Below are 71,905 nucleotides of genomic sequence, written 5' to 3'. Positions count from 1 at the left end.
CAAATTGTCCAAGATCATAAGTGATGGAGCCAGGATCAAAAATCATTGTCTAATATTCAGAGCTATAACAACAATATATTCACCTCTTAACCCTTGGTAGGCTCTTGCATTAATTCTAATCATTTGCCTGTTTCTACTTTTAGGTTTCCCATGCAAACAACAAAAACAATAAATACTTTGAAAATGAACTAGAAAACACATGGTTAAGGCCCTATTAAAGCAGGGCAAATAGTGTGTATGTGCATGCGTGTGCATGTGTGTGTGTGTTGGAAACTTCACAAAGAGCAGCTTTTTCAACACAAACAGAGTTCACAGACCCTTGGGACTGCTGGTACACTTCCTCAGGAGCAAGGAATTTCAGGCATTGCAGCCCGAGCCAAGTCAGGGCATCCTCAGAGAGGCCCGCTGGCTCCAGGGAGGCCTGGATGGGGAAAGAGGCCCAGGGCCAGGCCCAACGGAGAGTGTCGAATGGCAGGCCTGCCCCTTCCCCACCCTGCACCCCCAGATTTGGGCTGAATCAAAGGGCCATTCAGGCCCCTCCTTTTCACAGACTGCGGCCACAGGGCCCACCCCCTTAGGCTGAAACGCTACAATCCCACGGGCTTCTGCTCTAAAAAGGCTTGTGTTTGAAACCACAATATACTTGGCTCTGGTTTTACACACATTACTTTCCTGGTGCTGGGGGGGAAAAAAAAGAAAAAGAAAAGAAAGAAAAAAAAAAAGGAATTAGAAGAATGAAAGTGAGAGGTCTTGAGGGATGGGAATTCTTTTTCCAGCCTAGTGAATGAGGTTAATAAGTGGAAAAATAAAACTACTCTCCGTGAAAGGTCTTTGGAAGGGTTAGCAGGCCACAATAATTAAAAGCAAATTAAAAGGCTATATCATTCATTCAGCCTCAATCGCCTCTCAGCCCTGACAGGACTGAGTATGCTTCAGGGCAGTTGGGGAGAGGGAGGGGACTGCATCTCCCAGACGTGGGGTGGTAATGATTAAGAAATAACGGTACCCACCTGTGTTTCTCTCTAGGGCATCCCGAATGCTAATTAATGAATTAGGGAATTGATTTAAGGGATAATCTTCCAAAATCTCACTACAAATTGGACATTTGTTGACACATTCCAAAGGAATGTTTTCTAGTGCTTTACATAGTACAAAACCAAACCAAACCAAACCAAACCAAAACAAAACAACAGCAACAACACACCAACATTGGGTTTGGGTCATCTTGAAAGAGTCACTTGAATCTGCCTGGCTGTTAGTTTCCTGTCTGTAAAAAAAAAAAGGTGTAAACTAGATCAATTTTCTCCTAACAGTTCCCTCCTGAGTGCTCTCTGAAACCTGGAACACAAGCAATTTAGCCCATGTCTATTTCTGTTATCTTTGACCTCAGACCATTTTCAACACAACCTGGTTGAGGAGTTAATTCTAACAACCCTGTTTCTGGGACACGCTAATTCCGTCAACAATTAGCCACCGCCCCTTCACTGGTTTGGTCCATGTTGCCACTGTGTAGGAGGTGTGAAAAGTTCTTGCTAGCACTACGTCTTTCTCAAGGAGACTGAGGAGGACTTGGGGCCTGAGGACGACTTGGGACAACCCATCTGGGAGGTGAGTGCCACGGGCCCTGGGCTCATGGCTTCCGGAGGTAGCCCTTTAGCCTGCCGTGGCAGTGGGATACCTCAGATCTGCATCTCTATATACACAAATGCAGGTAAAACTATCTGCATCTCTGTGTACACAAATGCAGGTACCACTTTGCATCAAATTCTGCAACCATTTCCCTGTGAAACCTTTCTTGAGGCCCCAAGTTGGGTCAGGATGACATTTCTATGTTTTTCAGAGCACCGTTGTTATTCACTAGCCTAGAACTTCAAATTGTGAGTGTTCGTGCCTGTTCACCCAAGCTTCGTGCACTCTTTCTCCTGCTGTGAGATCAGCAACCAGGCTTTTCACCCGTGATTCCCAGGACCCAGCAAAATCCCTGCAATACAAAAGTGATTGCATTTTCCAAAAATAACAACAGCATTATTTCCAGTTTCAAGTGTTCTTCCACAAACTCTTCACTCCCCGTCAGAGGGCAGAATCTGTTTCCCCTCCCCCAAGATCCAGGGTTGGGGGAGGGCAGACTTGGGGATTGTTTCAGTGAATAGAACGCTGCAGCATGCTTGATTTCCAAGGCTAGATTATAAAAAGCATCAAGGACTCTGCCCGATGCTCTCTCCCTTGGGACTGTTGACGTTAAACCATTAGACAGCCAAACATTTTTCCAGCAAAATGGGTTTATTCAGAAACAACAAAGAATTTTAATTCAGGACATGCAATCTAATGGTGAACTATGTGCAAGTCCAGAGAAACAAAGGAAGGGAATGCCTTTTTTTTTATGGACTTGGGAGGGGCCGCTGTAAGGGAAGAGTCCACTGGAGACAGCTGCAAGTTCCAGTTGCGTAGTGACTTTGCATTGGCTGAGCTTTGACAGTCTCCCGTTGGCTGAGCTTTACTGGCAAGTGGGAGTCCTTTCTTCCTCTGTCTGAGGTAGTGAAGTAGTGTCAGTTCCTGTGGGAGGTGCAAAGTAGGTCTCTGCCTGTTGGGGTCAATAGCAGTGTTGAGTGAGTGACCTGTGTGAGAGTTGTCTTCTAGCCTCCCGACTCCATTAAAAAAAATTGTTTTACCCTAACCGGAGGACATCTTTGCATCAATTTTTAGAGAGGAAGGAAGAGAAAGAGAAACACGGCATCGATGCCAGACAGAAGCATAGGTTGGTTGCCTCCCATACGCTCCGGGACCGGGATCACGCGCTCCCTGACAGAACCGAATCTGCAACTTTCCAGTTGCAGGACAATCCTCCAACCAACGGAGCCACACTGGCCAGGGCCTGACTCTACTTTAAATGGGATTTCTGTTTATTGATTTTCACAGGACATTCACCCTTAAAATCAGCCACCGAGTGTGAGGAAGCCCAAACTAAACCACATGGGGAAAAAATGATGCCCGCAGCTTGACAGCCGGCTTCCACCACCCCTGAGTGAAGGGGCCCTCAGACAATTCCATCCTCCAGCCTTCAAGTCTTCCAGCCGAGGCCTCAGACACTGTAGGCAGAAACAACGTTGCCCAAACTCTTGACCCACAGAATCTGTGAGCATAATAAATAAATGTTGGTACTGCACCATTAAGTACTGGGGTTCTTTGTTATGCAAACATCATAACTGGGACAGTGGTCTATGACAGACACTAAGTACATTAGTAAGTGGTTGGCCATGGCTTCTATCAGGCCCCTCAACCCTCTAGAATATGGACAGAGGAGAATTATTCTAGGAAATGGGTGGAAGCATACTGCAGTTCTCTGAAGTTTTAAAGTCTAAATATATATTCTATAGTAGATATGCTAAGATTCTTTTAAAAATCAAGCCATGAAAAGACATGGAAGAAATTTAAATGCCTATTAATTACTAAATGAAAGAAGCCCATCCAAAAAGCTTGTGTGATTACACCTAGTATGACACTCTGAAAAGGGCGAAATAATGGAAAAAGTAAAATATATCATATGTTGGCAGGGGTCGGGGGGAGGGGATGAATAGGCAGACCCCAGGGGATTTTTAGGGCACGGGGCCTAGTCCATGTGATACAGTAATGGTGGATACATGGTATCATACATTTGTCCAGACCCATAGAACTTACAGCCCTGAGAGTGAACAATTATGTAAACTGCAGCCTTTGGGTGATAAGGATGTGCCACGTTAGTTCACAGATTGTAACACATGCGCCACACTGGTAATGATGGGGCGGGGCACCTGTGCTTGTGTGGGGTCACGGGGCTATGTGGGAAATCGCTGTGCTTTCTATTCAGTTATTTTTTTCTTCCTACTCAAATTTGCTGTGAACCTAAAATTTTCTAAAAAATAAAGGCTGTTTTTTAAAAAAGCTCGTTTAAATATGTCTAAGAGCCTAGGGGTTCCTCCTTCCCTCTCCCCAACCTCCTCACAAATCAGCTGTGCAACCGTAGGTGCAATTTTTAGCGTTTGCTTCTTTGCATCGGAGCCTGAGAGTCAAGTTTGACCAAGTACATCAGGGGTTAATTCTTTCCTTCCTTTCTTTCTTTGGTGGAAGCATGTTATCTGGGAACTGATCTGTTTCTAACATAATTTAAGGAGTCTTCTGTTTTAGCCTTGAGTGACAGTGAAAAAATTTCAGCCTTACAAGGCACCGAGCGAAAAGAATGGCTTAGGACGAGATTAAAACAAGGACTCCAGGGCAGCTGGAATAATGAATTAAGCATTCATTATTCTTTGTTTCTCTCTCCAGCATGTATTAATTAGCAACTGTTTTCCATAAAAATATCAGTAAGATCGTCATCCTTAGAACTGACCAAAAATAAATGTGGTGTTTAATTTTGTATTTTCATTAAAACTAGACGTTAAAAAAAATAAAATAAAACTCAATGTGTAACTGGGCTTACTAGGTCTATTTGTTTCGTAGGTTTCTCCTCAGAAAATACAGCAGGCAACCACATAGTTCCCAGGGTGGTGATTTGGATGGAAAATGATTCCACAGGGCTTGCATAGTTTTAAAAATGTTTGTAACAATGAGTATTAACGTTTTGGGTTTAAGTTGTCTTTAATCTGATTTATATGCATGTGGGTATGTGCACACACTTGCTAAACATCTTGGAAGAAGAGTGGCTGTCCATCTGGGCCACACAGCCTTCCGGCATCCATGAAAGGGGGGTTCGATGGTGGAGTTGCGGGGCTGGGATCTGCGGGACAGGGAAGTGCATCGCCAAAGCCTAAGCTGGTGAGAGCAAAGTCTGAGAGCTGCTTCTCAGCATGTGAGGTCTTTCACATGAAAATAACTATAAAAGGTAGATTCTTTTTTATGAATTAAAAATAACGTATTATGAATACACATTTGTTAAGAGGTGTTTTTAGTTTTATTACCATTCAGCATGTACAGAGATGAACAGGTCAAATGGTTCCACCGAAGGCCGGCAGTCTCCTGCTTGCCTTTTCCAACTCCGATTTCCTCTCCATAGGGGCAACTACTTCTTTTTCTTAAAGCTGTTTCTTATGGAGTTTGTCTCCAAATTTCTAAATTGTATGCTTATATTGCTATTTTTCATATCCTTATTTGTAAAGTGAGTTTAAAAACCTCAAAGTTTGGTGTGAGCATTAAAGTGAATTAATTCAGAGAAAGCACTTTTAAAAGTGCCTGGCACTACTGTTGTTACGTTAATTTTTCAGTTTTGGTTATTATCTATTAGTTATTATCTGTAATCTAGTTATTATCTCTAGTCTTCCTACTATAAAAACATTATGTTATAATACCCTCTTATACATATATACACACACACACACACACACACACACTCACACACAGAATTCCCCTGCTGCTATCTGCCCAGTATTTTTCTATCATAAATTTTTAAGATCAATATTTAGTGTTTATATCATTTTAACCTTGAAAATCTGTTGCTGAGTCATATGACATATATTATGATTACATTTTCTTCCTCATTGGAGTTAATAATTATCCCCTTTTTATTTTCTTTGTTTGTTAGCTTAGTATGATTCTAACACCAATTACAACAGGTGTGATTTTTTTGCCATACCAGCAAGCAATTCTCTGGCACCAGCTGGGTACACTACAATTCAACTCACTTCTGACGCTATCCGCCTGGAGGTTAGCATCAGATTCCATAGAGCTCAGTCCTACAAGACTGCCCCCTGCCCACCCCTCTTTGGATGCCAGTCACAAGCCCAGTTGTCACTTGTTATTCTGAATGACTGGCTATAAATCAGAGGTTCCATAACCCCTTCCTTGGTAATTAACGTTTTAGAGCAGCTCACAGAACTCAGAAACATTTTACTTACTAGATTACCGATCTATTATAAGAGGATAACTTGGGAGCAGCCAAGTGGAAGAGAGCATAGGGCAAGGTATGGGGAGTGGGCACATAGCTTCCCTGCTGTATTGAGTGGGACACGCTCCCCAAATCTCCACGTGTCCACTAACCTGGAAGCTCTCTGGACTATGTCTTTTTGTTTTTTATGGAGGCTTCATTACATAGCCATAATTGATTAAGTCATTGACCACTGACAGTTGATTCAACCTGTAGTCCCTCTTTCCTCCCCAGAGGTCAGGGGATAAAACTGAAAGTTCCAACCCCTTAATCCCATGGTTGGTTCCTCTAGCAACCAGCCCCCATCTCTAGGTGTCTTGAGGCTTCCCAAAAGTCGCCTCATTGACATAACAAAAAACACCTTTGTTAGTCTCATCATTTAGGAAATACCAAGGAATGGGGATAAAGACCAAATATAGTATATTCCTTACTATAAATCACAAAATTATACTTAGCTTTCAATGTACCAACGACTTAAATCATTCTGAAACTCTCTGCCAGAAATGTAAACTTCCTCTTGATATGTTGTAACAGTGTAAGCTTTTTGGGAGAAGATTTCCTTGCTGGAGCTCTCTCTCCTCCTGCTGTGATCTGGACTGGCGATTCTGCTGCACAGCCCTCACCTGGGATGTCCTTTTTCTGTCAACCTCATGATAGCTTAACATTCCCTTCTACACTGGATCTTTGTTTTTCTCCCACAAAACCTTTCTTGCTTTACATTTTCATTTTGGACAAAGATATCTTTCAGTAGCTTCCAGATCATGAATGACTAAAAAATTATTCACTTTTATATATGATGGATAGTTGGGCTAGGTATAGAATTCTAAATTACAAATATTTTTTTTCTTTTAGAAATTTGAAGGCATTGATTGCTCTTCTAGTTTCCAGGTCAGCTATTTAGAGTCTACTATTTTATTTTTTGAAGGTTATTTTTTTTTTTCTCCGAATGTGTTTAGAATTTTCTCTTCGTACTTGGAATGCCAAAGTTTTGTGATGATGTGCCTTGGTATGAGATTTTAAACCCATTACTGAGAGGACTCAGTGAGACCTCTCAACATGAAAACTCATGTCCTTCAATTCTGAGGAATTCATATTCTTTGTTCTTTCTTTCTGAAACTCCTATTTTCTTGAAGTATTACAATTCTTGGCCTGGTCTCCAAATTTTCTTCCTTTTTCTTTTCCTCTTACATTTTTAATCTTTGCTATTTCTTCTGCTTTCCAACCGTTCTGTTGTATTTTGCATGTCTGCTGTCATAGCTTTAATTTCCAGGCACTCAATTTTTGGTGTTTCAATGAGCTTTTATATAATTTCCTAAATTCCTTCTTTTTTTCCATCTGAGCATATTAATTATATCTTTTTGAACTTTATTCTGCCCCTTGCATTATTTCTTTTTTTATCAAACTCCTTAAAAAAGTATTGTTAAAATCTGTTTTTGGTTTTTTTTAAAATTAAAATGTATTCTCAGATGTTTGGTCCTCCTTAGCAATCATCTTATATTTAAGAGTGAAGCACTAAAAAACTAATTGCAAGCTGTGGTATATGTGTATGCACATACTAGACTATGGATTCTCTATTAGCATAGACTATCTGAACTGTTTCTTAACCAAAGTAATACATATGTTACACTATATACAGGGGTTAACCTTAGTAGGTTTACAGTTATGAGTATGTGAAACAGTTTATTCTCGTATTATTTATTTATTATTGTATTATCTATTAGTATTATTTGTCTTATTTTATTATTTTGTATCCTTACTTATGATTTATCTTTTAGGTAATGATGGCTGGTAATTTAACCTACTTTTGCCCACCCCTGTATATGGAAGTACTTAAAAGTAAATTATTGAGACAACTATCTCTCCCATGTTCTAATTAATGACCTGAAAAAAATTATTCAACACATGGATTGTTGGGTCAATAAAATTAAATAATATATGTACAATACTAAGGATTATGTCTTACATAATAAAAGCAACTAATAAGTGGAAGCTACTAGTATAAGCTAAATGCTGTATGCCACTGTACAGCTTCTCTTTGCCTCTCAAAACCTTGGCTGTCTGTCCACATTGTGGTAAATGAAGCGGTGGAACCGAGGTCCACCTGGGTGTACTGGATGCTATCACTTAACAGGCACTGCATTGCCAAAGTAAAATGGCAGGCCCTCCACTTACAAACAAGGGAAATGCTTTTCGTCAGTATTTCCAGAGGTGGCGCTTGATAATCAAGCTCAGTAAAGGCTGACGTATGAATCAAACTTTCAATTATAAATCATAAGGAAAAATATAGCTACTGAGCACCCTGGATATTTAACTTCCTTGGAGCAAGTCTTGATTTTTTTTAGTATGGGTCCATTTTATGCCCTGGATGCATTCCTGAAGACTTTGCATTATTCAGGACTCATAAAATTCAAAGCAAATTTTCCCATATTAATAAATTTCAAGTATGGTGGGATATGTTCCCGGAGCACATAAATCTACACCCACTGGCGTGTAACTTCCTTTTAATGGTGCTTTTCATTTCCTCAGCATGATCTCTGATATTCTGCAGAAATGAATCTGCTAAACCGCTAGCAAATTATATCATAATGGCTGTTAAGTCTTCTTTGGAACCTTTTAATGACACTTAAAGTCTAGAATAAATGTATGGCTTTTGGTATTTTTCTGAACTACCACATTATCAATGCTCAGATGACATGGTTACAGGACATTTAAAAAGTATTTTAAATTATAATAACCGTGCAATTGTCACTGAAATCACTTGACGAAGTTCTGAGCCATGTGGATAGCGTATAGTTCACAAGGTAGAGAGAGAGGGGGAATATTTCTGTTTTAGAACCAAAGTGACACAATTTGCAATTTACTTGTCTGACCAGTTTTGGGATCGAACTTTCTTAATTTGGGGAGAATTGCATGATTTCTCGTTTTGAGCACAAAATGAGACCTTGTGAATGTTTCATATTGCACACTTGAACTAGATGAAGCAAAGAGAGAATGTATTGGCTTATGTAATCAAACTACTGAAATGACAGGGAAGGAATGAATAGCCTTAAGGATCCAGGAACTTCTCAAGCTGTGAAATCGCTTTCTCTCCCTCTGCTATCTTCTGCATGCTGCCTTCCTCCTTCTGGCTGTCCCCATGAGGCTGCAGGGATGTTGCTAGAGCACTTCACACCTCTATCCTTACAGCCTTATAACGGGAGAATTAAGAGCTTTCTTAGTTTGTTAGAGAAGGATGCTAATAGGCTCTCCTTAGATCACATGACCTTCCCATACTCAACCTCTGATTCTAAGGAGAGGAGGAAACATCACTGGGCCCACCTGGGGCATGTGCCCATCTCTAGCCAATGGATCTGGGGGTACTGGGGCTGGCAAGGTTGAAAGTGGAGAGTAGTAGTTACCCAGAGAAGAGGACAAAACAACCAAGGCTTATCAGAGAAGGGCTTTGGGCATGTTTGTGGCTTGAGGTACCTGAGAGTTTGGCTTCCTGCAAGTTTGCCAGGGGGCTAATGTCCCCACTGGAGCTCTGATGTGAGCTTTTGCTCTATTCTGGTATCTCATGTTCCTACTTGTTGAAAATGGGTGATGGCAGGGACTTCCCAGCTCTATCAAACGTATTTCCTTTTTCTTTCCCTAGGCAAAGAGCTAAAACACACCTGGCAGCCTTGTATTGCAGGCAGTAATGTGATTGGAAGGGATGCGTGCTGCTTCCAAGTGCGACCCCGAAGGCCTCCCATGCTCTGCTCTCTTTCTTACCGCCAGCCTGGTGCAGATGGGCATGGCAGCTGGAGGGCACACGCGGAAGGTGGAGGGACCACAAGGTGGAACGAGCACAGGTTCCAGAGTCCCTGCTTGGAAGAGACCCACCTATTCCCCTGGAAATCCATTTTAGACTTTGTGTGAGGGAGAAATGAGCCTCTGTTGTTATAGTGATGATTAGTTTCAGAGTTAGTTCCATTGGCGAGTGCTGCCCAGCCAGCAGGTAGACTTTCCTCGCTTTCTTCATCTGCGTCATTCCTGTTTTCCCAAATTGCTGCCGCCGAACGCTGGAACCAACAGAGCAGGAGCTGGATTCAGCTCTGCTACTTAGCAGCAATGTCACTTCACGCAGGTCATCCAACCTCTTTGCTGTGCAGTTTTCTTATCTGTAGAATAATCATGCCTACTTTACAAGGCTCAGGTGAAGTTTGAACTATACAAGGTATCTAAAGATGCTCTAACTGCAGATTTTAGGTGGAGATAGTATTTTCTGCCCCCCGAATGGCCACAAAGTAGCTTTATCCGAAGTGACTTCCCACTGGTTCTGGCTGCTTTAGAAAAAAGTCAGCTAGGAGATTCTTCAGTCTCAGAAAAATAAGGATTCTTGACTCAGAACACCAAATTATGTCCTTGGGTTGTTGCCATCGATCTACCGGGTTCTACCAGGAGGCAAATGCATTCGACCCCAGGCTGTCACTCTGCCCCTCCGGAGCTCCTCGGGTAGGAACAATTCTGTTTCAGGTGCACGGCCCGGTGCTTTCTTACCCATTTAATCATTTACTCATTCATTTACTCATTCATTCAGTCACTCACTCATTCATTCATCGATTGATACATGTGTCCATCTGCTTATCCATTCATCCATGTAACAGATAAGGATCACATGCCAACTTTGTGCTGCAGACACAGAAGTGAAAAGGAAAGGCATACCCTCACGCCCATGAAGCTCCCTTTCTCGGGACAGGCCAGAGAAGAAGAGTGACAAGTGTGGGGCCAGTGCAGGGTGCTGAGGAGCCTTGGGGAAGGCTCCGCAAGGAGTGATGCCTGGCGCAAGTGTTTTCCAGGCAAAAGGACGACAAAGCTCTTTCTACCCAAAGTACCACCTACCCCTGAAATGAAGCCATTGGGGTCTTCCACTCGTCGACTGCATCGTTTGGATATGTCATTACTAGCACCACCACCAACAGCACCTCCCTATCTAAGCCCCGCCTGCCCAGCTTCCAAACTTCTATGTGGCCCCAAAGCTATCAAAACCTCTCTTGTGCCTTGATCCCTCCCCATGACCACCAATGTCGCACTCAAAGGCATTATAACACCTTTAAGGCATTATATGAGTATGTATGTATATATGTATGTATGCAGGTTCTTAAAAATGTTCTGAGTAACAGATGCAAATGCCTTATAATGTAACATATAGGTATAAATGTTTGCATACATACACATATACACAAAGCATGTATAGATATACACATGTATAATTTCCAAATTCCCAAGAAAACAAATTGTTCAGTTGGTGGTTACCTGCTGTTACCTCAGACACCAAACTTCCTAAAATTTCCCCCAAAGCAGAAATAAAAGGCAGGCTACCAATTCTTACGCTTCTTACTTTGCAATCATAGAAAGCCAGCAGACCCAACAAACTTTGGAGGTGCCTGGCTCATGCAGAATTCTTCTACCCTTTTCCTTTGCTGCCTAGATAATGTGTCCCTGTGATACGCGCCGAAGTGTAAATGACTGACAGTGATTGAAGGGTTACTGAAGGGTGGGATGGGGGATATATTTTATATACATCATCATCTGCACCCTACCCTCTCCTGCTGGGGTATCTGCCTGTTAATGACTCCCAAGTGGTTAGGATTTTCGATGGGTACACGTGATCCTTAAAGTTGAGAGAGAGGAAAGAAGTTGTTTCTTAGATTTTATTAATAATAACAATGAGAATAATGATGCTGGCACTAATAACAGTAACCAACACATATAATTATATAATATATAATTAACGATTATAATACTCATTTACACATACTCATTTATTTCTCAGTGCTTGACATATTGCTTCGTTAATGTCTTATAACTGCTCTATGAGGTAGGTTCTAATATTATCACCCTGATATTACAGATGAGGAGGGTAGGGCACAGAGAGGTTTAATGACCTATCCAAAGTCACATAACAGTGGCAGAGACAGGATCTGAACCCAGGCTGTTTGGGTCTCAAGTTCACCTTTTTTACCACTAAGCCATGTTTCTTTGAACTACTCTTGCGCAACCCAGGCCTGGAAGAGCCAACTGAGAGGAACAGGAGATGTTCCAAGAACCCTCAGAAGACCCCCTGGCTCTGAACCTGAGGCCCCAGATTTCTGGGCCCTCTTCTCAGCAGGGGGCGCTCATAGTCCATATTTTCTGGGTTCCCTCATAACCGCAGATGTCTTGGCTACTCAGATGCAGAACTCCTGACTTTCATTAGGTAAAGCCCTGATCTTAAAACTTTATCTATCATTCTTGAAGTATTTATAGTGTACTAATCAAAGGACTTACCTAATTCATGGAAATAATCAAATGAATGAGCCAGTACATTTCTTGGAGGACCTGCAATAAGTATTGATAACCACGAACCCAATAAACTTGCTTAGGCCCCAAGCTTATAGCAGCACTTCCTGATTCCAGATAAACCGCAGAGACATCAGTGGCAGGGATTTTGCTTACCACACCCAGAAAGCATACTATCCAGACCAGATCGGTCCTCCCGCCGGGTTTACAAGGTTGTGAGGCCCACGTTGGACTCTCTGCATTGCCCCTTTGGAACTTGTGCCGAGGTGTTTCCTCTCTAGAGACCTTTGTCACGTTCTTGGCAGGAAATCAGATCGAAGGAGCAACCCAGAAGGCCAAACTTCAACCTGCACCATAGACAGAAATGCAGGAGACCATGTTCGGCAGAATTTGTATCTTTCACAGGGGTGGGAGGAGGAGAACAGCTCCATGAGGGGTCTCTAAGTCCTCCCTCCACACTTGCAATATTCTGCAATAACGATGGGGGTAGGGGCCTAACTTTTAATGGGGTCTCTCCCACCAGGAGCAGCAACGGAGTTGATTGCCTGGCAGCGCAAACTCCTCCACCACACTCTCCATTCCCCAGCTGCCCTGAAGAGCCCTCGTAGGCTTCCGGGCACCCTCATCTCCTCTCCCAAGGGTGCCCTTTCTGGATGTACTTTAGTATAAGAAATACGATTCAAAATTAAACAGAGGGAAAACAGAGGGAGGGACCGAAGAAGATTGCCTGGGTTCCGATTCTTTGTCCTTCTTGTCAGGGCCGAGCAGCCACACCCCCACCCCACCCCACTCCACCCCCACCCCACCCCACCCCACCCCCACCCCCACCCCCGGCCCCCGCGCAGGTTATTTACCTCTGTACCGCAGCTTTCCCTTGGGTAAAACAAAGGTAGTGAAACCTACCCCGGAAGGTCTTGGAGCACAGCCGATGGCTTGACTTGTGTAAAGCTTCAAGCACAGTGCTTGGCCCGCAGGGGCACTCAGGGAATCTTGGCTGCTGTGATTAAGCTTATTCATGCAGGCCAGCACAATGAGGGGAAGGAATCCTTCACTCTCTCACTGTTGCTACCTTTATTGATACCAGGGCAGGTTATTCCACTCTGGGTAACAGTGGCCAACGTCTGACTTCCCCTGGAGAACAGCATGCCCCCCTCAACTCACCCCCTAACAACAAAAACTCCCTCCTTCCAGGTAGTTGACTAGACGCCAGGCGGAAGTTCTTTCTCCTGGAATCAGGTCCGTGGGCATTTATCCCCGTGATGAACTGGCTTGGAGTTGAGGTCAACTGAAGTTCAAGAGGGCCTCAAATCTGACTTTTGCTCTGTTTATTGATTCGAGGCATTTATAAGCCAAAGCACTCAGGCTCCAGGGCCAAGACCACAGGCGCAACAATGCAGCCCTTCTCCCGTGTCCCCGTTTACCTTCCGGGAGCAGGCAGGGTGTGGCCAGAACTTCTGGGGTGGCAAGAGCAGCAGGGTGTGGTAAGAACACTGGGTGTGGCTGCCTGGGACAGGCCTTGGAGAAGCAGCCGAGAGAGAAGCCACGGCGGCCTCCGTCTGCCTGCTGAGGCCACGGATGGCTCCCGCTCTGTGGGGATGCCCCTGTGGGACCTCAGGTTCTCTGCTCCCGAACACACGACAACGGCAACGGCAATAACAATAGCATACTTTTACTAGTAATCCACAGCTTTTTAAAAAAGGTTTTATTTATTTACTTTTAGAGAGCGGGGAAGGGAGGGAGAAAGAGAGAGAGAGAAACGTGTGTGAGAGATACACAAATCTGTGGCCTCTTGCACACCCCCCAGGTAGGGGCCTGGTCTGCAACCCAGGCATGTGCCCTGACTGGGAATCGAACCAGTGACCTTTTGGTTTTCAGGCTGGTGCTCAAACCATGAACCACACCAGCCAGGACACACAGCTCTTTCGTAATTGTCAAGACCATGGGCTTTGTGTGAGTCCTGGCACCACCCCTCACAAGCTGTGTGAACTTGGGGACTCTACTTAACCTCTCTATTCTTCACCATCTTCACCTGTAAGTAGGGTGGTTAAAAGCACCTTCCTGAGGGCAGGGCTGGAGGTACCCAGTCGACCCCATGGCCGAGGCACAAGAGACCGGGAGGGGAAGGGAGGAATAGGTTATGTGATGCTGGAGTAGGGGAACTCATTTTCTTGTCCTCAGGATGCTGGTTCCACGTACGTATAAGTATGTGAATCTAAGAATCCAGGGAAGAATGACTAGAGAAGGAATTAAAAATAAGATTTTATATGAAAGTAACCAGCAGTAATTGAGCAGAGCCTTGAGCACAGAAAACTAAAATATGGCTCATTGAAGTCAGTGTGAACAAAGCCCAGATCAACTACACAAAACATTTTATGTATCATAAGAAGGCTTGACTGAAAGCCTTCTTATGGTACATAAATAACAATAAATAAATATTGTTTCTGTTAGTTGTAACACAAGCCAACACAAACCCAAAAATGAACATGCACCTTTCTTTTCAGGTTGTGGGAGGACTGACTGTGAAAGCCCAGCAATAGGTCCTGGCCCAAGGCAATGCTGAGTGCACGGGGCAGCTCCTGAGGCAGATGGCATGGCACCGTTCGTTCCCCGCCATTCTCATAGCGCTCCTGTGACACGGGTCCTCGGCAGGGCAGAGGCTTCGGGCACCGTGGAAGAAGCAAGCAACGCGGGGATTTGATCTGTGGATTATCTGACTCTGAATCCCAAATTCTGGGCCCCAAATCACTGGGCCTTACTGCCTTTCATTTACCAGCTTCACTTGAAGACACATTGACAGAGCCCCTCCCTGAGCGGAGCGGTTGTGACTTAATTTAATTCATTATAAGTTCCAGTGTAACTCAGTTCAGGTCATAAGCGCTTACGAGCTCCTCCAGCTGGGCACTGGGTTGGGTCCGGTATCCATGGAGGGGGAGGATGTTGGTCTTGTCCCCAAGGAGCTCACAGGCTCCAAGTCCTATCTGCCAACAAAGAAAGGCCCCTGTACTGGGACTGAACGCCTCTGTGAGTCTGATGGTTCTCTCTCTTGCAACTCCAGCGGGGTAATTTCTTATTTATCTACTTATTTAGAGGGAGGGGGAGGGAGGGAGAAATAGTGGGAGAAAAACATCAACGTGTGAGAGAAACATGGATCAGGTTGCCTCTCGCACGCTCCCAGATGGGAACCTGGCCTACAACTCAGGCATGTGCTCTGACCAGGAATCAAACTGGAAACTTGACAGTTTGCAGGCCAAGGCTCAACCCACTGAGCAACACCAGCCAGAGCAGGACCATTTCTTGAACTTCCTTACCTCTTTTGAGGACCTTAACTAAAGACATCTATCCCATTTTCCTTGAAATTCCTATTTCTTGGTTGAAGTTTAAAGTAGATTGTTAAATAAAAAGAAAGGAAGGGAGAGTGGGAGGGAAGAAGGAAGGAAGGAAGGAAGAGACATTTATCAGTAGTTTATCGCTGAAAAACTACAACAGTTTGATAAGGGTTTGAGGAAAGGAAAGACCCCTCCCCCAGGGTCCAGACAGCTCTGGGCAAGGGCCTCCTCTTAAGTAGCAGGCTTTGGAAAATTGCTTCCAGATTCTAGAAGGAGGTCAGGAAAATGTCAGTTGCTGAGAAACGTTAGGAAGAAAGTAGTTAATGAGGTGGGCTCTCTGCAGGTGTAACCCACCCCCACAATGTGCTGTAGGTTGCAGCCCAGGGAAGCTTGGACCCCAAAATGAAGCTCATGCATTGATGAAACAGATATGGATGGAATAATACCCTAAAGGCACTACGTTAAACAGTGGGGATTTAAGATAAAACAAACCCCAGGTGCCTCCGGGTATAATCTGGGACTAAATGTAAACAAAGAAAGGTGTCACCTAATCAAGTGACTCTACCTGAGTATTCAAAGCCTGGAGGTGACAGCAAAAGCGCGTGGCCTGCACCAAGTCCTGGAAAGGGGGCCCATGTGTCCATCCCTTGGTGTTTATCCAGCCCCTGGGAGGACCCGGCTCCAATCAGATTTGTGAGCTGCCTGGGCCAGAGGACGTTTTCTTGGACTCTCCATACCTGGAGATTTTGTCCCCTTAGTACTTACAGAGGCTTCCTCTGTGCCCAAAGTTGTCCTAAACAACGGGCGCCTAAGGGTCCATTTAATCCTCACACTAAATCTATGGCAGAGAAGTACTGTCCCCACAACAACTTCAAAATCTGAGGCCGCGAGAGGTTGTCATTTATTCCAGGTGGATGTCCCATCCAGCTAGTGAGGTGGCAGAGGAGGGGGGTGGGGGGCTAGGGACCCCGCCCTCACCATGCAGCACTTGTTCTTCTACGAAAACAGCCTCCTCATGAGTGGCGTGGGTTCCTTGGTCACTTGATCCTGGGTGGGCAGGGCCCAATTCAGGCATGCCTCTCAGTGCAATTTAATCATGTGGCACTGCATTTATCCCCTCGTCTCAGGCCAGGGTGGCCCTCGCATGTTGGCTTCCGTGGGCCTGACAGCCGCGGGGTACTCCAGGGAAAAGTATTTCCTCCTCGGATCGTCAAAGGACCAAAACCCAAAGCAATCGCAGGCGGTCCCATCAGAAAACAGATGGTCCAAGATCACACAGCAGCAGGACTGGGACTGGGACTCAGTTTCCTTTGCTTCAGTAAATGGTCCTTTATACTCGGAAAGGAACAGAAAGAGGGACTTGAAATGCACAGGAAAAAAGTTTTGAGAGCATTTTAAGCCACAGTTACAAACATTCTTTTAAAGTACCCCCAAATTGAGGACTTAAATGGGTATCACATAGTTGTTTTCTGTTTTTTGTTTTTTCCCTTCAATCATGGGGCATAGGCTCCCTCAGGGCGGGGGCTTTGTGGAACCCCTGGGTGGGGTGGAAACCCAGGGCCCAGTGAAAATGGAGGAGGGGAGCCCAGAGGCCAGGCGATGGGACAAGTCTGGTTTTAGGAGTCTTGTTTGAGAGCAGATGGACTTGAGAGCCGACAGGGCTTTGGAGAGATGGTGAAGTGAGTTGAGTTAAACAGAAACTGGACACCTCATAGGGTCTCAGAGTAGAAGTTCTTAACGTTTTTCTGTTAGAGTCTCAGGACTTTCTGTGGTTAGGGAGAGAAGGGCCTAGGGCCCTTGGGGTGTTGGCTTGGGTGTGGCCTGGGAGTTCAGAGGGTTGAAGATACGTTCCCGAACCCCACCCACTTCCAAGCCCTAGACATCTTAGAACACGGTGCAGAGAATGCAGTTCTAGTTAGAAGGGAGCTTGGGTTTCAAGCTATTGTCGAAGTCTTATGAAAACAGGGCCTGGAAGGGAGGGGAGGGGAAGGTGCCTCTGGAATCCAGGAAGTCTGAAAGGGCCAGAAAGCAGTCACTGTTCCAATTCCACTCAATTCAACAGATCTGTGTACCAGGCAGGTGATGGAAGTCAAGAAAACAACAATGAGCAAGTCACACAAACTCTCCCTGCCTGCAAGGAGTTTATAGTCTAAAGGTAGAGACAGATAAACAACACATTTAAATCAACAATTAATCACACCTTCGTGCAAGCCGCGAGACAGCTGTGACGGAGACTAGAGGAGGAGGAGAGCAGCTTCCGGTGGGGTTCTCCGGGGAGTGGCTGCGCCTCCGCAGCTGCAGGAAGAGGAACCCCCCCGGGCCATGCGCCCACCAGTCAGCAGCTGAGCTCCCCGCATCTCTCCCTTCTCCAGATTCAGGTCCCTTCTCTCCTGGTTGCTTCATCCAACCCTCTGAAACTTTTTACACCAAAACAATTTTGAAAACTCCTGTATCATCTGCCGGAGGCTGTTCCATTGTACATAGAAGTGAAAGCCACGTGACTTATTTTCATGCATTGTTTCTTTTGCACTATGTGACATGCACACATACAATATCTTTATAAATGCAAAACAATAGGCATAGACGGAGTGAACTGTGACAGTTCTCTTTGCCTCCCTTTTCACAACGTTCTGCCACCAGGTAACTGCTAAGGGTGAAGCCTCCCCCATGTGTAGCTGGGAGACCCCTGGCCTCTGTCTTCCTCTCACTTTCCACAGAGCCTGGGAGAGGCAGGTGGTGGCTTCTCCTAGTCCATGAATTGGGGAACAATGCTGGGCAGGCTCAGCTCAGGTTTCCCCTCTCCTCCTGCTAGGAGTGAGTTATCTGTAAGAAACACAAATTCTCCTCTGCCCTGGGGTACCAGCACATCCCCACCTCCTCGCTCTCTCCCAAGGTGCATACAGCCAGGGCAGTTAGTAGGTGAAGTACCCTAACTGGAAACCCATGGTTAAGGTCTAAGCTTTCAGCTGTATCATTTACCTCTATTCACTAGAGTCGTTGGAATTTCACCAGAACCAGAGTGTTCTTGTTTCATCAAATTAGTTTAGATCAATTTGTAACAGATTCCTAGAAACTAGATAAATTTTGATAAACACTATCAAAATCCTTTCTGAAAGGTCTTTATCAATCCTCCTCTTAGCAGTGGTGGAGAATGTCCTTTTCCTGTATCCTCAGTAACTCTGGGGTCTTCTTTTCCTTTGCATACCTTCCTTATTCATTCTGAAAGCACAGATAGTAATACGGTGAAAACAATAACTATGATTTATTGAGCAAAGAGCTACATTGCACTAAGCAATTTACAAACATTATCTCACTTAATTCTGACAACCCCACCCCAGAGATATGAACAAGACCAGGCAACGGCCATGCAGACAGGTTAAAAAGCTCGCCAGGGGCTCCAAACGGCAAGGGACTACACAGGCCACAAACTAAGGCAAGTTGTCCTGAAGTCTGCACACATGGGAGCAGAGCATTTAAGAGAAAGAAAGAAAAGAAAGGGAAGGAAAAGAAAAAAGAAAAGAGAGAGATTTCATGACAGAGGCTGTTACTGTTTTAAAAACAGAATTTAATTGGTATTTGATTATTCAAATGGTATCCCAAGATTAATGTTATGACGGTCCAGTCTCTTACCCTCCAGGAATGCCAAAACAAAGGCTTGCTGTCTAGAAGAAAAATCACCCTTCAGATTTCGGAGCTGCCTGTGGATCGTACTGATCTGGTCACTCACCTGAACTGTCTGTGCCGGAGGTGAGCGGAGGCCTGCCTGCCTCCGCTGCGGAGCACAGGCCGAGGACCGAAGAGCCCAGTTCCCAAGCCGCTGGGCTGAGATTCCAGTCGGTAGGTTAGTGTTTGGCGGTAACTTGGAGGAAGGTGCAAGGCCTGTGTGTGAACTCCTGGTGTGAAAGGGCCGCAAGGGCAATGAGAAAGGAGTGCAGTGTAAGATGTGCGTGTTGGTGGTGGAAGGGCAGTGGCCGCAATTTGGAGAAGCTGGCCCCTCACCGTCACTTCTTAAAACATCAGGAGACTAAAAATGAGTGCGGGAGTGGGGCGGGGAGGTAAGCAAGAGCAATGGGGGACAATTGGGACAATTGTAATAGAAGAACAATAAAAAAAAAAAAAATGGCGTGGCCTTCCCAGGTTGCTAGGCCCAGCCCCGGAGGTAATGATCTCTCTCCCTTTCCATAAGGTAAGGTAGTGACGGTTCAGGGAGCCCCGCTCCCCCACCCCGTTCTCTCCTTCCCCCCTTCGGCTCCACCCCCACCTTGCCCCGTCCCACTTAGCGCCCCAAACCACCCCTTCCCTCCCCACGGTTGAGTCAGCGTCTCAAAGATGAGAGCTTCCAGTCTGTGCTCCCCAGGGGTCTGGGGGCGAGCGGATCGTCAGCCGGGTTCGCAGCCCCCTCGGGTCAGAGGGCTGACGGTGAACGGCGACCCTACTGGAGCTGCGAGGCCTCCCTGGCAGGGGCGCCCCCAAGTTCCGGGGCCGGGGAGGGCACCAGCGTCGCGCTCCCTCAACATTTATTTTTGTGAAATGTACAGAGTATCGTATTTTAGCTGCACTCGGTCAAGAATACTGTCGCCTTTCTTTCGGACTTCTGCTTGTGTTAATGTGACTAGAGCAGCTTTGAACACTTTTGGGATTCACCTAAAGGGACATTAACTGGGGAATCTCATTTGTTCTGGGCTTAGTAGGACGTGGCCGTGTCTTTGCATTACTTCAGTGCTGCGTTATTGTCAGCGCCTCCCAGGGAGGGAACAACATCCAGGAACACTTGCCTCACCCGCTCCCTGCCTCAGGGGACACCTGAAGCTGCAGGCTCAGAGGCTGTGTGCCCTGTGGCATTTGGTCCAGATGTACCAGTGGGAGAGAAGTGAGGTTTGAAATGTACAGGGTTAGAAGCTAATCCACAGAACATTCTCCCAGTCATCAGGCATGTAAAATCGTAAGCAGAGGACTGAGTTCTCACCAACACCTGGCCCAAACAGAAGTTCTTTCCTGTCAAGAATCTTCCCAATATGCAACAAATATAATTTTAAGTGAAGCTTATAGGTCTTTCCCTTTTGATGGAATCACATGAAATAGATTTTTGTTCAGAATTTCTGTATTTACAGGGCAAAAACCTATAGCGGTTCTTCAAAAGCGAACATATCTGTGCATGGTCATGTTTTACACATCCAATTGTTAGTAATAAAAACAAATTTTAATCAGCCATACTAGAGGAAATGACTTATTTGTCTATTACAAAATTATGAAATTGTCATAGAAAGAGGTCATCAGAAACTATATGTCCCCCAAAATGCAGAAAACAAGAATTGTAGAGATGGCCAGGTGGTTTAAGAGGTATATTTATAAATTTTGTAATGTTTAACATCTATCAGCTTTTATTTTTTTATTTTTTTACACGGTCCATGTTTATTTAACAGCTTGTCTCATAGAGGAGAGAGCACCCGAATAGGTTAGACTTGGGTGCCGTAGCAGGCTCAAATTGTGTCAGGCAGTTTTGACCGTCTGCCTCAGAGTGTTGCTTGCAATAGCTATCGGCTTTCACATTTTATAGTTTATTGGGGTTCTTTTCCTTATTTGAAACATTCACAATCATAGCTGATTCTGTGTTCATATTTTTATATAGTTTTTCTTAGGAGTCACCTTCCATCCCCCCAAATGAGTAAGCTCAAGTCCCGCAAAGCCTGTATCTCCTCTTGGTTGGTTGCACTGCATTTCTAAGACCGGCTTCCTGTATGGCTGCCTGTCCACCCTGCCAGCCCATCCTGCTTCCCCTCCCACCCCTTCCAATGAGGTTCTGCTTCTCGACTTTTCTGTCATTCTCATTTACCGAGATAATCTCCTATTTAATCCCAGCCAACTTGTCTTCTCATGTATTGAATTCTTGTAAAATCAGCAGCAGCGATTTTTGCAATGCCTGGCAGGCAAAATACTTGTAAGGTACATTAAATTTGGTCTACTTAGAAGCTCAAATGTGACCAATTGTTTCACTCCATTCTTAATCAGGAAAGGGAGGCCTTGGAAAAAAATTAGCCGGATGACTCTTTTCTCATTTCAAATACTGAGTTCAGTTGATTGCTTACCATTTTGTTTTTAATAAAAAAGAAAGTTCTGATTGTCAAGGTTGAAAGCTTCTGCTTATTGAAAAGAAATATGTGCAACAAACCTTGGCTGGATTTTTGAGTTTTTAAGGTGGTAGTAGGGGAAGGTAGCTAACAACTGTATGGCTAACGTGTGAGTTACTAGACTAGGGATTTTATAAATATTTTCTAGTCTAATTTTTTTCCTCTTAGAATTGAGTTACTCATATATAGACTAATAATGATCTTATGTTCTGAGCTGAGGTATGTCTTCTTTCTCTCTTTGTTTTTTCTTCTTCCTTAGTCTTTGCTCTTTCTTCTGTCCCCACTGATATACTTTTTAAGTTGTGACTTTAAATATGCATTTATTCCTATAAAACATGCCTCTTTGTTTTGCCTGTATATGTGCATCTAATTTATATAAAGGACATGCCAAATTAATGTTGTTTTCTGCTTTTCTCACTCAACACTGTTTTTGAGATCTATCAGTGTTGATTTACAGGTATTCTTTGGACATATGGATACTGGAAATATTTTCTCCCATTCTGTTAACTGTTGTTGACTTAGTCTGCTGAAAGAAATTAATTTTGGTGCAGCCAAATCCATCAAAATTTTGCCACATGGTTTATACACTTTCAGTGTAGTTGAAGGAATCTTTCCTTACCCAGAGCTCACAATGAGGGTCTCTTGTATTATTATCAGGGTTTCTTTCTTTCTTTCTTTCTTTCTTTCTTTCTTTCTTTCTTTCTTTCTTTCTTTCTTTCTTTCTTCCTTTCTTTTTACATAAGACATTCATTTTTGTATATTACATAAGGCAAAAATCCTGTTTATTTTCTCCAAATACTGATCCAGTTCTTTTCAAATCATTTCCTAAATAGCTTTTCACACATTAATGTGTAGTAATATATCTATCCTACATATCAAGAGCCAATATATATACAAAGATGCATTTTTGACTTTTCTATTCAGTTCCATTGGTCTATTCACAGTCCCAGATATCTGTAAACTGAATATAATACTACTAAGGAACTTGGGTTAAAAATAAAAATCATGAATTTTCAGCTCATGCATGTCAGGTATGTGGGCACAACAGCGAACTCTGGTGGGTACCAAAAGCGGCCTTCACTACCACATGGCTCCAGAAATTCTTCAGTAACGTAAGGGTTGCCCCTCTTTCTCTAACAAAACCCCTTTCCACCGCAGGAACTGTAAGCCAGCACCAAGCACTGCAAGCACAGCTCTCCCAATTCTTTGGGTTTATAGCTACTAGTACCCAGGTGTGCTTCCATAGTTCTGACATTTTTAAAAGGATATGGCCCAGGCAGTTTTTCCGAGGAATTTTGCCAGATTTTCAAGAATTTCTCTTTCGTAAGTTGTTCCAGGAAATTGAAAAAGAGGAAAAGTTGCACAATTCAGATGAGAGACTAAATATACAAACAGATCATGGCCAGATCATGTGTAAAAATAGAACTCTGACCACGATATATAGTAATCATCCCAGGAAACGAACCCATTATCGGCAGTAACCAGCCCAGGGAGCCAACCTACTATTTGCAAGTCACACTTGTAGGAAGTCAGACTATTATCTCTAGCAAACAGTACAGGAAGCCAAACAAGAATTTCCATAACCATTGGGCCCAAATAACTAGGGCTTGATTAATAACTGACAACTTCCCTAATTTTTGTTTCCACTTCCCGCTTAGGACCAACTAGTCCTAAGGTCTAACCTAGGACTGACGTAGGTCCAACTTCAGACCAAACGAAATACATAGCCTTCGCCAACCATACAGGATGCCCTGTGTCTAGTCAGCCCACCTACAGCTTCCCCATGCCAACAGCCTCCAGTCGGGGCCTACTTGAAGCCTCTCCTTTAAAAAAAAAAAAATTCCACTGTAAAGTTTTTCTCTCCTCTGCCCATATTTGAGTCTCTGCCAAAATGCAGGCGATGGTGGCTGACTCTCTTGCTCTATGGGGCCCTGAATAAACAGCCTTCGCCTATTCTCATTCGGCTGGTCTTCATTTATTTCCACAAAGTGTGGGAAGCTAGTGAAACCTTGCTCAGGTGATTATAAGCTCATTTCACTTATTGTCATAGATACAAAATACTAAATTAAACATCAGCTAAACAAATTTTACATTTCATTAACATACACATATTCATGTATCCCATGCACAAGCAGCCTTTATATAAGGGATGGTTCCACATTTAAAAAATCTCTCACTGTAATTTACCATATTAATGATCTAAATGAGAAAGACCATAAGAGTATCTGAATGAAGAATGTTCATTAAGGTTTAACACCTGTTTACAATAATAACACTCGGAAGCTAGAAAAAGAAAGCAAACTCAGCTTTTCTATCCAAAATGGCTAGTATACCAAAAATCCTATAACAGAATTCATATTTATTAAAGAAATTTTGGATACATTTTCATGAAGGTCATAATGAGGCAAGGATACCACTAATGCTGAACACAATGCTGCAGAATTTAGCCCATACCATAAGACAGGGGAAAGCATAAAAGACATGAGGACTGGAGGGAAAAATCAAATAGTTACTATTGCAGGAATTATAAATATCCTCATAAAAACAACTCAATAGCATCATCAGGCAAAGTAATAGAACTAATAAAGTAGTTCAGCCTGTTTGCCAGACACAAGATCATTTTATAAAACCCGTAGTGCTCGCCCTGACCAGTGGGGCTCAGCTGGGTGGAATGTCATCCCATGCACCAAAGATTGCGTGTTCAATTCCCAGGCAGGGCACATACTTAGGTTTCGGGTTCAATCCTGTCAGGGCGCATACAGGAGGCAACCAATTGATGTTTTTCTTTCTCTAAAAATCAATAGACATATATAAAAACATTTAAAAAACCCATAATGTTCCTTTATCACAGAAACTAGAGAATATAATGGGAGAAAAGCGGGAGGAGCAGGCAGCAGGCCCACTCCAAACGTTTCTGGCACCAGAGGGAAGAATATAACAAATGAAGACCATGTCATGTATTTAAATATCTGCAATTAAAAATCAAAGCTACTTAAATGAAGCTATAAAATGAGAATACATTTAACAATGTCTACTAGCATGCTCACCATTTGATTGTCTCACCATACCACCACCTGAGAGAGGAGACAGGGGGCCAATGCTTCTTTTCGCCACTAGGCCAGGCTCCTTGGAGCTACAGTCCAAGACAGAGAGTTGCATGTGGGTGGTTTAATGGAGAATAACACCTATAATACAGAATGAGTCTTGCATGAGTGAGAAAAACAGGATTGGGCAGAGGGAGAAGTTGAGAAGTTTTATTTGATTTTTAGAGATATTATTAAATGTTTTTATAATATATAAAATATTTAAAATTAATATTATATAAAATATAACACATTCTTAAATATTTTTATTAAAATAAAGCCATTTACAATTCTAGTATTTAATATCCATAGAGGTGCCAGTGTAAAAATTCAAGATCATGCTTTATGTGTGCTATGCCTAACCTTACTTATTTTATTTTATTTTTTTGTCTTCCAGCTTCAGCAGTTTAATTATGATGTGTCTAGGCAGGGATTTCTTTCAGTTTATCATTTTTGGGATTCAGTCAGCTATGTGAATCTGTGTGGTTTGTTTGTTTGTTTTGTCTTTTAAAGAATTAGGAGAGTTTTAGACATTATTTCTTCAAATATTTCTTAAAGCTTGTACTTTCTTTTCTCTTTTGGGACTTCAGTGCCATGAATATTAGATCTTTTGTTATTTTCCTCCAGCGCCTGAGGCTGTGTTCATTTTTTTCTATCTATTTTCTCTGTGTTGCTTCAATTGGATAATTTTTATTGATCTACCTTCTAGTTTACTGACTGACTACTCTGTCACCTCCACTTTGTTATTGACCTATTCAGTGAGTATTTTTATTTTGGATACTATATTTTTCAGTTCTAAATTTCTATTTGATTTTTTTTTATATCTTCCATTTCTTTTCTGAGATATTCTAGTTTCTCATTTGTTTCAAGAATGTTCATAATTGCTTTTAGAATTTTTATAATAATTCCTTTAAAATCTTCATCAGATAGTTCCAACACTTCCGTCTTTGGGCATTAACATCTGTTGATTTTTTTCCTAATGCAAGATGAGATTTTCCTGGCTCTTGCTGTGCCAAGTAGTTTTGGGTTGTATCTTAGAATTGCTGTGTGGTGTGTTATAAGACTTGGGTTCTTCTCAGTCTTTATTTTAGCAGGCAGTCAACCCATTTAGATTTAGAACACACATCCTGGCCCACTTTCGTGGGCTGTGGTTTGAATGTTAATTTGCCTTCTGAACCTTTGCAGCGCAGCTCTGGACTGCCCCACTGTGCACGCCTGGGAGGCTGGTCTGAAACCCGGGTGGTGCTCTGCATGGCAGTTCAAGTCTCAAAGCTTTTGCTATGTTGCTTCTGGTCAGTTTTAATGCCTGGGCCACTCAGAGATGAGTCTGGGACTTCATACTTAGATTTAAAAGGTCTCTTTCTCCTGCTCCCCCTTCTTCATAATCCTCTTCCAACTCTCTGGTTGGAAGGGGAAAAGGAGGCTGCCTCTTTGCGGTTAGCGCTGGGCCAGCATTGACGACAGGGTCCCTCCCCACATTCTTTTACCACCGTGCTTGGTGGTGAGAAGGGGCGATGCCTTTCCTCACATTAAGTTAACGTGGCAGGGACAGCCAGCAGGTCTACATGTGAAACCTAAAGCTATAAAACTCGTAGAAGAAGGAATAAGAGAAAATCTTGGTGAACCTGGATTAGATAAAGATTTTTCTTAGATAAAACACAAAGAGCATGATCCATTTAAAAACCTGATAAATTAAACTTCATCAAAATTAAAAGCATCTGTTATTCAAAAGACACTATTAAGAGAAAGAAAAGACAAGCTGCAGATGGGGAGAAAATATTAGCAAAACAGGGCCTCTGTCCAGAATATACAGAGATTTATCAAAACAGTATGAAAATGAACAACCAAATGCAAAACAGGCAAAAGACTTGACCAGACACTCCACCAAAGAAGATATGGCTAGCAAACAAGCACATAATAAGATGCTCATCAAAAGTCATGAGGGAAATACAAGTTAAAACCACAATGAGATACTTACTGCTCCGCTTACTTACTAAGGTGGATAAAACAAAACAAAACACTGGTAAATACCAAGTGCTAGTGAGGCTGTGGGGGGCCTAGGGAAGGCTCACGCATTGCTGCTGATGTTAATGAAAATGGTACAGTGACTCTGGAAAACAGCCTGGCAGTTTGTTAGAGCACTTTCACTTACCGCACAATCCAACAATCACATTCTTAAGCAATTGTCCAAGAGAAGTGAAGGTGTATGTTAACACAAAAACCCGTATGTGAATATTTGTAGGAGCTTTATTCTTAGTGGCCTCAACTTGAAAACTATCCAGATATACTTCTACTGGAGAATGCATAAGCCTATCATGGTACATCCATATTCAATAATTAAGAGGAACAAACTACCGATACGTATAACAACGTGGATGAACATATAATGTCTGGTGATAGAAGCCATACTCAAAAGACTCCGTCCATCCTGAAAAAGGCAAAAGTCCAGCGAAGTAAAATAGGCCTGGAGGTGGGGATTTACTACAAAGGGACATGAGGGAATGTTGGGGAGGATGAAATTGTCCTAGATCTTGATTGTGGTGACTGCATGTGAGTACGCACATGCTAAATTCATTGGAAGGTGCCGTAAAAAAAAAAAAAAAAAAAGATTTTTATGTCAATGATACCTCAATATACCTGACATTTAAAAAATGTTATCAAGCTTTATTTATGGAAATCAGCACATTTTCCCCTGTTTCACCCCTCGGAGAGATCTAGCTATGCAATTTATGAAGAATTAAATCGCATTTTTCTCGTTAAGGAATGGATGCGTGGGGCCGGGGTATGGGGAGCACCTCAGAAGATGGCCCCCTGTGAGCAAAGGCAAGCACAAGTGGGCTGAATTGTGAGAGGAGGCACTAACATGGCCTGGAGGTCACTCAGACCAGAAATTTGTGTCACAGCCAGAAGGGCAGCGTCTGGAGTTAGATAGTTTGAATTTGAACCTGGTTCCTCTACTTCCTATCTTTGTGACCTTGGCTAAGTTACTCAACCCATTCGTGCCTCAATTTCCATCTGTATAAAGAGAATGATAATAGCTATGTGCCTTACAGTGTTGAGAATGAAACTAATTAATACTCAAGTGCTTAGAAGAGTGCTGAGCATACAACAAATGCTCAATTAATGACAACTGATGAGGCTTAAGAGGGGGCAGGGCAGAGTTAAGAAGAACCAGTTCGAGTGCCACTGAGTGCCACGGGAGAATTTTAATTTGAAAAAGGTGGGGCAGCCACATGATCAGATCTTTGTTTTTGAAGGGTGGCGCTGGTGGCTGCTGTGGAGCAGGCTGACTGACTTTAAGAGGGGACTTCGGTGATAGTCCCAGAGGCCTGAGCCAGGGCAGGGGAATACTGGTTCTGTTTCTCTGGAGAGCCCTAATACACGGAGTCTTGACAGAAGGCAGAAACATCGAATGTGCTCAGTGTGAAAGAGGTATGGTCCAAATGCCTGAAGATCCCGCTTCTGTCTTCTGTCCGTAACCCAGACCATTCAGGATGCTCAGGGACGTAAAGAGAAGAAGCACTCGGAGCAATCAACACGTCTGTCCAGACTTGGTGAGAGCCACAAGCTCCCCATCACCCAAGTAATAGGGTTTAAAAGAAATCTGTTCTTAAAGGATAAACTTACAGAGAGCAGAGAGGAGGGGGAGGGAGATAATGGAGGAAAGAGGGGGAACGGGTAAGTCAAAGGATAGGTATCAAGGACCCACGGGCAAGGACAATGGGTGGGGACTGACTGTGGGAGGGGGTTGGGCGGTTGGGCAGGGCAGGGGAGAGCAACAGGGGAAAAAGGTGGGACAACTGTAATAAAACAATAAAAAAAGTTTAAAAATTAAAAAAAAATTCTGATTTACAACATGTACCTTTTCAATTTGGAGATCTCTCTCCCCCAATCCCTTCTTCTTCAATCCAACAGCATTTAAAATATTGGGCAATGACTGTGAATGGGGGTGTGTGTGTGCAGTGCACATCCTTCCTTTGTTCAACCATTCCTCAAAAGAACTGTTTCTCATAAAATCTGCATTTGTCCCTGTCCTCATCACCCACCTTGGCAGAATCCAGCTTTAACATACTGCCTCCTGGGTTGGGTGTCATTCTGAACTCGGCAGGTACCATGAATGGGAGCATTACAGCCAACCATCTAGACTGATCCACGCCAATGTTCGATTAGGAGGCTCACAGTAGACGCAATACCTTTTTGAGCTTGCAGTCATGTGTCTCAGGATACAAGCAGTCCTGGAAAAGGCTGAATTCAAGCTTCTCTCAACCTCTTTCCACTCTCCCAACCTGTGAAGTTGAGTCATGTGATTAAGTGCCAGCCAGACATTATTTCACGTCTCGTTAAAATGCAGCCTGGGCTGGGAGCTGCTTGAGCTCTAACAAGCCAATATCTTTAGGGGCAGTGGGGAAGGTAGATTATATTTTGCTTTAAACCAAAAAACTCCAAATCTTCATCAGAAGTTACTTGCTATTCCTGTGTTGCTGTGGACACAGCAGTGTCCAGAGATGTGGCTTACTAAAAAATGTTTATCCCAAATTATTTACTTCAATGCACTTTTTGTCTCATCCCTGATTCCCCAACTCCCAAAAGTATGAATCCTGATCTTTTATTTTAAAAATAAAGTATTTAGCACGTGCCTTTTAATACAAGGCACTGGAATTGTTTTGGAAGCAGGTAAAAGTCAGAAACAACAAATGACCATTCCAAGATATGCGTTAGGTGACTTTGTAGATATGTGCTGGGTTGTCTGCAGCTTCATGGTTTGTGCTTGCATTTCTTCTTGGCCATTATCAGAAAACCAGGGACATAGCTTTAGGGCTGAGTTAATTTTTTTTAGTGCATCTTTCAGTTAATCTGTTTTTCTTTCCCTCCATCAACAATGGATGCCTATCAAAGAGTGATTTACTTGGAAATTTCTAAGTAGGGTCTCTTACATGTTACATTGCTAGGTTTTGTTCCTTGTGATCGCTGCATATATAGTAATCACATGATCACACTTAATATTCTGATGGTTTTATTAACAAGTATATAATACATATATTGCATACTGTATATAGTATATGAGGGCTGTACAGTACAAATTTATGTTCACAGTTTGACATGACAAAATGTCATTACTGAATTCCCATTGGACTACAGAGTAGAAACAGAGAAGGTACATTAAACATTCACATCTTTAGTAAGAAAGATTACCAAAATGTTTCAGTATTTGCAAGTATACTAATGCATGCTAAAAACCTTTACCCATTCAGTCTTATTAGCTTATAAAATATATTACACTTTATTAAAAATTTCTGCATAGTTTATACAAGTATTAAAGTACTGTAAATGTAATAATCCTGCTATACTTGCAGGCATGGTTTAAGAGATGCTAAGCAGAAAGATTATTTTGACCCTCTAACACTAAATACATAACAGCAAAAAAAAAAAAGTGCTAGTATTTGTAAAACATAATATTGTAGCCCTCGTTTAATGCATGGAAAATGGCTTCGTAAATGTATTATTTCTTAAGTAAATTTGCAATCATTTAGAAATTATTAACCTTGACCTGGAAGAGAATAAATACCACTCCGAGCAACTTCATGTATGACAGCAATTCCTTCAAGATGACTGTATTTTCAAACCAACTGATTTTAAAACTTTAGATCTTTGAGATTGTCTTTTAAAACAATCTAACCAGGAATGATGTGCAGACATACAGTATCAGCAATGTAGTCTTTTAAATTCCACATTAGTGCAACACTGATAGTGCAGATGGGTGTAATAAAATATACATGTATAGTTCCCCCATAAATCTGTTCCAAGGCTCTTGAAACTTCTGCATACTTAGCATTTCCTCAGTTCAGCCTAACTATGCTGCTCACTCACTCTCCAAACCAGGCGACTCAGAATGTTAATGCCCACTTATGATGTAGATTCACATTTTAAAACTCTAAAATATGATGGATTCAGATTTAAGTTTTCTGACTTTTTCCTCAAGATGACACTTGGATAACTGAAGAAATTCTATAACAATTTATATGACACTAACTCCATGTTTACAAATCATTCTCACCAACTTAAATATTGCAATTAAAATCACCATTGATAGTAACGTGGCACATCATTAAAACCACACATTCAAGGGCATCTTATCTTGAGGTCTCCCACAATAACAGCTAAAAATGACTAAGAGACTAAATTTCTCAACTACCATAGTAAAATACAAATATATATAAAAAAGTAAAATTTGGAAAGAGCCAATTAGTATATAGCCTAGCACGGGAACAGGGAATGGCTTCTCTGGGTTGCTTTTTCCCCCCAAATTAAAAAGGAACTTTGTTAATGAACTGTTAACACAATTGGAGCAACCTAAATAATAATGTAATAGTCTCTGCAGGGTCTTGCTTGCACTTCTCGACAGAACTTTCATATGCCATAGTACACATTAAATTCCATTAGAACCCATGAAACTTTCTATTAATTGGCCTCAGACTGAAAACTAATTATATAAAGATCAACCCTCCCCTTTCTCGCCTCCCCTTTCACCTTTTGTGGGTTGGAATACACATAAACTGGTTATCTCCATGGAAACAAAAAAGTTCCTTGCATTCAAACTTAATTCTTCAGTGTGTTCTGGAAGAATTATTTCAAGAAATACTTTGGCATGAATGTGACTAAGCATTTACAATACAGATGATACCTACTTTTCCAAGAGCCATTTTATCTGTCAATTTGTATCTTAGTGGCAAACATACAAAAAAAAAAAAAGTAAAGAAAATAAGAAAGAGCCCAATTAGGATGTTTTAATATTCCAAGCAAATTCTGCAGTGCTTAAAAAACAAAACAAAAAACCCAAGTGCCAGATAACACAGTATTTTCCAATTCTCAATCACATTTCCCTTCCGTCGGTTCAGAGAGCTGGTGAGTGGGATCTCTTAGGTGCACAGTCCTTACAGCTTTTATTAACATAGCATCAAAGTAAGCTTCCCACACAATCCGCAGGCCTCCAGAATCACTTATTCACTGAAGCTTTAAAAACAGCGTATTCCTCCCAGGTGAGGCTGTTGGATCCTGAGCTGTGGCTGGGATGAATCTTCAGGATTCCATTCTTCTCCATCCTTTATGAAGGGCCATTTGGTTATATGTGCCCACATTTGACCACCACCGCCAATTCCTTCCAATTTAGGACCAACAGCATTTCTATACATGAATTATTTTTATTGGCATATAGACTATGGTGCTCAAAAGCCTGCTTTTGAAAAACTTCCCCCAAATAATGGTGCTATTTCTTTTCAACAAACACGAGTCATTTTCAGTTTGTTCTTCTGACAGGATACTTGATAGTGAAAGGAGATAGTCCGCTCCAACGGTAAACATTTGTGAGTTTTTGAGCTACACATATGAATCCCTGAACTGTGATTTTCTGTATTTTTCAAAAATCTGCGCCCCCCCCCCGCCCCACAAGTAAAGGTCTGTGTGCTTCACAACTATTTACAAATAGTGTCACTCAGGTCTTAATGAATCTACGAAAGCACTAGCAGATGCTTATTTATGATACGTGTCACGAACGCAAATGACAGCCAATTTGGCACCTTATAGCTCACACATAGTTTCTGTATGAAAGCTATGTGAGCAATTTGATATGGGGATCTAATTACCACTCAACGTTTCCTTGTTTGCAAAAAAAAGCTCTAAGTAGGTTGGGTAAAAGGAGGCCATGCAGACCTTATCCAAAAGTTGTTTTTGTTTTGTTTTGTTTTACCATTATTAGGCAATTATTCTTGTGGCGTCCCTACTATCAATGCCTGATGACCTACATTAAGGACACTGTAGGAATGGAGATCGGTGTAGGGGTGACCCTATCAGTAGTTGGCTCTGCTGGACAGTTCTATGCAGCTGAATATTAGGAGAGACTGAAGCTCTAGGAACGCACTGCACAGCTAACCAAATGATAAAATCCCACTGAGAACCCCTGGCTGGCTTCCTCATTTGCCCCCTGCTCCAACTCCATGCGATGCAAACACAGCACCCATCCCTTGAACTGACAGAACCGACAGACGTCACCTACATACAGCTCTAGCTCATCTTCCAGTGGTGGCGAAGACCTCCTTATTAGCTGCAGGCACCAAGGAGGGTAAAGGACTTAATTTAGATGAAATGGTAAATCCAAGTTGACAAGCAAGACTGGTGAAGGACAATGGAAGAGCTGACTGGACTAGCCTGGAATCTTGCTGCCCTTCTAGCTAACCTATGAAGGGATCCGCCCATCTTCTGCCATGTAGCACACAATGCGATCACAGGGCTCAGAGGTATGAATGTCTCTGGCAAGGACTACCAGGCTGGATACTGTATTTCTAATACATTTACTTCTTTTGAGGAAAACAGTGACAAACCGACAATTGGTTCTGTTAGTTTACATGTTCCCTTGTTCTCATTACATTAAACGTATCTGTAAGAAGGGTTTGCTTAGCATCCCCGGAAAAAAAAAAAAAGTGTTCACATTCTTTAGGTCTGACCCGTGGTAAGGAGAGGGAAGATTAGAATATTTACTACTGACCATATGGAAGTTTGAATGATATAAATTCAGAGATTCAGACCAGCTGAATCAAAATTAAAATGTACATGTAAAAAATGAGTTAAGACAATGGGAGGGAGGACAGAGAGAGCGGGGTGAGTGGGGAGCCGCACGCGCTGAGGCGGGAGGCGGAGACATTCAAACTAGCATGTGGCGCTTCCTGTGGAGGGCGAGGTGGTCAGAGCGGGAGAAGCTGCGGTCACAGTCCGGGCACTGGAAAGGTTTGATTCCAGTGTGCTTTCGAAAATGTCTTGTTAGTTCATCAGACCGAGCAAACTTCCATGTGCATCCTTCCCATGTACATTTGTAGGGTTTTTCTCCTGCAAAAAGAAAAAAATGAAGAGAGCTTATTTTTTTTTTGACAGCAAAGGATTATTTGTAAAGACAGTAAAATTTAATTTTTGAGCTAAAGCTCTCGGCATAGTATTTCAAAGGTATGTTTGTCCATTTGTCCCTCAATAACAGTGTCTTATAAACTACCACAGGGCAAGCAATAAAAAAAAAATCAATCAATTCTCTTTAATATTTAACTGGCTTGCTACCCACCCCCCTGCCAAAGAGGGAGATAACTTTAAAAGTTGTTAAAGCATCAAGGCATGGAAATCCATTCTGAGGGGCTAGTTTTGGTTTTGTCCTCAGTAGTGGGGATTAATAACTTAAGAGATACCTGGTGACTTGGATTTGTATATCATCAAGCCTTATACCTACTTAGGGGCTTATCTATGTGCAGTTCTATCCATTCGAAAAGTCCAAATTGAGAATTTGTGGAATTTTCATTCTTTTCAATAGTTTTCCAAAAATCTGAAATCTCTATCAACTAAAAACATCTGTTGAGATTTCAACATCTTATCTTTTAATCAATTATAACTATGCCCAAGTATAATGCTGTAATCAGAAGTACTAAAAATATAGTAATTCCTCCCCACCCGGTCAGCGTGCAGATTTCTGCAGTCTCTGGGTCAGCATGCAGATTTCTGCAGTCTCTGCCGGTGGCATAAGGGTAACATGCAGGGGAGGAACGGAAGACCGATGCCGGAAAACCCTAGGAGAGCCATTATGGAGACCCTTACAAAGAAAAAGGCTGTTAACAGCTACCTCACAGGTTTACATTTGTAAAAATAGGAAATGGGCATCACAAATAAATTTCCATTCCCTGTTCTCTAGAAACCTTACAGGACTGCTTGGCCTTTCAATGGGATATTCAGGATTTGTCTCATTTGCTTTGCAGCACAGAAGATGAATGCTAAGAGGTATTTTCCCTACATCTGAATTCTTATGCAAATATTCAATGTTTTAATCTTTTGGCTGGAATTTGGTAGCATCCACCTCCCAGGTCCCATTAATGGCCTGGGGATGTTTTTATGAATCTATTTGACATAGATTTGGGTGATTGGCTGTTCCTCTAAAAGCAAAGCTGTCAGCCTCAGCTCTCTCTTCCCAGAATTCACTGAAAAATTCCACTTCTATTCTGCCACACACTTCCCCGTCCTATTCTCTTCCAAATCCCAGATTCTTCTTTTTTTAAATGTTCTGAATGACTTGTAAGAATAAAAAAAAAAACCACACAACTACAATCTGAGTGAATAACAATGCACACAAATTCTTATTGTACTAGAATTTCATATTGAAGAGTTTGAGGTTAGGTCAGGTGAGGCCTACAGGAAACAATGACCAATACTCAGTGCAGTTAATCGGATTGTTTAAAACATTTTTATACAAAGCCCTGTAGATGTTTTGCATCTACATTTTAAACAAAATGTTTAAGAGTGCATGGAACAACTTTCATGTTTTCTTCACCTATATACAACAGTTTTCTTAAGATCTATATTCAAGACTGGGCAAGATGGCAGGCGATCACATAGAGGTTCCCTCAAGTTTCAGAAGAGAGGATTTACCCAAATTCCATTTCTATGAATTGATGCATTTATTCTGCATAAGGCACTGATTTTTGCTATTGTGAATTTAATAATGTATGAGGTCTGTCCAGAAAAAGTCCAGCCATGGTTATTTCATGAGAATGGTGTGCGCAACATCGACATAACCTGGCAGCCAAGGAGAGGACTGGAATGTGCTTGCTTGAGCAATGGCTTCACTGTACTAGTCAGTGGGGGTGATAGACACCTTTGAGTGAGCAGGTGTATTGGATGGCCATCACATTCAAAATGACTGAGTAGAACAATGACCCTGCATCAAATTTTGCATTAAACATTCCTCTGTGGAGATTGGATGATTCAGAAGGCCACAGCTATGGGCAACTGGTGACTGGCAGCTTTGTCATAATAACACACCCACTCATGCATCACATCTCGTGGGTTTTTTTTTTTTTTTTTTTTTGGCAAAACACCAAATCATCCAGGTGATTCAGGTGATTCAAGTGATTCAGCCCCCCTATAGCCCTGGTTTGGTGCTCCGCAACTTCTGGCTTTTCCCAATAGTAAAATCACCTTTGAAAGGGAAAGATTTCAGACTATTGATGAGATTCAGGAAAATACAACAGGGCAGCTGATGGCCAAGTGGGAGAACTGTGTGAAGTCCCAAGGTGCTACTCTGCAGGGGACCGAGGCATCACTGTCCTATGTGCAATGTTTCTTGTATCTTCTTCAATAAATGTCTCTCTTTAGTATACGGATGGATACTTTCTGGACAGACCTTGTACATATACTAAATGAGAGTCCACATGAAGACCACATCCTGATAAAAGAGGCCCACGGTTAAGAGCACCTTTCCCTCTGTTCCAGTGGATCCTCCGTTGTCCCTTTCTCTGACCTTCACTGCAGAGTACAGAACAAGTGAGTGAACTTGCTACAGAAATAACCTTGAATCTATTCTACTTATTACAAAAGTCAGTCATTACCAAAAACTCATTTTTCATGACTGAGACATCTGTAAATGATTATGGTCACTTTCAGATACCTGCCTAAAATAATTTCATTATAATAACCTCTGAAAGTTAGAATGTTTCAAAGGCTTAACATTTTATTCTAATTCTTCTTAAGAAAGCGAGTCTTCTGTTTCGGATACCTGTATGTGTTCTTCTGTGTGCTTTCAAGTGAGAGCTTTTAGTGTACACTTTGTTGCATCCGTCATAGTCACATCTGTGTATCCTCCGCTTCCTTTGGGTGTCTGGAGATTCCACAGGTATAGGTCTCTTCCCAGGCTGCACTATGACTGAAGGGTGATTCCTGTGAAAGCCAAGGTTAAATGCAAAATGTTCAGTGAAAGCAAGGCTCTTCCTTTTCTTCAGTCTACCAAAAGCATTAACAACGTCGGGTAAAAACAAACAAACAAAAAAACCCAACAAAATAAACACAAAGAAATTAGCTGATCAACCCAAGAAGCACTGCTATATTCATTCAACAAACATTGAGTGAGCACCTACCATAAGCCAGGCACTGTGCTTGGCACCGGGACACAAAGATGAATAAAAACAGGGTTCCTGCCCTCGAGGAGCTCACACTCTAGGGGGAGACAGACATGTAGATAAGTAATGACAGTAAGAAGGGTTAGGTGCTACGCTGCAGGGAGGCGCCAAGTGCTAGCAGTCTCTTTGCCTGATAAAAATTTGCCTACAGATAGAATTTTGTGGCACTAGTTAATGCTGGACATTCCCCTATGTTTCACTGGCCGTCCTTAGTTTCATTTATTGTCCCTTAGGGAAAGGTCAAATTCCTTCGTTCCAGGCAAACGCACTGTAGGACGTATCTACATTTTATCCTTTCCATAATCGGAATTTAGTACGAGTCTTTGTCTTTAAAAAAAATGGACAATTCACATTTGATTTGCAAATGCCGGCCCTTCCAAAAACCAACCGACCAACCAAACAAGCCGGCACTGCTCCTTTCACAATGCAAACCTCTCCTGTCACTATCCTTCCCGTGGGCGGGAGGCTGGCCGGGCGGGCCCGCGGTCAGGCGAGGCAGAGGACGCTGTGCCCTGGACACTGGCACAGTAGCTCCCGTGGGCACCCCGACATCCTTTCTGATGGTTCTCACCCAGACTCACCAGCCTGCACCTGCACAAATCCAGCCGGGTTAAAGCTCAGTCCTAGGGGCTTTCTCTTTTTCAGACAGGCAGGTGGAGAGGAAAGGCAAGTGGGGAAGAGCTGGGAAAGGTCTGTAGTTTCCTCAGACTTCCTCTCCTGATTAATGTTAAGTAATTAATATTTCCCATCCATTCATTAATTCTAATCCATTCATTTGCTCTCCTAATGACTAATTACTTGATACATTATGAGCTTATGTAGTTGGCCTCCAACAGTAACAAAAGACTTTAAAAAAAAAAAAATCGAACCTAAAGTTCTTAAGATGTTCCAAATAAGATATTAAGTTTTTAAACAAATGTGTAACTGGGTGAAAAAAGACTGGTGAGAAGAAAAAAGGACTTAAATGAGGGCAAACTTGTGGGATAAAAAAGGGTAATAAAATTTAATCATACAGATCAAAAGGGAGTCCCTGAAATAAAACTTGTTTTTTTAATCTTGGTAAAAATTTAAATACATATCCTCTATCAGTACATTTTTAGGCATGCTTGGAAGTGACTAAAAAAGAGAATAAGAGGTGTGTTTAAATGACCTTATTTCACTTTTATTAGCAAAGAAAACTGTCAGTTTTGAATATCACTTTACCTTCCTACCCTGATGCTTAGAGAAGCGATACAGAAAAATAGCCAAGTTTTGATACATGGAAAGTGAACATAAACTAGTGAAGTGGAAGAAAGACAAGAACTTAAATTTTATAAACGTACAAACAAATAGCAAAGAAAATAGAGATGTGAGAGGTTTATGGACAGATACAGTTTTTTATAAAGCTAAACTGTCAATTTAAAATTCTTCAATTAAAAAAAGTTATCAGTTTATTTAACTTTCAACTTTAGTGCCACTGATTGAAAAATGTTTTATCTTCATTAAGAGAACTTCAGGAAATAAAACACTGAGGAAAAAAAGGATTAAACATATCTCATATGCTCTGAAATACTGAGAGTATTCTAGATGTCTTTAGAAGTATCTCCCGATTATTGGATTTTCCGGATTGGGAATCAACCTGATAGTTTCTGTGCAGTAGTTAAAGATGCCTTTTTCCAGTCGCTTATTTTGCATATAAAGGTATGTGCTCTATCTACCTTTAAATCCCAGCTCTGTTGTTGATAGTCCCTGTGACCCCAAGCAAGGTCCTTATCCTCTGTGCAAAAGATATGATCTCCAAAGGTGGCTGTAACTTACACAAAGCATTTAAGAACAATTTTCTGTTCCAGATGTAAATCTACTCAATGGTAGCTGTTCGTAATTTGAGGTTCTGAACTCTTCTTTGCAAACTTTGCCCCTACATTGTTTAATTTCATGAGGAGTGTTTTGGGGAATGTCCCAACCCCGTATCAGGAAATCTCTTATACCAGCTAACATCTACCTTGAAAGGCAGTCTCATTCTGAGGGTGGTGAGCAGCCCCATCTCTAAAGAGCCAGATGTTAGCACAGGCCGTGGCGGCTAAAAACCAGGAACTTGGGATCCCACCCTTCTTGGTCTCCTCACTGCTCATTTTTAAGGAGGTTGTCTGGGATCACTACAGCCACGAAATCAGAACAGCTTTTAAACATCAGAGACCTAGGTCATTGTCCTGAGTTAGGCTGACCTCTCTCTCAAGTTTGCTACCATTCATACAGACAGGTAAATGGGGAAATATGGTCCTTGAGCTTTCTGTTATATTTTCACACATGCAAATACATGGCAAAAGGAACTGGGCATACATTTATGTGAGTGCCTTTACAAATCATTCTAGAGCAGTAGCTCTGTGATCGAGCAAATGGATTTCAAAGCTGCATTGGAAAGTCTATGTCTAAAGGAAGAGTTTCCTAAGGCAAATGCCGGGGCTGCCCCATCACAATGCTACTAGGTGCCTGGTTTCAGTGAGTCCTTCCTGGCTAGCTGGCTCCCTATGTGGGCTGCTCCTGGGCGTGCTCCAAGACATTACTTAATCGCATCTGTGAGAAAATTACTTGAGGAGTACATGTCCCTGTTGTGGCTTAATCTGTCCAATTTTTTGAGACGGAAAATGCATTCTTAGGTCACAGCATTAGACTAAGCATATTGCTCATTAATCATTAAAAGCCATCCAGCTTGAGATCATCAAAAGAACATTACTCAAAATAAGAAAGAAAAAAGTATTTTCTCTTCACCAGCATTCAGAGCATAGCATGTTGCCTTCAAATATTCTTCCACAATGTTTTATATCATAATAACCCCTTTCAGTCAACGGGTCTCTCCCTATGTGGGCAGTTGGCTTTACAGCATTTTTCCCATCATCTGTGCAGGGACAATTACAAGTCCAAGTCATGTTGTCAGTTACCTTGCCAGAGACACCCACACACCATCATAAGCAAAAGAGGTAGCGCTATGCAGCCTACATGTGTGACCATTTTGGCTGGTCTCTGTTTTCCCTTTCAGCAGAGCGCAGGAGCAGACGAAGTAGGCTGGGTACGGGTTAAATGCGGCCCTCGTCTGGAAGCAGGAGACCGAGCCGAGGCCCCCTCTGCTGTTAGCGGTGTGATTATAGGCGGGTTACCTATGTCTTGACTCCTCAGTTCTCTATTTGCTTTGTCTCCCACAGGCTTGTTATCAGAAAATAAAGTCAGTCCTTTCAAAAAACACTTGGAAAAGTTTCTTTTGGGGGTAAAGGGGATGCTATGCAATTGTGAGGAGCATTAACGGGCAAGCCTGTATCGGTCACTCTACTGCTGATGTGGCTGGCTAAGAGAAGTCGTTCTCCAGCTATTGGCGGTATATGATAAGAGCAACAGAAACTGACAATGGTTTGGTGCAACGGGCAATTAACACACGAGCTACTGTGAAGGCGCCTACTTGGGTCAAATGTGGATTCAACTAGAATATTTGGAGTTTCCAGAAAACAGCTGTTCTAAAACCAGAGAATTTGCATTCTGTTGCAGAATTAATTGTTTAAGGGAGAGGGATAGAGATAATAAAATAAAAATGTGGGCAGAACGGTTGTTTAAGTTGCAGAAAAACTGACACAGGTAGCAGATGATGGAAGGGACCCTGAGGAGACTGTAATAGTTGCCTTGGTACTAGGAAGCTGGCCACGGAATCCAATGTTGCAAACACCACAACATAAGACAATTAGAGCAAGAAAAATGATTGCAACCAATAATGAAAATAAAGAGGCAACAGGGGCAGCAAGATTAAATGATTAGCCCAAGGTCATACACATGGTAGAGCGGAGAGCTGGCATCCAAGACCAGTGTAACCACCAATAAACTTTAAGACGATGGAAAAACTGTGCAGGCAGAGTCTGAAGAGTGGGAAAAAAACGATACATGTTGTAAGGTGGTAAAATCATGGTAACTTGAGGTCACTGTCACGATGCTGTCGGTGTAACAGAGCACTGATTTTGGAGAGATTCTCTCATCTTGCTCCGTGGCTGCCACATGCTATGAGGAGGTCCTGGCAATCCAAGCGCCATGCACTGGAAGCCTGTGCTTCCATTCCAGGTCCCAAGGTGCATGGCGCTACGCAAATGATGGGGAGACTTGAATATACTTACTCTTGCAACAAGGCTTGCGGGGGGGACACTGAGTTCATTAAAGGGGGTGACATTTCTTCAGGATAATAATCTGTCCTCTGTGGTTCAATCCCAGGTTCTACTTTAATTTTTTTCTGTAATATAGGCTTCTCATATGATTCAATTACAGGTACTAAAAAATAAAAATAGAGAAAAGTCTTACTATGTACAAATTACCAATTCAGCTGTTAAAATCTTATTGCACAGTTCCTATCTATAACACTATCTACAAAATGTGACTATCTGCCTTTGGCAAAATTTATAGCAGCAACGAATCTGTGGAGGGATTCTTGTTTCTCTGGACCATTATTTTGCTGGTAAGCAACTGGACTTTTAAGACATCAGCCCCCAGATGTCCTTCCTATGATTTTTTGGCTATCTCCTTTTAACCCCAGTCTTCTGCCCACAACCAGTCAATAAACAAGGTTCTTTTAATAACCATCAGTGTTCACCATGATATAAAGGTTATTTATCAAATGCCTCTTTGCACCGAGAACCATGCTGGCATTCCATGAAGCAAAATATGAAGTCAAATTTTTACTATCCCAAAGTTGACAATTATATAGTAATAGTAATCATTTCACAGCTTTAAACAGACAGCCTGATTCTTGGGAGCTCTTCCAGTATCAACACTTTAAGGGGAAAAAAACCCCAAAAGGAAATGCCTTAGGCAGACTCTATGTGGAATACTCCTTTGAAGAGCTCTGCTTCCTTTGCTCTCCCGCCAGGCTGTCTGGTGAAGACACTGGCTGCACTGAGCGGGAGCGGCCGGGTGGACTGGCTCAGGGCTGGGCCTTACCTTGCATGCTACTATTTGAATTTTCCATCTCATCGGACAAGGACACCATGAGCGGCTGCTGGAGGTGGCTTGTGTACATGAAGGGGACGGGCTGCACCACGACGGGCTGTATGACCGGCAGTATCCCCGGGCTCCGGATGCCGTGCCGGGACAGGGCGGCGGCCATCACCGGCGGCATGGACAGCGGCATGCTGAAGGGCTGCACCCCCGGGGGCGGCGGTGAGTACTTCTTCATTGGCGGGCTGGACGACGGCATGCTCAGTCCGGGGGAGGCTCTCCGGTGCGAGGACTGGAACTTCAGCGAGGAAGGAGAACTCCCAGCCGAGGGCGGAGAGCTGCGCTTGTTCACGGTGAGGTCCACCGGCTCCATCTGCATCCCGTGGGACAGGACTTCCGAGGTCTGGAAGAACTTATCGGATAATGGCGGGGAGTAGATGACTCCGTACTTGCTGGACTTTATGGACTCCATGTAATTAGATGGGTATGACTATTGGAAAGGAAAAACAGAAATGTGGAAACAATCAAATAAGTGCTTTTGCTTCTAACATGAATTACGATGAAAACGTATGACAAGGCACTTTTGGTTACATGGACTGTAATAAGTGGTTTGGATTCAGATACATGCCTGACCCTAAAATAATGCTGTGAGAGGGCTGGTCTAATAAACATTAAGAACTAAGGTTAATGTGGTAACTGTGTCACGTGAAAAATCTCCAGTTTAATTCTAAGATGATATCCAAGTGAAATGTTAAGGCTGAGGCTGACACTTGGCAAAATTCTAAAATAGGTTATACAACAGACACCTTACGGGGTTTTATCATTAGGAGTCAGTGCTGGGGTTCACCAAGAACCAGCCAAGCCAGGTGACCTCGTTGCTTTTGTGAAGGGGCTTCTTAATTGGCAGGAAACTCTCTCCCTGGGTTTAGTGCTTTCCCTCTGTGGCAGGGCACTGGATATTTCTCAAGATGTATTTTGTTTAATACGAAGAAACGAAGCTGCAGGGCAGTACCTCTGGGCGGGCCGGGCTGCTGATGAATCCATGCCTAGGACACCCAGCAGTCCTCGTCTGCCCAGGTCTGTCTTGGCTTTAGCACTGAAGTCCTACAACCCAGCAAATGCCTCAGTCTCAGGCAAACCAGGATGGTAGGCCACCCTGCCTGCCTATGGTCTTATTGGCAACTTGAATGTTGGTGTAGAAGGTGGCTTGGTTTCCAAATTTGTGGACGACACAGAACCGTTAAGAAACAGCTAACACGTTGTAGTTCAATCCAGGCCACCTGATGCTCAAAATGACTCGCACACAATTTGAGGTCCAGTGTTTTCTTCTCTGTATCTTGCCAGCCCCCACCCCTCAAAAAGAAACCATCAAAAGAAGCTGGAAAATAAGCTAACAAAATACTGGAAGAGATTAACAAAAGGATTTGTTTCCTCCCAAATATAAGATTATCTTCACATTCCCCTCTCTCTTCTAATAAGGATATCTTAACTCTCATCTATTAAGTATAAATCAATCATAATAATTTCATACTCTCGTTAATGCCTTTGGCCGTAGAATTCACTAAAATTACTTTAGTCCTTAACTGAAATTAAAAAATTCTTTCTTGTAGAATGCTTTCTTAGAAATTAAACCTAAACCATTTTCTTTACATGCAGGAATTTTAGGAAAAATTTTAGTGATAACATGTTAAGTCCTCCTGCAGGAAACTACTCGTATTTGAACGTTTTAGAGTGAAAGCGGTAAGCAACAGGCCATGTTTCTCTTCCAGCACTTAAATCCTATGTGTTTATGAATCTGAGGCAACACTAGCTCATGGTGCAACTGAGAAAACCCACCAATGGGGCCTTATAATTAAATGGCTTAAATGCGCGGCTGACTTCTGAGCCTCCCTGGATCCTCCAGTGGCTGCTATTGTGAGTTATGAAGAACTGTGGGGCAGCAGTGGTTTTGACTAGGGTTGCGACTGAGAACACGCCCTTGCCTCTCTGGGCTTTGCTGGGCGACTCTCCACCTGGCTATGCACCAGAATCGCGTGTGACGTTTCTAAAATTCAGATGCCTGGTCTCCACTCCAGGCCTACTGGGCATCGGAGAATTGGAGAACAGGGGCCAGGCCGTATTTATCTCCATCTGGTTTTGCGGTCAGTTTCTCATCATTAAGACGAGGTATTTTGTTCTTCGGTCCTTTCCTTCTTTATCCGTATCATCACGATCTGCATGGCCTCCTAGAACAGTGAGGCCTACAGGCTGCTGCATCTCTCTCTGGGGGTGCTGAAGATACTTCCAGATGGTGCACGGTGAACACACAGTGCTTTAGATTAGTTAGGTGTTTATTTACATGCGTATGAAGTAGTAGTGATGTAATGCTTCTCGTTAAAATAAATTTATTAGGTTAACAAAAGCAATTCTACAAAAAGGGGCAAGGAAAATTACTAAATACTAGAAGTCCAGGTCCCATTAGGATATGGCAAAATTCCTCCTAGAAGGTTGTGAGGTTAAACTTAAAATGGGATTCAGTGAGGTAACCTTTGTAATGAGCTTAACACACACTGCAGTCCTGGGATTCTCTCTTTTCTCACACAGAAGGTGTGCCCTGGACGGGCTCTGATCCTCCCGATCAGAGCTTCGCAGACATTACTGTGCAAACGAATTCACCTGGGGATCTCGTTAAACGGTAGGCTCTGAATGGCTGGGGAGTGGCCCAACGGACACAGGCCGCCTTTTGAACAGAGTGGCTCTCAGTGATAGGGATATAGAATAAAAACACGAATTTTTAGGCTTAAAATCTGGTAAATCACTCAAATACAATTTAAAGGGGAGAGGGAAGAATTTCACTAACAATACTGTTTAAAAACAAGGACATGAAGGATATCAAATCAGGAAATACAAAATATATAAATTATTGTTTTTAGAAACAGCTTCCAGTTATGTATGGAGAACCAAACGAAGGAAAGACTATCTCTAACTTTCTTTAGAGCCAGGCACACACAGGCGCGCCACAAGGTGGGAGGGCCCCCCCCACGCAGTGATACTAAGTATATTTAAACATTGAAAGAGGCATAAGGCTCACTAACCAAAAAGAAAAATGACAAATTATGTACAATGAGGGTTTAAGGAAATAATTAAACACAGGGGAAAAAATTTCCCCTCGTTCTAAAGTTTAACCCACTTTACCTACAATTCTCTAATGTGCAAAAAGTTCTGGTACTAGAAACAAAACCTTCAGGAACTGGGAGGCAGCGTTAGCTGTCTCTACCCACCAAAATGTAGTTCTCCCTTATTTTCAGCCCTGTTCTTCAAAGAGCTCCCTATGACCTAGATTTTACCAGCAAGTTATTGGCAGCTCAATAGGAAGCAAAATGAGGACACACAGTTATTGCTGTCATTGCTGGATTTTTCTGTCCATGGGTGAGTTTAAGGAACGTAGGAACTTAGAACCTGGGCGAATTGCAAATGGAATCATATTCCCAAGTTTCTCAAGCCATGAAGAGACAGCCACATAGAGTGCCCAGTTCTTTAACATGATGCAGTTTTGCTGCGAGTTTGCTGCCGTGAATGACCACTGGCCCTGTACTGACGTGTGGCCTTTCTAAGGCTGCACAGCTCAAAGGGAAGGAGACACAGGTGGGCACAACGCTGAGGACACCATTAACTATCTCCAGTCTGACTGCCTCACGAAAGGGTGAAAAATGGGGCTCTGCAAACTGTCTCACTAGCAAATTTCCTAATAATGTTTATCAGAACCTTCTATAAGACACGTTTAATTTTCTGGGTGGGGCACACAAGCTAGTGCAATCAGCCTGCAATAATCTGGTTCCCCACAGTGTCAGGACTGATACAGGGCTTGCTCGGGGTGTGTGCCCAGGGCGGGGACACCCTGCTAAAGAGCTGCTTCCTTTCTGCTCCATGCCATTCCTACCTTCTAACTAAGCAATGCAAATGAGCGAGGCCACGCTGGCCCCCAATCCACACCAGAAGCAAGTGTCCATAAAGCCAAAAAGCACCTCTGGCCACGGAGGGACATCCAATGATGCCCTCCCCCTGCTTCCTGTTACCCGAGGAGGCTCTGTGGCCCGCAGCAGCGCCGCCTGCAGACAGGGCTCAAGCAAGCCCCCTCCCCCACTGAGGGTGGCACTGGGTTTACTTTCTGAAAAAGAATTTTTTGGTTTGGATAATTTTCCAAAGCTATCATTTTATATTCAAGTGAGAATTTCCGTAGTTTCTCATTTTATTGGGAATACTTTTGGTGAGTTTTCCATTACAAGACAATTTATGTGGATGAAGCCTCTATTTCATTCTTCATTAATATGAAAAAAAAGTGAATATCCGCGACAGGGCGATGGCCAGTCAAAGGAATCTTCACCCAGGGCGGGGTTCCCCAGCAGGAAGGCGTGGTGCATTTATAAACAAACACTCTGGAAACAGCAAATGTCGTGTCCCTCTATGCAAACACAAGTAGAAAGCTCTCTTTCTACCGGGCTCAGAAGAGCCATGAAAAGTTTCTACTGGAACAGAGCAGAGGAACTGTTGATTAAGCACTTCTCAGTCTGTAAGAAGTCTGTTAAATAACAATTTTCATTTTAAAAAAAGAAAGATAAAAAAAAAAAAAAAAGGAACGCACTTCCTTCAAAAGTAATCTTATAGAAATAGAATACGGCCCTGGCTGGTGTGGCTCAGTGGACTGAGCACTGGCCAGCCTGCGGATCCAAGGGCCGCCAGCTCGATTCTCAGCGCACGCTACATGCCTGGGTTGCAGGCTAGGTCCCTGGTTGGGGGCATGTGACAAACAGTCAACGTATCTCTCATGCACTGATGCTTCTCTCCCTCTTTCTCCCTCCCTTCCCACCTCTCTAAAAATAATTCAACAAAATCTTTAAAAAACTTTAAAGAAAAAGAAATAGAATAAGAAAGGGTACTTTTTAAAAGTTTGTTTTCTTTCTCACTTCCTCAATTACATCAATTTTCAACCATCTTTGAAAATGGATGGGTAAAGCAATTCCTTTACAGGTACATTTTATAATCACACGCTAGCCATGGTTTTGCAACTAAATCTCCAATTTTACAAATTCAAAAAATAAAAATAAGAAGGCAGGCTCAGGGAGCTGCGGGCGGGTGGTTTTGCTGACAGTGCCCTGCGGATGGGGAGCGGAGACCCAGGAGCAGGCCAGAGCAGGCGGGGTGTGCTCTGCTCCCTCTCCTTGCAAATTTTAACAAGACAACATAAAGCCTTACCATTTGCCTCAAAGCACAGGAAGGTGTGAAGGCTCCTATTTGGGTAAGAAATGACTTTTCCTCACTTTCTCTAAATTACAGCAAGATACCAAACAGGCACATTGCTTCTGCTGTGCTCTCGCTTTAAGAAAAAAAGGGAGTGGGGAGGGAGGATAAGTCACTGTAAGATATTTTTATTTGTATGTGGAATTAAAACAAAATCCTCTTACAAATTATCCTACACTGACTTAATGTTTAGAACTCTGACTTGATTAGTCTAAGATGTCAACCTTCAGATCAAAGATGGAATTAAAAAGAAAAAAAATAGAAAAACAAGAAATGGCAATAGGTTTATAATATACTCCACCAAGGAAGGCAGGAAAAATGAAATTTGAAGATTTAAAAGTAAAACAAAAGCTTATTTAATTTTGTTAAGAAAATAATCACCCTCTACTCTCCAAACTTTTTAGTTAACTGAGATTTCACTGAATTAAAAAGAAACTTTATTAAGGTCTGACACTAATTTTGGTGAAACAATCTAATAAATTTCTGTAAGCATTAGCTGAGGTTGAAATTCAAGCATGAAGGAGAAAAAGACTATTAATTGCAAGAGTACTTCTATTCTAAGTTTATGTATTCATGTAAGTTTCAGCATTACAAGCATAACTGTTACTTCAAATGCAATTCATTTCCTTCTTTTTAGTTAAGTGCATTTCCTTGCATTCTAACTTAGCCACGTGGATCTCCATTTTTAGCTTTAAATTAGGCTCTTGAGCCTTCCTATTTTCAGGCTTGATTAAAAGCACTGGAAGTACATTGAATAGTAAAATGCATCATTGATGGTTCTGCATCATTTCTAGAACTAATCATAATCTCCAATACTAAAAACCTATTCATAGTTCAAGGATATAATTAATGGAGAAATTTTATACCTCAATTTTCCTCCATCATGATCATGCAATAGTTGGGGGAAAGGGGTTGATAAATCCGATGACAGCACTAACATCAGAAGTCAATTCACTTTTGTGATTAATAAAATTCTTATTGCTCAGTTACCCTATTTAGATACTCGCTTACCCAGTTATTATGCTGGAATGTAAATGTTTTTTCCTTACAGCTACTCTGACAACTTTTCATCGCACACTGCGATAAACACTTCACTGGCTTAGCCATATCCATGGCAACTTGGTTCCAAGGGCCTCAGAGTGACCCCCATGTCTTGTATAAATGTTTTTGGCAGGAACCTACACAGCCAATGCACGAGGATGATCTAATTTTGCAAGCGTGTCATTACCAACCTTCTCATGTACAAGTCAAGCCAAGTTTTTCCCCTTGTGAATATTTTCCAAGCCCGTGGAAGAAAAGAGCAAGATGGAGTGAGTGCCTCCTTGTTAGTTCAGTCACTAAACCAGATCCCCTCAAGTTGAAGCCATTCCCTGCTTGAAGTGGGCCATGCCCTTCTGTTGTCACCCTGTCCCATCTCCATCGCACGAGTGTTGTACCTATATAAACACCTGGAATAATTACTTGTCTCCTGGTGGCCAAAAGCATTTAGAGGGGCCTGGCTCACAGAGGGACCGGCTTAGCCCTAGGTGTTGAAAAGACTGTGAACACAATTCCCACGCACCCAGACTCTTCCAAGTGAAATGAAATTCTTCCTCGCCCCCAAGTCTCTCTCTCTCACCGGCTTCTCCTCAGTCATCTCCCAGCAGCCAGAGCTCCGTAGAGCTATTGTCTTTTTTTTTTAAAGTGTATCAATTTATTCCTACTGTATTTACTTTATTCACGAAACTATTCTAGATAATCAGGGCAGTGATCTTGAGTTTAAAAAAAAAAAACCCTAAGCCATCATGTTCTTGATACAGACTTTCTTGTAGGTACATCCAGAAATTGCTCCCTAACCATGATACACACTGTGCACAGGTTTTTTGTTTTGTTTTGTTTTGTTTTTAAAAAGACCCTGGATGCACATTAATTTTTTAAAAAATCAGTCTAGCCAAACCTTTTTTTGGGGGGGGGAGGGGCCAACAGCAATAATTCTGAGAGCTCAAACTAAAAAACTGGTCAGTGAGGCGTTTTATAATAATCTACTTCTGTAGTGACAAGATGTGCCTGTGGCCCAAGTTCTGTGCTGGTTGCATGACGAGGCGTGTGGGGCACAGGCCTTAATGAAATATGGGTCCCATTTATTAAAGGGCACAGTTCTAGTAAGGTATTAACCTCCCTGACTATCGGGGACTTTGAAAAAGCTGTATGTCCAATGCCTGTTAAGTAATGAGTAAGTTTAAGGAATAACACAACGATGATAATATCATCACCACTTGGAATAAATAAGAGAATGTTCAATTCTGGAAAACTTACCACCGAGACAGGGTCCATGGCCTCTTGCTTGACAGGGACGGGGTCAAACATGAGCATTCTTTTAGTTAAACTTCCTAGGGTGCTCTGGTGTTTGGCCTAGAAAACAAAACAGGGTGTGCATCTAAATCCCAAGGTTACCGTAAATATAACCTAGTACACATAAGATAGAGTATTACTCCTCACCCCTTTTTCTGACTCCTTCCTCTCTCCCCCGCCCCCGGAATGGCTGGAATTTGTTTCCCTTACCTAGGAAAGATGCCGTTTTGTATAATTAAAACCAGACTCCATAGTCATAACCAGATGAGAGCCAACTGGCATTCCTAACTCAAATGCACAAACCCTGACAACTCCGGAACAACATGTGCAGCTCCTTCCAGGTAGCAAAGCTTCCTAAAGACTGGAGTGCGACTCAACAGAGGTTCACATTATAGATGAATGTTAAACACTTTTCCTCACAGAAAAATGAGGAAAAAGGGAAGATAAGCAAAAAGAAAACCTAGAATCAATCATCATTAATATCTTTGTTTTAAATAAATATTATTCCCATCAATAAAGTAGAACCTGTTTTCCAAAATTTCCACCAGCAATGTGTATTATCACTAAAATAAAAACGACTTTGCCAATACGTAGCAAAGTGGCAAATTGTTTTTATTCTAAATTAACTTAATTACCGAATAAAATTTTCTATTTACCATTTACATTTCTTCTTTTAAGAAATGCCTATTCAAGCCTTCAGCTTCCCCCCACCACATTTCTTATTGTTTTCTAAGTACTTTTTATATCTGAAGAGCATCAGCTTGTATTCACTCCCATTCTTTCAAATTTCTCATTAGGAAATCAGCCCATCTTTTAGCTGGATGAATCCTGATCTTGTTTGATCTTTCTTGTCTCTGCTTCTATTGTTCTGCTCATGTTACCCATGTGTTTTCTTCTTTGTTCTATATGAGGCCACTTCCAGCACTAGTGCACATAAAGCCCACTGCTTCCTCACAGGGCGAAACATTCAGCCTGCCCCATATTCAGCTGCATTTCAGATATGATGGCACCCCTGCCCAGGTAGCTACCTGACTCAGGTATTCAACAAGCTGCACCAGGCACTTCCTGTCCAAATTTGACGTAAGTGCTTTGGTTACAGGTGAGGTTCTTTACACCTTTACATTTAGGTTTGGGTGGAAAAGTAAACAAGTTCTAGATTGAGCTGTACCTGAAAAAGCTGTACAAGTCCCTGGTTGTAGACTACTTCCTGTATTTCAGTATGAAAACTCCCCTTCCCCATCCCACCTCCGTGAAAGTAACCCTGTGGTTTGTTGTGTCGAGCTCTATGGACACAATACTAAGTATCTTCACATACAATGTATCTATACTAAGTATCTATACTAAGTATCTTCACATACAATGATAAAGTATTCCATGCAGTTCTTGTGCTTGATTGCTTCGCTGAAGAAAGCCTGTTCTGGGTCTCATGACAACACGTGAATATCATTATTAACTAGCATAAGGCCCTGACTTCAAAATTCTATTTTCTCTCATCACAGGATGTATTATATATAATCTGTGAACACAATCTGATACCAGTGTGCTTGAATCAATGGTGCTACCACCCTCTTATGTATTCCAGCAAGCAGAAACGCCAACAATCAGTGAAAAATGGATGATTTCATTATGAAGGATGAAAACCTCTTTTGTGCCTTGAGATCTATTAACCAGTTCCCAGCCCAGCAGTCGTACAGATGGATACGGTTCTAAATATTGCTGTCCAGTGCCCTAGAGTGGACCTTAAACAAAAGATGTGAGATGTGCTTGTATCAATGAGGTCAGAGAATTCAGCAGCCCTGACTCACTGCTGGCCACCCCTCCCCCAAGCCTTTGAAATTGAATTAACTCTTACAGATCCGCCTACTCCACTGCAGTATCTTGATGCAAATCCTTCTAAATAAAAAGCACTCATATTCTCAGTTGTTTAAGAACCCAGCTCTGGAGGCTCAAGAACTGCATTCTAGCCCAGCCAGGAGGCAACTCTTTTCACATGCAGAATGAGATGACGCCTCGCCTCTTTTATCTACTTCCGAAAGTCCTGAGTCACAGTGTTTTAGAAAGATAAAATTAGAATTAAAAAACACAAAACACAAAAAGCTCTTTTGCCCTTTAAATAGTCTATACTAACAGATTCGGATAAAATTTTGGGATATACACCCCATATACACAGCACTAAACTGGTTGGTTCCAACTTCTGGAGGAGTATCAGGTATTTGCCTCTTTGCTAACACACCCAGCCTTACCTTCACCCTTGAAAAGCCAAAAACCCCTCAGATAAAAGGAAGTGTAAAAGTTAACAGCTATCTCTGTCCGCTATCAGATCTCCTCTCGGGGCTGTACCACCAGGATAGCCTCCTCGCGTCTCCACGCTTCCCCCCTTGCAGTTTACCACCGGGAAGAGCAGCACAGTGGAAATAAGACAATGGGCTCTGGAGTTCATTTTGGTTCAAATGCTAATGCCACCATTTAGCTCATAAAGCCTTCAATGAATTTTCCTAAAGACCACTGAATTCATTTAGAAATGAATTACACATTAAGCTGTTATTTCTTGTATCACTTCATGAACTTAAGTTACTTCCATTCTTTAGTTTTTATGTGTTATCTGAATGTAAGGAAATCAGACAATAAATAAAGAAGTCTGCAAAATTCAGGTATTGCTAGGAACAGAATCAAATTTACATGTCTAACAGCATGCTGTTCCCAATGTGGTGACTTCTAGAATGACTGGTTATACTTTTAGTGATAGTCACAGGACATGCAACAAAATAAAGGACATGCAAAGAAAATGATGTACCCGCATCTGTTAACAAGAGCATCTTGGGGTGGGAGGGGAACATGGCAGTTTTACACACATCTCTGTGCCAATTTTTAAGTGAATTCTACAACTAAAACTTTCAATAAAAACATGAGGAAGCTAAGGTAGAAAGGAACCAAATTTGAGAAGAGAATCAACATATTATCACAAATCAGGATTTTGTTTACTTATTTAGAAAAGGAAACTTGTATACTCTGTACCTACTATGCTTATTTCTGAATAGACCACACTTGCCACTGGTATCCACTGTCTTTGGGTCCGAAAAGAGTGACTGCAATGTCTCCACAGTGCCTTCCACATACCCGTGAAGTAACTGAAGCCCGGGAAGAAATAGTGTCTCTTAAAGTTAGTGGCTTCAGTTCTCCACCAGCAACTCGGTCCTCTGGGGATGTTACCATCATTTTTAAAGAATGCTAAAAACTACAAATGCTGTAGAAAAGGTTACACAACACTGACAGCAATCTTAAGTACAACCGGTAGGTGGCGCGCTAAAACAGGTTTTAGAGACAAGGGCCTTGGCAGAGAACTGAGTTTGCCAACGTCAGGGTCTTTAAACCCAGTGGGTTTTAAGCAGGCTCAGGAATTCTGTTAACCATTTTATGTGGGTATCACAGACATGAGGAGGCCCCAAATGTGGTTCTGCTTTTTCTTACAACTATTTTCCAATCATAAACACATTTACATCTTGGTTGTATGTAGCCTAGAAGAACTATATTAGAAACTAAGCAATTCCAAGATAACAAAACTGCATTTAAAAGAGCAAAAGGGGCAGAGGGGTGGGGGGCAAAACTGGTTTTAAAAAACCTCTAAGTTATCAAGGTGCTTGAAAGAAGTACAGAAACATCAATGCCAAAATAATTTTCCGTAACTGGAGCAAATGTCATCTTTCCCAACTATGTTATTTTGATGGGAGGGGCCATGACAGCTGAATTTTCCTCCAAAAGGAAGAAACACATTTCCCTTCACACTCTCTCCACTCATACTTCTGACTTTTCAGATGTTGAAATGAGGGTCAGATTTTTGCCAAAATGGAAAACTGGATGATTATGGATTAAAGAGCTTCAGCGAGTGAATCATGCTCATGAAGTTTCAAAAGTCACAGAGCTGTCACCATCCTCTTCAGCCCCTTCAGCCCTGTTTTTTCGGAGGCTGCAGAGGTGCCGCCAAGCTCAGATGCACACGCGGCCCTCCGGGTTAGGAGGTTAGGATTCACTCCTTTGATTGTCACTTGTTTTTTAAGCTAGAGCATGTTTATTACAAAAACACCTTTATAAATGGCTGCCCCTTCCTTTGGGGGGCGGGGGGGTGGGAGGGAGACTGTGAATGTGAAGAGCATGTGTGTGTGAAGCAAAGTGTCTCGGTGACCCAGCACGATTTGCTTCGGACCTTCTCCCCTCTCATCTCCTTTCTTATGCTTTTTCTCCCAGATCTGTATTTCCTTCCCCAACCCAGCCTGACCTGACCTTAAGGCTCCAAAATACCTGCCTCCCTCAAAGCAAATCTGTTTCCTAGCTGACCTCAGCCAGGTGTAAGGAGAAAAACAGTGAGAGCAAACCAACACACCACCTCAAAGTGTCCCCTACCCTGCCCCCCAGCTTTTAACTTTCCCAAGTGTTTGGACGATAAAGGAGGAAGCATGTTACCTCCCCCCACTCTTTACTCCCCAAAGGAACTTCAGGGAAAAAGAGAAAAAAGAAAAAAAGTGTGTGTGTGTGTGTAATTCTTGGCCGGCAAGAGGACCAGGGCAGGCAGGCAACATCCCTGTAGCTAAACTTCCTTTCCAAAGAAACTTTTCTTTCTTCACTTCTGTACCCAAACTCTTCAAGCTCCCGAGGAGCTGAATGTTTAATGGCAGTTGCTCTGGCCAGAAATGCAAGGGGGCCAGGCAACAGATGGAAGCAGGCATTTTGAAGTTGAAGGCTCTTTTCAGAACAGCCAAATGCTGGCACCTACCTGGAAATGCGTCCCGTTTTCATATCACTTGAGGGTTTTCACCTATCTCCGTCTTCTCTAGTTGTTTTGAAAGGGGGGGGGGGGGAAGTCCACGGAGTATTTCTAAGTCTTTGCCCCTTATAAATTAGTTATTTTGTATCAAAATGTTTTGTAAATGGGAAAGAAGTTAATTATTTAGTTTCAGATTAAATATAATGATCCAGTGAGCAAACAATCCGCCCTCTCTCCTCTCTCAGCTAACAAGCCACCCAATTTTACTTTCCTGCCTCCACCCATCTGCTCCACCCAATGGAGAGTTGCCAAGGCAAGTCCAACTTGTCCAAACAGGACATGGCTTCAGATAAGATTCTGCCCACACCCTGTACTTCGGAAAGACCGAGTGAAGCAATTGATTTTGCATGTAAATAAGGACAGGTGCAAAGGTAACAACCAAGCAAAATCCCTACACTTTTGCAGAAGGAGGCCCAGCAAAAGCAGGGGTGGGGAAACCCAACCCATACCCAGAAGGTAAACTCTCAAGTTCACAGCCACCTGGTTAGTAGCATTCCATACCTTTCTTAAAGAAATGTTATCAAAACCCAATCATTTTCCCTACTAAGTTACACACTTGTTTTCCTTCTTTGGGCTGGCAATTTTGTATTTCAGTTTTAAGGGCAAGCAACCCAAGATCAATTGAAAAATCCCCATGATGCCTAATCCTGCTGTGTACACGTCTTACAAGGCCTGCCTAACCCCTTGCAATTCTCTTCTGTGGAGTGTTATATAATCAAATCCAGAAGGGCTGTGTGAGGCCAGGCTGCCTCGCGGCTGGTGCCCTATCACTGGAGACCCACCCCACTCCACCCTAAGGGGCCTCCACCCATGGGGCTCCACCCTGGAGGGAGTGGGAGGCTGGGAGGGACCAATTGGCTCCAGTCAGCAGCCAGTTCCTGGAAACTCCGGCCACAGCAGTGATGGCTGGAGCCTTAAAAATAACCAGAAAGAATAATCGTCAGGGTGGTGAATTCACTGGGCTCCTGAGGATTCTCCGTGAAAAGTTTCTCTCACAGCACCCCAGACCCTTTGGATATGAACCATGAGCTAACACTGCCCTCTCCCTTCAAAAGTAAACAAAAAAGAGACAGAAAAGCATCTGAACCACTGCTATGTAAGAGAATTAATTCAACATGCCCCAAATCCAAATCCTCCTCTTTGCTCCTGCCTCAAAAAGGCTGCCTGCCAGGCTGGCCCCCACCTCCCGTTTGCCTTCTTTTCTGGTCATTCAGCATGGAAACCTTTTAAGCCTCCTTCACCAACTTTTCTTTCCATTTCGGCTATCGCCACCCAAGGCCAGGCCCTCTCGGTGCCTCAAGGCCCTGTTGCTGGGGTTTTTCCTCCTCTGGTCTCCCCGCCCCGTTCCTTGGCCCCTCCAATCCATCCCAACCCCCTTGCCATCTATGCTTCGCAAAGCCCTCTCTCTTCCCTTCCAGTCTTTCCTAAGCTCAACAAACCTTCCTCCCTCCAACAGGACCCCCAGGGCTTGGGGAGTGGCTTCAGGCACCCCGCTACTAATCAGCTGCCCCCTGCTCCAACAAGCGCCCTTCACGCTGGGTGCCCTGCCCCCCACCCCCAGTGCCTTTGTTCAGTTTTGGCCCTGATGCTGGGCAACCAGCCTGGAATGCCCCCTCCCCTTCCGGCTTATCTAAATCCTCCTAATTCTTCAAAGACCAGCTCAAGGCCCTCCCCACTCCGTGCACCGGCTGATTGCGCCCTGGTAGATCTGAAGCGGCCTCTGTACCTAGATAGGCAGGGCCTTTTCACTTGCCAAAGGTTTGCCTCAGCCTAGCACCTGAGCACCAAAGGAACAGGAGTACGTTATTCCCCCTCCCCACTCCCTGAAGGAAATCAGGCTTGTTCACTAAAAGATATTTTTTGGGCCAGGCAGAAGGAGCCAATATAAGAGAACTTAGACCATGGTAGGAGTTCCACAGTCATTTCCCCTTCCCTTTGAATGCACTTGAAATCTTCCTTAAATAATGAATGAGGGTGAAAGGGACGTAACCCTGAAGGAAACAAAACTTCTCTAAGAAAAGGCCCTGTCGCTCCTAACCTTCGCCTGGCCTGTTAGGGGTCCTCCAGAGAACTTACCAGTATCATCCTCAAAGAATTTTTTATTACCCACCCAGAAAGATCTTCTAAAGGTCTCTACTCTGTTTTATAGCCTAAAATAGAAGAGAGACAGACAGAGAAAAAGAAGAAGCGATTGCATGAGGGAGGGAGGGAGGGTGTGTGCTGAATAAAACAAAACAAAAACAAAAGCACAAAAAAACACAACAGTCTTTTTTTTTTTTACCGGTACTTCCCTTGACCAAGGAAAGCCAGGAGATTCCTGTCGGTCCTTACAACCTTTATGACGGCCAGTCCGTAGGTACTGTTCTTTACATGGACGGCGCCATTTAAAGCCCATGAAGTTGGTACTACCTTCCCATTTTACTGATGAGAACGTTATAACAGAGAAGCAAAGTAATCTGTCCATGATCACATAGCTGCTAAACTATAGAGCTGGGATGTGAACTCAAAGCAGTCTGACTTCAAGGCTGGTGGACTTGGCACCCCGCTCCACTGTCTCCCCCAGGGCCGAGGACGACATCACACCCCTAAGAGCTATAGTGGGATGGCAAGTTCCATGAAGATTCTGTGGAACTCGGGGACAGTGTGTTTACAGTAGCGGCGACGTCACCCCTCCTAACTGGCTCTTGCTGCCTACCCTCTCTCGGAGTGCATGCTTGGACACAAGATCAAAAGACATTCTGAAGGCCCCAAATTAGGCCATTATTCTTCCTAGCCAACGCACCTGCAACTGGTCCATAAAACTGCTGAGAAAAATTGGCAGCTTGACTCAAGTAAATACGGAAATCCACATAATAACTGTACAAAGGTGGAAGGGTCAGGTCCTCATCCCCATTTTAGAAATGAGGAAATGGAGGAACAGAGGTGAAATGACTCGCCCAAATTCACAGAGCTGGTTGGAGCTGCAGCCAAGAACAAAAGTGCGCCGGCCCGCTGACCAGGGCGCTTTCTGTTCTGCTTCGGTCCAGGCTGTGGACTGACTACTTTTAAGTAAAATCGTCTCACACTAGGTTCCCTCCCTGGGGCGGAGGGTGTGAGACCTGGGCAGTGCCACACTGGCCCATGCTAGGCAGGGCCAAGGGGAGGTTCCTGCGAGCAATTAAGATTTCAAAATGCCTTTTCAGGTTAGAGCACTCTGGGCCGGCTCCATCCCACGGCGTAACTAAGAAGAATGACTGCACATAATTTGAGATTAGCTCTAATGAGTAGGTGCTCAACGAATACCTGTGGGATGAATAAATGAACGGATGTCAGCCTGTGCTTCTCACATGCTAGGAGAAAATGAAGGGCAAGCGCCTCAGACCGACCTTCTCTCTCCCCGGTGGCGCACATGCAGAATTTGCCCTGGGTTGGGGGGTGGGGGGGATGGCATGGCAGCGAGGGGGGAGGCAGTGAAACTAGCCTGAAAAATCATCTTCTAAAATCTAAAACACGAAGTCAATGTGAAAACTTTCGGAGGTTCTGGAGATAAATACTCCCCTGTTTGGAGAACTAAGCAGAACAGGAACTTGCACTGACTAATGCAAGTAGTTTTAGGGGGCAGCACTTTGGAAGGTACCAGGGTGTAGCGTGAGGGGACAGGCAGAGGAGCGGGTTTCAGTGACAGGCTCAAAGAACGGCAGTCAGTAGAAAGAAAGAGGGGCGTACAGGCCAGAGGAGCAAACCCCACACCTGACTCACAGGTTGCTCTCCAGGGTAGACGCGCGGACCTCTGTGCCCATTTGATCTCCCATGTCTAGATTGAGCCACACTCCACTGATCTGGGGTGAGACTAGCTACAGGCCATCCCTGGAGACCCTCAGGCCTGCCAGAGATTGTTAACCACCGTGAGCGACATGTCCCAGGTTAATCTGGGCTCCTCAGGGTCCTCCTGGAAGGAGGCCGCCTCGGGAAACACCCCCTTCATGGAAATCGGGGTCAGAGCCAGGCCCAGGGTTACAAGGAGTACATTGGCTGAAAGGCCACTGAACCTGCTTCATTCTGCCTTCAGCTCCCCTAATAATTAGATGGGGGAAATGATAATGTATGCGGCCTGCCAACACAATGGGTGAGTTTCAAAAAGCTCTAGGAACCTGTTTTGCTAGAGAAAGAGCTTGACTATTAAACCCTCTGACTGAGGGATACAAAATATACTGATAATTTTTAAATGTTCCATTGAACTATGGTGACATTCCAGAAAAAGCAGAGAGCCAGTTAAGAGGAGATATATATATTTTGCTTTGGGGGAAAACAGTCATAGGCCTGGTTCAGAAACTGTGTCTCTAGTATTGTGTCTTTTTTATTACTGCGAAATTCCAAGGAAGGGGCGGTTCGGGTTGTAGGGGAAGCAAGGCTACCTCCTTTGGACAATGCTCTCTCCTGTGGGGGCAGACTGTTGTCTGGTTTCCTGTCTCCAGTTCTGCTTCAGGTGACAAAATGGGTCTAAGAAAAGGACAAACCTGGATGGAAAATGAGAATGCTATAAAAACCACCACAATCCTTTCCTTCCACCTCACTCCAAGATGAATTTTGACTCAAGTATCCTAGTATTGAAAGGATGAGGTTGTATGTATGTATGTATGTATGTATCTGTCTATCCATCCTTGAACACAACTTGAGTGTGAAAATATTGTAAGAAATACCACTTAAGAACGCTGTTAATTTTCTAGCAAAAACATTGATTTGGAAATATTAAGATGGCAAGTATTTAAAATGGGGGGGAGGAAGGGGGAAGGTGGAGATAAAATGAAGTTGAATTAGGAATGATGATTTAAATGGTGGAGATAAAAAAACTATGGTTCCCATTTTTTTCTAATTGTAATACCTTTTTGGACTGTTATCATTTTTGCTATTGTTTAGCGTAGTATTTGGAAACTTGGAGATTTTTTTTTTCTGATAGAATATATTAGATCCTAAATCATTTCTATTAACCTCCTTCCTCCTCCCACAAATGAGGGAAGAACGATCCAGGGTAGGCCAAATGTAAAAACTCGGTCCACCAAATCTATTTGGATTGCTAACAACTTTGGAACTAAAACAAAATAAAAAACTTGCTTCAATTTGGCTTACTTACGAATTTTAGTTTAAAGGCCTCTTGTTCTACAAGTCAGCTTAATATTTCAAGTTTGCTTCCTCCAAAGAAGAAGAAGAAAAAATCGTTTGAAACTTTCCAAAACCCCCATTTTTTTCAAGGAAAGTTATCAGTAAGTAGTCTACTATTTGATCCTAGAGGTTTTATTAATATCATATTGTGTATTTACCCATAAAGAAAAAATGTGTTGGAACAAGACATTAAAACCAAAGTCCTATCATCAATTTTTGGAAGGATAGGGCCTCGCTTGCTACCTCAGCAACTCTTACAGTTAATTCCATTAGAGAATATTGTAACTCCTCCAGATAAATAAGAACTTTAAAACAGAAACTTGCCAAAAGTTTTCTTTTGCAACCATTTCTTGTAAAATTTAAGTTTCTGGAGAACCAGAGAGAAAAAAAATTATTAAAGTAGGGTTTTAAATAGTTAACCCAGAAATTTGTTAACCCACAACTGACGGAATAAACAAAAAAAAAAGGGGGGGGGAGGGGGAGGTTCCGAAAGTTATTGTAAAACAATAAAAATAAGAGCAATCTTCTTGTTTTCAAAATTTAAGATTAAAATTTTCCAAGCTATCATTAAATGAATTTCTTATTTCCAGTTCTCCTTTTCTTTGACCTTTTTATTCTAACTATTTTTAGTTTGGAAATCAGGTATAGAAGATATAAAATCTTTGTCCTTAAAAAATTATTCCAGTTCTCAAGTTTTTGTCTTTAAAAAAAAAAATGAACTTGGGATTCCTCCCCCAGTATATCTTGTTTTGCTTCAATACTTCTTCTAAAGATTTCCTTAACATAAGCAAGACTTACAAGTCAGCCCAGACTGCCAAGAGTGCTCAAGTTCTCCATTCAAGGGCACTGCCCACGCCTCGGGCGTCCCTTGTTAAATGTGGACAAGAACGGGCCACATCTTTCAGACAAAGCTAGGTCTTCTAAACTGCAAGGTGGTAATCCTGATCCTAAATCGACAGTTTCAGGGCAAAATGCCTATCTCAAAACAAACACCCTATGCACCTCAAAACAAGAACAAAAACCAACCAACCAACGACCTCCTTTAGACTTCCAGCCAATATGCACAAAAATTTCTCAAAATCACAATTGGCAATGATAAATTTACAAAGGTAAAAACTCTTCATTCACCCATAGAAACACACTGGAGCAAAGGGTGTATGTAAAAAGGTTAACTGACTTCTCATTATGACATAACACGGGCGTCTTAAGCAATAGCAAGTGTGTAGAGACATGATAACCCCCTGGGTGGAGTTAGAGAATTTAGGGGCAGGGACCAAGGCCTGGTCTGGGCTACTGATCTACCAGAAAACAGCCTGAAACAGGAAAGAGCACACATATGCCACTTGGAATGTATGACGCAAACCCCAGCCTTGAAACAAAGAACAGGAAACAGCTCTGCTGGCTGTGCTGGAGAGAAAGCACAGAGAAACATTTAGCCGGCCCTCCCTGACCCTATATTCATGAGCAGCTGGAGTTTTTAGAGACAACAACAGGGGGGTGGAGGTGTTTGTTCTATGGGTGTGAATAATAACACCAGCTTTATACAAGGGACCTGCCCTATTTACAAATAGGAGCTTCCACATACAGTAAACATCGTAAGTGAACATGGGATTTTATCATATTCAAGCAGCAAAGACCTTCCTAATTAACACCAGCCTCCCTACCGATTTCTTTTGTCTCTTCATCCCCCCCCTCCCAATGGCTGGTCTCTAGCCATGATCAAATTGTGGGTTAGGGTAATAATTATTGTTCAGCCTCAGAGCATCAGTAGGAAAATGAAGATGAAACACTGCTGTTAAGAATTCAGACTATGACTGGGTTATTCCACACAACTGAAAACTGGACCATTTTTAAGTGTCCCTTAGCTACAGAACTAAATTCTAAAACACAAAGTGTGGGACAGCTAGAGTCACCTCAAATTTTCAGTCCTCTTCAGCTGCATAATTATAAACGTATTTGCACACAGCTACACATCCGCACACACATCTACAGAAATCCACCTTTTGAGACTATGATCCTGTTCCTGACATTTAATTTAATATGAGAAAATGTTTCCTTTAGGTATTTTTAAGGTAGAGAAATCCATTCATATTCTTTTTCTCATTATTTCTCTTTATTTTGTTAGGACTGTTTAACTCAGGTTTCCATTATCAGAGATTTAAGCATCTGTGTGTAGAAACAACTCTAGGTTAAAAAAAAAAAAAAAAAAAAAAGACATCACAGTGCCTATAGCAACCGGAAGATTGGATTTTAATTTAGAAACTTTGCAGTGAAAAAATAAAAACAAAAACCTTTCTCCAAAGCTATTTTGCTGTTTTATATCTGACAAGGTTTTGTGGTGTAAGCAGCTACTTTTCTTTGTTATTGTCACATTAAAATTTTTATACTTGCATTCTCCTTCATGCAAGCCAAATGTTCCTTACAGACAGTATATCTTCATTGAACTTACTAATAGTACATTAGGTTTTTTCCTTCTAATGGTTCTGTAGCAAAGCCCACCGACTGTAGAAATTGAGATGTTTCTCTAGGGAGTTTAAATTAATCAAACATCTCATTTCAGGTTTCTGTTAACAGCCTAAGGTCAACTAACACACTCCATGATTCACGCCAGAAGAAACTTATTCCTCCACTCTTTCTTAAAAAAAAAAAAAAAAAAAAAAAAACCCACTCGCAAAATACTGTAAACGTTAATGCTATCAAATTGTTTTTTCCCTGGAAGTCTTCCCTTGGGTTAGGCAGATTATCATCTGGATGGATTTCTCTTATAAACAAAATGCTCCTCAGATTCATCCATAAAGCACTCACAAAAGGACATTACAAAACTGCTCTGTGGAAAAACCTGTAATGAACAACTACCCTATGCCTCACTTGATTTTTCTTATAATTACAGGTACTAAATCTAAATAAATAATTACAGACTCTGTTCCCCATATACCAGACTCATAATATAATCAATACATCTCTAAAGTGTCTTGGTGATCTTAGTGGAAAAATACATTCTGAGTTAGTAAAAAATTCAGTGCAAAATATTTATTTTAGTGAAATACAAGAGAGTGAACAATTACCAATTTCCTTTCAACCTGCCATAAAAAATAAGTCTCATTCACATGTTTTTCTCCTATGTTGCTGTAAATTTTAACGCAGGAAAGATTCTCCGTGTTATTTGCTAAAGAAGTGGCTAGGACAATTCCTGGTATTATCTGCCATCTCCAGGAAAGCCACTCGGAATCAATCCCTTGGTCCCCGCCCGGCTCTGGTCCCTAACTGCAGGCAGCTGCCTAGGGCGGTCTCAGCCTCCAGCCACGCTGCAATCCTTGCTCCAGGCACTGCGGCAGGTTCTCTCTGTGCCCCCGAGAAGGACGCTCCAAATCCGGCCAGCCCTCAGGGATCCAGACACCCTGGCAAGCTCCTGGGCTCTAGGACCGAGAATGGGATGCTGCCTCCAGTCCCCATTGCCCCAAGTTTCTTTCCAGAGGGACCGGGGAGGCTGTTCCAAGTTTGCTTGGACGGGCGAGCAGCCGCGCGCCCCATCCGAGAAGGGGGGCGGCTGGGGGCGCGGGCGGAGGGCGGGGAGGGGGAGGGCGCGGGACAGGAGGGTGGGGGACCCGGAGGGGGAGGAGCAGGAGCGCGGCCTCGGCGCTACCTTTCTCCAAACAACGTTGCCACACGCGGAGAGCACTGATATTTCGGGGGCTTTAGAGAATCGCGAACGAGCGGGCGGGCGGGCGACGGCCGGGGGACCACACAGGTGAGCCCCCGCCCGCCCCCTCGCCGACGCCGCGGCGGGCGCTGCCAGCCTCGCGCCCCCACACCCCCGGATCCGCACGGTGGCTCCCCCCAATCCCACACTTTCAACCGCTGAACCCGGGGGCTTCCTCCCCCTAGTCTCTCTCCGCCGCCACCCCTGGCTGCAAGGAGCTGTTGCACTTTCTCAACCCACAAGGCACCCCCACCCCACGCTGCACCCCCCAACCCATTCACGGAGCACCCCCATGAAAAAAAATGAAAGCGGGCGAGCCAAAGAAGGGGGGCAGCGGGAGTCGGACGAGAAGGAAATGTGAGGGAGAGGGGACTTACTTTTCGAGGAGCGGTGCTGAGCACTGCAGACGAGAAATAAAGGCCTGGCCCCGGGATGCCTTGAACCCCGCGAATGCGATAATGTCAGCGCTCTAGTCCGGGCGCCAGTGGTGGCGGCGATCGCAGGGGACGGGGACGGGCGCGCGTGCGGCGAACGCTCGCACTGCGCTCCGAATCGGGCCCCGGCTCCGCGCTACTCCGCGCGGCTTCGCTCCTGGCTCCCCTCTGGCTCCTGGCACCAACTCTGGGCAGTCACATGACGCCGGCGCCGCTCGCTCTGCGAGCCTCCCGGGGCTGGCGGGGTAAGTAGAGGCTGGGACCCAGGGTGGGAGGGTCAGGGAGGGGAGATGGGGCCGCCGCGGCCGCCCGGGCTGGGCGGGTCCCCACCCACTTGGGTGGAGGCAGCCGCCGGAGGGGTCGACCGAGTCACTCGCGCAAACACGCACCCCGCCCTGCGCCCTTCCCCCGCCACCCCCGCCTCCCGCGCCGCCTCCGCCCCGCCCCGCCCAGTCACCCGGGGACGGCCTGACAGACACTCATTATTCCCCGGAGCCGGGCGCCGCCCCGCCGGCCGAACCTGTCCCGCGAGGCGCGGCGCGGCCGTGGGGCTGGGCGTGCGCGGCGCGGCCCCCGCCCTCTGGCCCCCGCCCGGTCCGGTGCGCCCGGCCCCGCGCCCGGCCCCGCGCCCCCTCCCTGCGCCCTCCGCCCGGGAGCCCGCGCCCCGCCCGCCCTCGGCCCCGCCGCCGCGCCGCCGCCCGAGCCCGGGGGGAAGGAAGGGCGGCGCTGCCCGCTCCGGGCGTCACAGGGCTGCAGCCCGCTGCGCCGCTTCCAAAACACACAGCCGGGCTCGCGGGCGAGCTGAGGCGGGGCGGGGGTGCCGGGTCGGGGCGGGGGGGCGGTGGTGGAGCCCGGGCCGGCCGGGGCCATCAATCAGCCGGCACCAGCGGGAAGGGCGGCCCCGGGCGCGGTGGGAAGGGCTGGGCCCCGCAGCCAGCGCGGCCCCTCCTGCACCTAGTGCATATAACTCTCTTAAAGAAAAAAAGGGAAAGGTACCGGTAGTAAAGGAGCGGGTGGACCTGGGCAGATTCGGGAGAGAAGGAGCAGCGGAGAAAGGGAGGACACTTGGGGTGACTGAAACCCTAAAGTGGTCCCGAGTTTCCAAGGTCATTCCACTTTCTGTTAGCAAGCTTCTTTGTGCCCAGGGGCGCCAGGTCCCCCTCGTCGTCCGCTCCACAGACGGACGCCCGGGTGGCGCACCCCGCCTCCCAGGATTTTTCTTTGAAGGCCCGAGACCCCCGAAGCAAACTTCCCACGGGCCTGGCCTACCACTGAAGCGAAAAGACGACTGGTAGCAGCGGCATTTGCTCAGCCGGGCCTGCCTGAAAACTTGGCAAACTTCGGGCCGGATCCTCCCGCCCGAAGGGAGAACTCGGGGCGAGCAATCTTTCATTTCACGTCGCTTCCCTGGGACCGAGCGCAAAGTGTGCTCAATGGCCTTCGCAGAGCTCCGAGCCGGGCGGCGGAAAGCCGCGTTCTGTCCATGCCAGGCCCTTTGGAGGACTTTGCATATAGCGTAGTACCCGAGTTCAATGCTTTTGGAGTTTCTTTTTAAACAGTATTAATGTAATAAAGAATGCAATAAAAAAAGAACAAAGGACAAATTGGTTCAATTGTTTTAGTCCTGTGTAATGTTTAAAAACGCCCCTGCTTCAGTCTGTGGCTCGTTATTGTTTCAAGATGTTTTAAAGTCCCTTTAAGCTCAGCATTCTCACTTTGATGCTTCATCCAGGCATGGTACTACTTAAAACGTACAGATAGAGCATATTCTGAGCTTCATCATGGAGCTACACCGTAATATAAAATTAGTACCGGTAACTTCAAGTAGTAGAATTGCATATTGTAAAAAATGCACATAAAAGACCACATGGAGAACACCCAGAACTGACACTGATTTGTGTGCTATCATGCTGTCTCACAAGATTAATCTTCAAATTGTAACGAGATAAGGGTTTTTTTTTTTAAGTGAATAAAGTAGAAATGAAAGGGGAAAAAGTTGAATTTGTGTCAATTACTAGTTGCAATTCATTGATCGCCGACACCATTAAATGTCTGATTGGATGCCTTACACTTGTATTAGCTGGAAAACTTTGCCGAGTGATGACTGGTGGAATTGTTTTGCATTTTGGCGCCTGCCTCACAGTAGGGGCTCAGAAAACACAAGCTTGGCTCAAGGGACAAAATGATAGAAACCTGAAGCACAAAAGCCATGTGTTTTACATTGTTCATGTGGGTGTGGGTCCAAAGGAGAATCTCGAAATCGGTCTATCCGAGGAAAGTGGCAGTGACTTTGACATGAAGGGTGGGAGAGGGAGGAGGAAAGTCACCAAAAAGGTTAATTAATGAGCGTTGTGTTCAGTGCCCTGTGGCAGGCTGCTCAAAGACAACTTGTACAGAAATGAATCCATCCGGGGAAGGAGACCCCCAGGTGCCCCACCAGAACTGCCCGAAGTCACCCTTGCCTCCTCCCCTCCCTAACCGGTCCCAGCCCTATTATGCACTGAGTCCTGGAACTCCTCAATCACTACCCACTCCTTGGCTACTATCCTGGTCCAGCCTAGTGCCACAGTGACTTGTTGGTCTTCCTGTTTGTAGCATGGCTGAACTGTGGGAAATGGAGCAAAGGACAAAGAATGCCTTTCCTAAAACGCAGACCTAAGCAGGTCAATCCCTTCGATGACTTCTCTGCAGATAAAGTCCCAGAGTTTACCACGGAGCTGACCTGGCCCTCTTCTGTCGTTGTAGGTTCACCCCTCTCTCTTCTCCCTTCCCACTCTTCTCCAGCAACACTGAGCTTCCCTTTGCTTTTTCCCACTCTCTCTTCCCACCTCTGACCCTTTGCACATGCTCATTTTGTGAGGTGGGCTAGCCGCCTTTGCCTTCTCCCCCAACTCCTGATCTCCACTCTCATTTCCCGAAATTCTATTCATTCTTTAAATACTGACTTAAATGATATTTTCAATGAAACATGTCTTCTTTTATTGCCATCCCTTCCCCCGCCTTTGGATGAGTAGAGGCTCCCCTTCTTGGTACTCTGATAGCCCCCATGCTTCACCTCTTGTAACATTTATTTATTTATTTTTTTCTTGTAACTGGCTATTACTCTCTCTGGCACTGAATTATAAACTCTGTGCCTGGTCCTTGTGTTATCAGCAAAATTGCATTCCCATGACCCAAATGCTCAGCGAATATTTGTAAAATAAATAAATACGAGCTATGAATTGAGAAGAAGACATTCACAGCTAAGAAGATGAGAGGAATCTTTGGGGTGGCGACCATGAACTGCACCTTTGAAATGGTGAAGAGGAGGGGAGAGGGAGCCTCCTTCACTGAATGTGTTTAAGCAGTAATATGCAATGGTGAAAGTGGTACTAGGTCCCCTTTTAATCCTTGACACTCACACAGTGCCTGGCACATGTGTAGGTGTTCCATAAATCCTGGGTAAGTGAAATACCTCAAGCTCGGTCTTTGTAACTGCTTTGCTCCTGTCTTTGGAGGACAGGAGGCCGGTCTGATTTAGGTCTGGGGCAGCATATGCTCAGGAAAGGATACCCCCCCCTGTCCCCAGCGTCACTGTGCCCACCCAGTCATTGCAATCCCTGTCTCTTTTGCCATGACTGGGTGGAGAGTAGATATGTGACATAGTTCTGGCCAGGGGGACATGAAGGGAAGTGTGCTGGGACTTACGGGACATATTTTTCATCCCAATACAAAGAAACTTACAAGGATAACCCCCCAGGCCTGCTTTGAAGTTGTGTGAGGATGTGGCGCATGAAGCTATAGCTGCCATCTTGCCATCATGAGAGGAAAGCAAGGTTTCAGATTTCCATACGGATAGCTCTTTTTTCATCATTAGGTTTTAGCTCAACTATGACCTCTTCAGGGACAACTTCCTTGACCACACAATCTAAAATATCCCTCCCCTAGCAGTACTCTCGGTGATTCCCCTGGATCTGTCTCACTTCAACAGTGTTTGGACAGAACAGACCCAGGGACACACTTTTTTCCAGCCTCTGACCACTCTACAACCTCTTTTCCAGTCTCCATTTTGAGAACCATCTCGGCCACCCTCGGCCTCTGATACCAGCCAACATCTTTTTTTTTTTTTTTTTTTTTTTTTTTTTGGCTTAACTCCTTATTGCTGAGCAACCATGAGCTCCCAAATTGGTTAGAATTATTCCACTAAGGTGAAGGCTGCCGTCCACTGCCTGATCACCCTGCATCTGCGGGCCTGCTACATCTACCTCTGTCTGGGCTTCTGTTTTGGCCGTGACAATGTAGTTCGGGAGGGTGTGGGCCACTTCTTCCCCAACTTGGCAGAGAAGAGGCAGGGCACCCAGTGTCTCTTGAAGGTGCAAAACCAGCGCAGCGGCCGCGCCCTCTCCCAGAATTTGCAGAAGCCTCCCAAGATGAGTGGGGTAAATAAAAATCAGTATGTTAGGGAATCTGCCATGGTCCTGGAAGACCTGACCCAGGCCCTTTGGGACCTGCATGCCCTGGGGTCTACCTGCACAGACCCTCAGTTCTGTGACTTCCTGGAGAGCCACTTCCTGGATGTGGCAGGTGAAGCCCATCAAGATGATGGGTGACAGCTGCCTAACCTCACAGGCTGGCTGGCCCCCAGGCTGGGCAGGACTGGGCCAGTATCTCCCCGAAAGGCTCACCCTGAAGCACAGCTAGGAACCTTTGGAGCCCAGAAGCCTTTGAGGGGCCCCTCTGCATCCCTCTGGTGTCTGGCTTCTGCCTGAGCCTTTCCCTGCAACCACGAGGCAGCCTTTTAACCACCTGGAGCCCTCTCCCATGCATTGGACCAAATGGAAACAATAAAGCTTCTACAGTGAAAAAAAATAAAATATTTCTCCATTCCCCATTCACTGTCCAGTCATCTTTGCTCATTTTTTTGCTGCTCTTTCCCCCAGTTAGAACCTGGGCTCCATGAGAGCGGGAATATTCTTTTCCATTCCTGTTTCCCAAGCTCCTAGAATAGTGCCTGGCAAATACAAGGTGTTCCGAAAGTATTTGTTGACTAATGAATGACAACTAAACGATAATTCAATGTTGAGACTGACTCAGGGCCTAGTAGACACAAGCCACTACAAACCTCTATTTTCTCTTTTGTGGCTTATATCACAGTTCCGTTTCAGGCAATCTCTTTCTGATGCACAACACATATATTCCTGAGATTCCGTCTTCCTCCTCTACTGTCTTTCAGAGCTTTTCCGTTCCTTCTCCAGGAAAGTCTCTCCTCCTTTTTGATAATGGACAAAGTTATGAAAGCAGAAAAATATCATGTGCTTGTGAAATTATGAGCAACACAGGTACATTTACCTTAAAGAAAATACAAAACCATATGATTTTATTTTCTTCCATCTTTATTGAGATATTATTGACCTATAACATATTCAAGTTTAAGGTGTGCAACATGATGATTAAATACATGTATATATTGCAGTAAGGTTAGTTAAAATTTCCATCACCTTATATAATTATCATTTTTTGTGGTTATAATATTTATAACCTATTCTCTTAACAACTTTCAAGTATATAATGCAGTATTATTAATGATATCCACCATGCTGTACATTTCATACCAGACCTTATAGCTGGAAGCTTGTGCTCTTGACCAACATCTCCCTATTTCCCTCTCCCCTGGCCCCCGGCAACCATCATTCTACTCACTTGTTTCTATGAGTTTGGCTTTTTTAGATTTCACATATAAGTGAGATCATACAGTATTTGTCTTTCTCTGTCTGACTTGTCTCACTTAGCACAATGTCCTTAAAGTCCATACATGCTGTTCAAAAAGGCAGATTTCCTTTTGGAATGGCTGAATAATATTCATATACATTAAATTTTCTTTGCCCATTCATTCATTGACGGGCACTTAGGTTGTTTCCATGTCTTTGCTATTGGCCTGGCTGCTGCAGTGATCGTGGGAGTGCAGGTATCTCTTTGAGATAATGGTTTCGTTTTCTCTGGATATATACCCAGCAGTGGGATTGCTCGATCATATGATAGATCTATTTTTAATTTTTTGAGGAACTTTTATACTGTTTTCCATAGTGATTACCAATTTACATTCCCATCAACAGTGCACGAGGGTTTTCTTTTCTCTACATTATCGCCAACATTTATCTCTTGCCTTTTTAAATAATGGCCATTCTAACAGGTATGAAGTGATATCTCGTGTGGTTTTGATTTGCATTTCTTTGATTATTAGTGATGTTGGACATCTTTTCACATACCTTTTGGCTGTTTGGATGTCTTCTTTGGAAAAATGTTTATTCAAATCCTTTGCCCAATCTTAAATTGGATTTTTTTTTTTTTTTTTTGCTTTGCTTTTGCTATTGAGCTGTATGAGTTTCTTGTACATTTTGGATATTAATCCCTTATCCAATAGATGGTTTACAAATATTTTCTCCCAATTTGTAGGTTGCCTTTTCATTTTGCTGATTATTTATTTTCCTGTGTAGAAGCCTTTTAGTTTGATGTAGTTCCACTTGCTGATTTTTGTTTTTGTTGCTTGTTTTTTTGGTGTCATTTACAAAAATTTGTTGCCAAGACCAACGTCAAGGAGCTTTCCCCCTATGTTTTCTTTTGGTAGTGTTACAGTTTCAGGTCTTATAGTTAAATCTTTAATTCATTTCAAGTTATTTTGTGTGAGTGGTATAAGATAGGGGTCCAGTTTCATTCTTCTGCATGTGAATATCCAGTTTTCCTAACATCATTTTTATTAAAGAGACTATCCTTTCCCCACTGAGTTTTCTTGGCTATTTTATTAAATATTAGTTGACCATATATGTGTGAGTTTATTTCTGGGCTTTCAATTCTGTTCCATTGGTCTATGTTTCTGTTTTATGCCAATACCATACTGTTTTGATTGCTATAGCTTTGTAATATAGTTGAAACCAAGAGTTGTGATGCCTCCAACTTTGTTCCTTCTCAGAATTGCAAGCCATATGATTTGAAGTAAAATTAGAAATGCTAGATTAAGTGCCATTCACCTTGAAAGCATTACAAAGGGTTCAGAGATTCTTTTCAGCATTTTTACATGTTTCCACATGTTATTTATCCTCCATCTATTCACCCATCCATCCAATTTAGGATTGCCAGGAAACATTAAGGTTGACTTAGGTGACAAAGAGTTACAATAAAGGTCAAACTGGACGTATGACTGGATTTCCCCGTACCCCTGCCGCTGAGGACCTCTCAGAATTTCTAGCACAATTTCTAGAGCACTAGATGAACAATTGTAATTTTCCTCTATTATGTTTGACAGAATAATGCAATTGAAGGACAGTGGTACAAAAAGAGTTGAAATGTTAGATCTTGGGATTTAAGTTGGAGAGCTGAAACAGGAATAGCAAACTGGATGTTTCAAATAGGTTGAAGAGCTGGCATGTTGGGAATAATGCAGTAAATGACCTGGCAGGTGAGGAGGTAAGTAGTCAGAGAGTGAGTTTAACGTTGAGTTTAACATTTAAAGATGATGTCACCCTGAGGATAGCACGGTTTGGGGTGTGCCTGTGGGAAGGTGAAGGTAGAGGAGGGTGGTGAAGATCCCTGAAGATGAGGAGATGAAGGAAAAGAATGACTAGAGTATTGAAGGTGGTTCCCGGTGGATCCTGAAATTACTCAGAATTGTGGCCGGATTTGAGGTCAAGAGTGAGACTTAGGCCCCCGGCCACATCTTCATTTCATGAGAGAAAATCTCCAGGAAATCGGTGAATGATAGCAGCCAGGAGAGAATGGGTAGATATAGCCTTCCTTTTCTGTAGTTAAATCTGATTTCCTGGGATCATGATTATTCAAGTTAAAAATAATCACTTGTATTTGGTTGCTTATTGGTTATTTTACTAGGAAAATATGCCAGTGGTTATATTTCCTACTTTTTGTTGCAGATATACCACTTCTGCTTCATTGAAAGTTCAAGTCAGCTTTTGGGGACTCGTCAGTACATGTTGATTGAACATTTACCATAGATCTGGGGTAGGTGTAGGAGTGCAAGAAATACATGTCCTATGATCCTTACATTCAAAGAATTTGGGAGGATATATAAATATATATATATTATAATTGCTTGATTAATTATTGAACAATGCAGAATGTAATGAGTAAAATTTAGAAAAAGACCATGATATGGAAGTTAAAGGGATTAGAAAGGTAAATTGATTCATTTGAAAACTATGGGTATTCTAGAGCAGTTTGGTCCTTGTCTTCAAGGAGCTTTCTATCTTGCAAAAGAAATCACATCAGGTCAGGAAATAACAAAACCTTCACAGAGGAGGTGATACCCATGCTAGAACTTCACTGCTGGAGGCTGAGCGAGTTATACACCACATTTTGGGATCTGCAAAGGGAACAGAGCAGAGGGGCCGCCTGGGACATGAACCTCTCAGGCTCAGGAGGTGGGAGGTGAGGGAGGCGAGATCAGCTGAAGCTGTGCTGTGGAGCTGCTGATGAGGTGCAAAGTTTTTCAGCAGTTACGGGGAAACTATGGAAGGTTTCTGAACAAGTAAGTTGCTTGGCAGCATATGAAATGACATTAAA

At 43.4% G+C, this 71,905-nt stretch overlaps 1 protein-coding gene, 1 non-coding gene and 1 pseudogene across 3 annotated transcripts; 1 reads left to right on the top strand and 2 right to left on the bottom strand.

Annotated features, from left to right (window-relative positions):
• Window positions 1-20,923: 20,923 nt before the first annotated feature.
• On the bottom strand, window positions 20,924-21,049 carry LOC129077746 (small nucleolar RNA SNORA28). The gene has a single exon (XR_008529900.1). It is a non-coding gene; the product is annotated as a small nucleolar RNA SNORA28 (small nucleolar RNA).
• A 12,015-nt stretch (window positions 21,050-33,064) lies between these two features.
• On the bottom strand, window positions 33,065-63,649 carry KLF3 (KLF transcription factor 3). 2 transcript variants are annotated; one of them, XM_054582040.1, is made up of 6 exons: window positions 63,299-63,649; window positions 49,228-49,323; window positions 41,659-42,145; window positions 40,842-40,992; window positions 36,312-36,472; window positions 33,065-33,610 (listed from the first exon to the last, which is right to left on the bottom strand). In XM_054582040.1, exons 2-6 carry the CDS (start codon window positions 49,282-49,284, stop codon window positions 33,429-33,431), a joined length of 1,038 nt encoding a protein of 345 aa, XP_054438015.1. In that variant the 5' UTR covers window positions 49,285-49,323; window positions 63,299-63,649; the 3' UTR covers window positions 33,065-33,428. The 2 variants fall into 2 exon arrangements, with proteins under 2 accessions (XP_054438015.1, XP_054438016.1); XM_054582041.1 differs by lacking the exon at window positions 63,299-63,649 and adding an exon at window positions 54,032-54,532.
• A 3,857-nt stretch (window positions 63,650-67,506) lies between these two features.
• On the top strand, window positions 67,507-68,035 carry LOC129077646 (ferritin light chain-like; annotated as a pseudogene).
• Window positions 68,036-71,905: the final 3,870 nt, after the last annotated feature.

The sequence above is a fragment of the Pteronotus mesoamericanus genome, unplaced genomic scaffold (assembly GCF_021234165.1).
Source record: "Pteronotus mesoamericanus isolate MK-2021 breed Mesoamerican mustached bat unplaced genomic scaffold, CSHL_Meso_final contig_68, whole genome shotgun sequence".
NCBI classification, from domain to species: Eukaryota; Metazoa; Chordata; class Mammalia; order Chiroptera; family Mormoopidae; genus Pteronotus; species Pteronotus mesoamericanus.
Note: the sequence above shows the minus strand (reverse complement) of the source record. Positions and strands in the feature narration are given on the sequence as shown.

What these genes read in the sequence shown, in the direction of transcription:
- KLF3 (XM_054582040.1), bottom strand. Translation starts at nt 49,284, where the DNA reads ATGCTCATGTTTGACCCCGTCCCTGTCAAGCAAGAGGCCATGGACCCT. An exon ending in CCATGGACCCTGTCTCGGTG is followed by an intron (nt 42,146 to 49,227) that starts GTAAGTTTTCCA and finishes CCTTTCCAATAG; the next exon opens with TCATACCCATCTAATTACAT. An exon ending in CCGCAAGCCTTGTTGCAAGA is followed by an intron (nt 36,473 to 40,841) that starts GTAAGTATATTC and finishes TGGCTTTCACAG; the next exon opens with GAATCACCCTTCAGTCATAG.